This window comes from Cornus florida, unplaced genomic scaffold (genome assembly GCF_030987335.1).
Source record: "Cornus florida cultivar Cherokee Brave unplaced genomic scaffold, ASM3098733v1 CherokeeBrave_3.0.0_Hap2_Chr05, whole genome shotgun sequence".
Lineage (NCBI taxonomy): Eukaryota > Viridiplantae > Streptophyta > Magnoliopsida > Cornales > Cornaceae > Cornus > Cornus florida.
In genome coordinates, this window is record NW_026775575.1 from 64,819,079 (window position 1) to 64,891,167 (window position 72,089).

General features: G+C 36.4%; 2 protein-coding genes across 9 annotated transcripts; both read right to left on the bottom strand.

Moving 5' to 3' along the window:
* Positions 1–3,410: 3,410 nt before the first annotated feature.
* Positions 3,411–43,694, bottom strand: LOC132306662 (uncharacterized). Of its 8 annotated transcripts, none has more exons than XM_059804153.1 (10): positions 43,426–43,694; positions 41,313–41,407; positions 40,961–41,103; positions 40,658–40,814; positions 40,378–40,581; positions 40,170–40,259; positions 39,953–40,057; positions 37,742–38,103; positions 37,588–37,656; positions 37,191–37,497 (listed from the first exon to the last, which is right to left on the bottom strand). In XM_059804153.1, exons 4-8 carry the CDS (start codon positions 40,697–40,699, stop codon positions 37,936–37,938), a joined length of 609 nt encoding a protein of 202 aa, XP_059660136.1. In that variant the 5' UTR covers positions 40,700–40,814; positions 40,961–41,103; positions 41,313–41,407; positions 43,426–43,694; the 3' UTR covers positions 37,191–37,497; positions 37,588–37,656; positions 37,742–37,935. The 8 variants fall into 8 exon arrangements, with proteins under 8 accessions (XP_059660139.1, XP_059660136.1, XP_059660135.1 ...); XM_059804152.1 differs by having other exon boundaries at positions 37,582–37,656; XM_059804150.1 differs by lacking the exon at positions 37,588–37,656.
* A 21,441-nt stretch (positions 43,695–65,135) lies between these two features.
* On the bottom strand, positions 65,136–66,428 carry LOC132309375 (UPF0481 protein At3g47200-like). The gene has a single exon (XM_059807692.1). It carries the CDS (start codon positions 66,426–66,428, stop codon positions 65,136–65,138), a length of 1,293 nt encoding a protein of 430 aa, XP_059663675.1.
* Positions 66,429–72,089: the final 5,661 nt, after the last annotated feature.

The window sequence follows — 72,089 nt, forward strand, 5'->3', positions numbered from 1 at the left end:
GGGTTAATTGCACTAATGACCCAGAATGAAAATAACTTCCAAAAATATTTACTTAAAAATCCCGGAAATAAATTATCTTCAAAAGATACTTACGAAAAACACCCTGAGAAAAGAAAATAATTCCAAAGAACTATGCATCCATGCCCCAATGGACACTATGAGCAACCAGAGTACTTTCTTGCAAAAGTAAAGATACGTATTTCGTGGAAACCACTAAGGATGAAGATACATGAAGTCAAAAACTAACTTTGAGCACGAAAAGTGAGGTTTTGCCAACAAAGTGACAAACGGGGAAAAGACATAATAGGGAAAAAGATTAAATAGGGAAAAGGACAAAAAAGCGAATAGTGTCCGAAAAATAAAAATGTAGAAATGACTCGGTCTTTAAAAGAAGTTGTCAATCCAAACGAAAGAGCCTCAGAAACCATTTCCAAACACTCGAGACGACACTAAGTGACAAGAAACAGAACTCGGAAAAGAAAATTAAACGGAAAAAAAATTATCCGTAAAATTTCAGAAAAAGGAAAGGAAGGAAAATGACCGGATCATTACAACCTACCCTCCTTAAAGGAATTTCATCCCCGAAATTAGGAACATACCGGAAAAGAACAGAATGGGGACCGAACAAAAGGTCAAACCAAAGACAACTTATAAAGCACTGAAGGACAACTTTAGAAGTCCCAAGATCAACTGGAGGAACGCAAAACCACGAACTAAGACAACACCTCATATGAAACGGCACGTTAACTCAATGTCAACCACCAAGAGAATCCCAAGACAACGAACGTTGAATCACAATAAAAAGAAAGAGCGACAAGGCAGTACGAACAGCGACCAGAACCCGCCCACACTTACTTGTCAGTAAGATAGCATGACAGTATGAGACACTAGTTCATGACATGCCCCAACCAGGTCAACTCGGAAAACCTATCGATATGGATGCCATCAATGTCGAAAATGATCATTACCAAAAGCACTGCGGAAACTAGGCATCTGCGAGAGTTGGGGTAGCTAATCCCAAAACTCTAACAATAATGTCATAGGTACCGCTACGCTCAAGGCCTTAGATCTAGAAGCTACGAAGGAAAAGGAAATGAAACGCTGCCTCCCTGGCCCGCGTTTCACTCCACCAGACAAGGACTGTGATTCTACGCTCACATGAGCCTTACTCGCATCAACCGTCAAACTAAGGTCACGAAACACCCAACCAAGAAAACAGACAAGCAGGTTACTGATATGGGTCATTACAGAATGAATTTCTCCTATCCAAGGAAAAACTTCGTAAAACAAGAATGCATTCAAGGGATACGACAGACCCTAAGAGACAACATCAAAACCAAACGTAAAAGTAAACAGCTAGCATGCAACATAGCAATGGACAATCTACTCACGCAAGTAGTAAGATCACATAAAGCATGTCAGTGTATACAGGAAAAGAACATAAAGCATGACGATATGCTGCATATAATCATGTCAAGATGAACAAGCGTATATAATGTACTCAGACAGACGAGCATACACTATATGCTAAGATAACAAGCAGGTGCAATGTGCTAAGGAAAACAGGCATATATCATATGCTAAGATAGTCAAAGTAAGCTTCTAAACAAGTTGCCACATAAGCAAACAGACATGTTATCAAATCAAAACATATTATCAAGAAGCACGTAAGTACATGGTATAACAACATACGTAAATGAAAAGCGCAAGGTATGCCGACATAAGTCACATATGGTCATGCTAACCTAAGCATGTAGACATGATATCACACTAGAACATGATAGCAACACACACCATGTTATCAAGAAGCATATATATACACATAAAGTATGATTAACAATTAATAGATGCCTCAAAACACCTGAGTATGTCAACATGTTATCATACAAGATATGTTATGAAAATAAAATGACATATCAAAGCAAAACAACGTGAGCATGATATGCACCGAAAACCCGTCATCCAAGGTATTCGAACCCGGACGCTCTGATACTACCTGTAACGACCCTGGATTTTTCAATCTAGTGCATTCTGTGACGACCCAAACTGGATCCAAGATGCGGAAGCAGAAAAAAAAAAAAAAAAAAAAAAAAAAAAAAAAAAAAAAAAAAAAAAAAAAAACAAGACAACGGTCTCTAAGGCACAACACACCTCTAAGACACTTTGATAACCTTCCATGAGGTCATGGAACTCAAATGAGCCAAGCAATGAAGCAAGAATGCCAAACCCGAAAAGAAATGAACCAAGGGCAAAATGGTCATTTCGCACTAGAATGGGTGCCACCGTGCACACCATTGGAAAGACAATGAAAAATGAACAAGGTTAGACTCATGAATCACTTGATTCTGAGTCCGTACGGGAAAGATATGACTTTAAAACAAAGTGGCCTTCTCCGTTTAGGATTACCACAAACCTATCTCACTAAAACTAGAATAACTCTCACTATAGGTGGAGTTTCGATGAGTGGTTAATACCATTGGAAAGCTAACTTCTAGTTCTTGAAGTTAGGCTCAAGAATGAGCTAATTAGATGAGAAATGAAGGAGTTATGACCTTCTGAAGTCAAAGCAACAAAGCTAACCAAGGAAAAGATATAGAAAATGCTCCTAGGGAGGATCGGTCGACCGAAATGCAACCATCAGCCAGCCGAAACGCAACCGTCGGTCAGCCGAACCCCAATGTTCAGCTGGCCGAAACACCATTTTTCAAGAAAAGCCTACTGGAATGGTCTCGAGGGAATCGTCAGCCGACTGATGGATCCTCATCAGCCGACTGACACATCTGCTGCAGCTCAAAAAAGCTGTTGCAATGTGTGTGTGTGGTGCTAGGTCTATCTCTAAAGCACTATATGCTTTTTACATAATCCGGACATGCTTCAAAACATTTTCTAGTCTCATTCAAGCATCTAAAACATGCCAAAACAAAGCGGAACTCAAATAACACCCCCATGCATCAATTTTCATGAAAATCACCCAAAAATAGTTCTAAAGTTGAAACTCAAGAGTTTTGTGAAATGTGGGCATGCACGCAAACGTAAAAAGATATTTAAGATGTGTCCCAATGGTCCGCGGCTTCAAAATATCTCAAATGCAAAATATGACCTCTCAACGGCCAAAAATGCCTAAAAACAATATAAATTGAACCATAATGCAAAACCTAGAACGAAATGGTGTTTGGCCCTTGGCCACACCTCATACATGATCATAGAAACCCTACGAAACAGAAAGAATGGAATTCTCACACCCGATGCATAAGTTATGAAGGAATTAGTTAGCATTTTTTTAATATTTTCTTAATAAACCATGAAAATGAAAGTACATAGAATACAAGATAAATGTCATTGGCCTCCGGCCTCATCTTATACATGTTGAATACAATGAAAAGAGTTCATTTACGTACACATTACATAAATGGAATCAAAGAATACAAGTTTGATACATAAGGCTACCAAATGATATTTCATGCTAACATTTGCATGAAATGGAAACTCGAAGTTACAAGCCATCCCAATGAACGACAAGCATCACGAACCAAGTCTTCATACCTGAACAAATCCCCCAGTAACTTCGTGGTGAGTAAAAAAGTTTACTCGTAGAGAATAACCATACATCGACTCGATTTCTTTCAGATTTTTATACTAACATGTAATAGTTCAAAAGGGTCATGCCACCTAACGTCTACGTCAAGATGAGACTAAGGGATCATCTTAAGCTACCATAGAGTATAAACAACAAGAATCATGATACACATACATATTTGAAACAAGTCAAGATTGGAATAATCCAAGGAACACGACAAGAAGAATACTTGAAAATAGATCAACATGAATTGTATTATCAATACAATTAAGCAAGGTTTGGAATCAACACGACAAAAGAATACTAGAATATAAGGATCACATTATCAATGCAATTTACATGATTATAACATACCAATTAACACGACAAGAAGTATACTCGGATATAAGTTAACAAGAATTACATTATCAATGCAATTAACATGATTGGAGCATTCCAATTAACACGATAAGAAGTAATACATGAAATCGAGGACATGGCATAATATATATGCAATAAACAAGATTGGATCATTCCAATTAACACAACAAGATTTATACATGAGATCAAAGACAAGGCATAATATCTATGCAATGAAACAAGATTGGGACATTTCACGTAACACGATAAGCTTAAATCTTTAAGGAATATCAACTTGAAATTTAAAGAGTGAAATCAACCAATGTGGAAACTCAGATATCGCCCAGATTAAAACCGTACTCTTAGGATCACTTTAGGGTTACTAACCCATGGGTACCTTCCCCTAGTGCACACTATAGTGTAGGGAGCTCTCTATCTCCTATACTAGAACAATGTCCTAGCCATGTCAATTCTTGATTGATATCGCAGGTCCCAAAATCAACAAGTTGTGCAAGTCATGATCGTATAAAAATATAAGATATGCATTAACCACGTTTCATGCACAACCAAGATTTTGGAACATACAAGTCATGCCCTAAGTTCTCAGCTATAATGGCATGTGAAATGTCAAGAAATCATAGTATGCATCTATATAGATTAGAACCAAGATATGTAGCACAGGAAATCCATTGAAGTAAATATACTACAAGTATAAGATATATGATATCAATTACTGCTAAACAACACATGTAATTAAACCATTCCAAGACAAATGTACAAGTCTATGAAGTACATTACTAAAACCAAGATACAAGGGGTCATAATTAAATCGATGGAAGTATAAAAGGGAATTTAATCTACTAAAGGGATTAAATTATCAAGATTACAAGGCAAGTCAAGGATCATGTCAAGACAAGTTCAATATCAAGTTACATGTTTATTACATACAAAACACAACCATGTGGATCAAGTTCCATACAAAGGAAATAATTAAATATAAGTTTCAAAACTTATCCGATTGTTCTCAAATTGGCACATGTGAGGGAACTTGTCAAGAAAAGCATGAATTCCTAATTAGAAACTTAATCAAGACCAAGGAGTCATTGAATGGATTTTAATTAATCCTTTTAATTAAAATCCCTAGGTTTTGAAATTCATCCAAATGATCTCAAATTAATTTATGCTATACAACATGTCAAGACTTGATTTAAAAGCATGTTACAAGTGAATTTCATACAATGAACGGCCATGAGTATTCAACTTTAATATTAAAAAAAAAAATAATTATTGAGAGGTTTCAAAACCTAATCAAATATTATAGATTTAATATATATGAAACTATATGACATGCATATCAAGAATGTCAAGTCGGAATTCCAATTGAGTGAATAGTACACTCATAATAAATTAATTAAATATTACTAGATTTCCAAACTTCTCCGATTACTCTCAAATTAATCTATGTTGAACAGCATGCTAGACTCTAATATAATATAGTAACACACATTGATTTCAAGCTAGTTAAGACCACATGAATTAATTATTTATTCAACATAAATATTAAATAAAATCTTGATTACTTGTCCAAATGCTCTAAATTTAATATATGTCAATGACCATATCAAGGGGTAATATACTATCATGACACAAGTTTAAAACATGCTATAACCCATCGGGAAAATCAAATCTCACACATGAAAATTAAAAAAATAAAAATTCTAGATTTGATATCCAAGCATGTATATGAATTGTATAAGAATCCATATCATGTAATACGACAAGAAAATAAATTATAACACCCCCCACCTCAATTTGAGATGAAAATCTCAAAAGCCCACCGAAATAAAAGTGCTTTGAATCCGACGATACCGAAGGGTTTTGTCGAGGACAACACAGTGAACAAGAATCCGAAGGAAGCCCCATGAAAATCACAACTTGACTTCAAACCCAAACTCAAAAAATGGTCAGAAACGGGTTCTAATAATGGGGAAAGGTAGAGCACATCGAGAGGAACGATAACCGTTAAGGCCGAAGACTTTTCACTTAGGAATAATGGATCAAAAGAGGAGAGAGAAGGTGGCAGCTCCATGGGCATCCATGGCTGCCGGCCAAGAGAGGAAGAAGAAGAGAAAAATCTAATTTTTCTTCTTTAAGTCCCCTATTTATAAAAAATCTCAAAAAGTGCCCCGAAAGGGTCCCGCCGGGTCTGGAAAAGTGGATTTTGAGTAAATGCGCTCAAATGACAAAACTCTATGAACAAAAAAGATTCTAAATAAGAAAACATGAATAATGGAAGAAATGGCGTTGAAAACTAAGTCCCGAGTAGAGAGATATGGCCCAAACAAGTTTGGCGACAACCGGAGCCGGAAACTCTGAAACTGGAGAAAAAAGACCAGAATGGAATTCTAAGAGTACACGACTCGATGAAATGTGAAAATGAATCTTGTACGAGGATCCAGGCTCCAGACAAGGTATTTTTGCGATAACTTTCGTTAATTGCACAATGACCTATGCAAAAAGGGTTAACTACACTCATGACCCAGAATGAAAATATCTTCCAAAAATATTTTCTTAAAAACCTCTGAAATAAAATATCTTCAAAAGATATTTTCAAAAAAACCCAAGAAAAGAAAATAATTGCAAAAAACAATGCATCCATACCCTTATGGACACTAGGAGCAACCAGAGTACTTTCTTGCAAAAGTAAAGATACGTATTTCGTGGAAACCACTAAGGATGAAGATACATGAAGTCAAAAACTAACTCCAAGCACGACAAGTGAGGTTTTGCCAACAAAGTGACAAACGGAGAAAAGACGAAATAGGGAAAATGATAAAAAAAAACGAATAGTGTCCGAAAAGTGAAAATGATTCGGTCCTTAAAGGAAGTTGTCAATCTAAACGAAAGAGCCTCAGAAACCATTTCTAAACACTCGAGACGACACTAAGTGACAAGAAACAGAACTCGGAAAAGAAAATTAAACAGAAAAAAATTTATCCGTAAAATTTCAGAAAAAGGAAAGAAAGGAAAATGACTGGGTCATTATATGCATATTTGTTGAGTTTATATTTTGAAAAATCAAAAAAATTGAAAAATTGAAATCTAAAAAGAAAATGTTGGATCAAACACTCCATGAATGCTTTGACCCCTTCAAAGTATGATCGCTTCACCCCTTTTTTTCAAAAACTGAATTTGATGAAAAATGGATGAATTCTGCCTTTTGGAATCTCTGAATCTTCAATTATGCTCTAATTCTAATGAGATAGAAAACAATATTCCTAAATCACTCTTGTGTTTATGTGTGTTCTCAAAAATAAAATAAGAAAAATCAGATTGGATAAAAGAATATTTGATGATGAACAACACTCCTAAATCACTAGAGTAATCTAAATCTCCTTAACTGACACCATGAAACCCCCTAACCACTTGAACCACCCATTCACGGCACCTCGTAACAAAATTCCATCTGCATCTTCTCCCACTAATGGCATTCTCTCTTCATCCCCTCCATTCAGCCATCCTCCTCAGCTCATCCCTCAAAGTCTACCACAATTAAAAACCCCACCTCTTCGCAATATTAGAACAACATTCTCATCTAGAAAACCTCCCATTCATCCCTTTTGTCTTGTAAAATAAAAGCTCTTGCCTCCCCATCTACCCGCATTCAACCCCTCCACTGACACGTAGGGTAAAACCCCATTAGAAAAGTACTTCATCCAAAGGGAAGGAGGTGATGTAATCATATCAACAAGCCAAAAGAAGCTCATTGGCTAGTATTAGGTCCTCGTTGCAAAAGGATAGAACCAGAAACCCAAGTAATAAGACCATTGCTGAGGTGGATTACCTTCCTAAGGGGATGGATATTCAAATAATGGATGTATACAAGTTTGATCTCATTATTTATGTGGTTAGGCTCAAAGATCTGCTTAAGGCTAAAGAGGAGTAGTTGAGGATTGTATTTACTGCTTCTTCATGTAAGAATGGTGATAATAAGGAGGCTCGCTTTGAAGTTCCATTGACTGCACCACCACCAAAGGTTCATATTGGCTGTCACACGCCACCACTTCAAACTTGTATCAGTAACGGTTGTCCCCACCCACGTACATGAAGGTATTTCAAATTTGAATTGTGATTGTGATGTGACAGTTGCTTTTCCTTTTTCTTCAGTACAACCCACATCCTCACCTGCAGAGCAGTTACACTTGATTCAAGGGAATACTTTGTCTATTCAGTCACCTAACCATAATGACTTGTCCCAAGCCAACCAACCTAATCTTATACCAACTAAGTCGCAACCTCAGCTCTAGAATCTGGTTCACCATCAAATCATAGCAATAAGCAGTGTAAGAGGAGTTGGTCCTCTATTGCCCAGTCTTAACGATCTGACTGGAAATTCCACTACTATAAACCTACCTAAAAGGACGATACTTTTTTGGTTGATCCACTTACAGAGGTGAGGACTATTGGGCTAAAAATTGGCAGTGCTGTGTTGTGGGAACTTTCAGGAATATAATGCCATATAGGGTAATATCTGAACAAGCTCACAAGCTTTGGGGTGGCAGAGGTCTTAAACATGTTGTTGCTAATTCAAAAGGTTTTTCTTCTTCAAATTTGACTCTGTGGAAGCCTGTAGGGCCAATAATGGTATTTGGTTAGAAAACCAGTCTTTCTCAAGCTTTGGAGCCATGATTCTGGTACTCATACTCCTAAATCAGAATCCATTTCAATATGGATTAAGTTATTTAATATTCCCTTTGAGTTTTACACCCCTCAGGGTCTAAGCTACTTGGCAAGTGTAGTGGTCAAACAAAAATTCGTAGATGCTTGTACTCAAGACAGAAGCAGAATTGACTATGCTCGAATTTGTGTGGAGATCAATCATCTTTCCCCCTTACCTAAGGCATTTTAAGTCAGAATGGAGGGTGATGAATTGGAAACAATCAAAATTCATTACCCTAGATTCCCTAAAATATGTACAATTTGCTCATCCTTTGGCCATGGGATGGAGTCTTATATGAGCTCTAAACTACTATTAAACAATGTATTGATTGGTGATCCCAATCATAACACATGGCAGCTTGTTACTAGAAATAAGGGAAGAACTTCTTGCCATCCTATCCCTGACCCCTTTTCTAATGCTCCAGAGCCATACCAGAAAGATACTTCCACTTCAGAATTACCTCATGAATCAGCTACAGTGGCCCCTTGTGAACCAACCAATGAGCCATCCACTAGAGTATATGCAGAGTCATACCAGAAGTATGCTTCCACTTCGAAAACACCTCATGAATCAACTACATGGGGGCCTCATAAACTAACCATTGAGCCATCCACTGGAGCATGTGCAGGTTCTTTTCCTACTAATTTGATATACAACCCCCCTTCTCCTTTTACCATACACTGCATCTTCACAGCAAGATTTAGTTCATTCTTCTCCAGTCCCTAGCAACTGTAAAGCAATTAAATTTATGATTGATCTCTCCCCCCATAAGATTAAGACTCAATAGCTTACTCTCCATACTTCTGCTCCATGTATTCTAGCCAACTTTTTTGATGCCCTACCATTGGATAATGGTAATGGGGATGACCTGGCATTGGCCAAGGTTAATTCAGGAATGCTATCCTCCTCTGATGAAAAGACCTTTAATAGGGCAGACGCTAACTCCTCTCCTACCATTGATAAGATTCTGAAACCAAGGAAACCAGTGCACACAAAACATTCTAAGATTGCTAAGAAGGCAATAAAAATAAAACCATTAGCAAATAGTGTTACCCTGAAAGGGTTTAGGGGGCTTTACAACCTAACCTCTTTTTCTTAATGAATTGGGCTGCTTGGAATATTAGAGGGCTCAACTCTACCCTTAAACAAATAAAGGTTAGATGTCTCATTAGAGATTCTGGATTAAGTTTATTGGCTATTTTGGAAATAAAAGTGTGTAGTTCTAATATGCACAGAATTCACCCATTTATTGCTCCCCAATGGCGCATCAAGTGTAATTACCTGTCTTCAGTGTTAGGCAGGGTTTGGATCCTATGGGATCCTCTGAAAATCTCCCTTATTTCTACTATGAAACATAATCAGGTCATTAATTGTTTTATTGAGATTATTGACCCAAATGTTAGAGTTCTTGCCTCCTTTGTGTATGCTGCTAATACTGCAGTGGATAGGAGGGATTTCTGGAGAGCATTGAACCTGCATTATACCTCAAATGAACCATGGATTTTACTTGGTGATTTCAATGTCTTCCTACATGTGAATAACTTATTTGGTGGGGCTCTTAGATGGACTATTGGGATGAAGGAGTTCAAAGATTGTTTGATATATAATGGATTCGAAGACATGAGGTATTCTGGGGTGTTTCACACTTGGTCTAATGGGAGTTATGGATGTGTAAACATTTTAAGGAAGCTTTATAGGCTTCTTATCAACCATTCATGGATGACTTTATTCCCATAGGCTAAATGTAAATTCCTACCACAGGGGATCTTTGATTATTCTCCAATGGTGGTTAGATTTGGGACCCTCACACCAAGAAGGAACTCTCCATTTAGACTCTTCAACTTCTGGGCTCTTAACCCTTATTTTCTTCATATTATGTCACAAGCTTGGCAGCTTGAAGTCCATGGTTTAAGAATGTACATCCTTGTAAAGTAGCTTAAGGCTTTAAAGGGGCCTCTCAAACAGCTGAATAAAAACAGTTGTAGTGATATTTCTTCTAAAGTGAATGCTTGTAGGGATGAGCTTGACCTCTGTCAAAGAAGCCTTGATTGTAATCCAACTGATGCCCTGTTAAGATTAAATGAGAATGAGCTTTCAAACAAAATTTTGGAACCCTCACTTGCAGAAGAAATATTTTTCAAATAAAAAGCTCAAGTGCATTGGTTAAAGGAGGGGGATTAGAACACTTCATTTTTTATGAGAAGTTTCAGCTCCAAAGCAAATAGGAGGAAAGTGCAGTCTATCAATGATTCCAATGGCAATCTAATTCATAGTGATGAAATGAAAAAGGGAAATTCTCTCACATTTCAAATTAATTTTGGGACATTGCTCCTCACACTACTCAGGTATGGCTTCCCTCTCACCCTTTATTTTTAAGTCTGTTCCCTCCCATTTCATTCATAGCCTTACATCCATTCCCACAGACGTGAAAATCAAGTCATGCATTCTCTCATTTCATCCCTATAAGAGTCCAGATCCAGATGGGTTTAATTCATCATTTTTCACTAATGTTTGGCCTATAAATGTTCAAGATGTCATACTTGTTATAAGGGATTTTTTCATCTCAAGGAGAATGCTGACTGAAATCAACTCTTCCTATATTGTACTTGTCCTAAAGGTCCATAATCTTTCAAATGTCAATGATTTCAGGCTAATCTCTTATGGCAACTTAATTTACAAAACTATATCCAAACTCTTAGCCTTGAAACTTGCCCCTGTTTTCCCTTCCCTAATTAGTCCAAGCCAAACTGCCTTTGTAAAAGGCAGGCATATTGCTGAAAATGTCACAATGGCACATGAACTGTTAAATGGTTACAATAGATCCAATCACCCACCAAACTGTACTTGATCTAAAAATTGATCTTGTCAAAGCCTTTGATTTAGTGCATTGGCAATTCATCCTTGATGCTCTTCAGTTGTTTAGATTTCCTGGTCCATTTGTTCATTGGGTGTCCCAATGTATCACTACACCCTCCTACTCATTTTCTCTCAATGGAGAGTTGTTTGGTTTTTTTCAAAGGCATGAGGGGAATAAGGCAAAGGGACCCTATTTCTCCTATGCTTTTTTTCATTGTAATGGAAGTGCTCATATTAACCATTGATGCTCATATTAGGCTTAACCCTAATTTCAAGTTTCATCGGAGATGCAAGAGGTTGTCCTTTCACATTTAACATTTGCAGATGACATAACGATCTTCACACATGCCTGTTTACCTTCATTGCAAACCATTCTTAATACACTCAATGCTTTCTTTTCTTGCTCTGGTTTTCATATGAACTTTGCAAAGTGCAAAGCTTTCTTCTCAAGAGTGGATGGCCAAATAAAGGCTGTAATTTTAAATCTACTACAATTTGAGGCTGGTAATTTTCCTATCACTTATCTTGGGTTGCCATTTTCACCCTCATCAATCACAACAAGAGAGACTGTCAAACCTTGGTTGAAAAGATCACTATAAGGGTGGGATGTTGGACATCTAGATTCTTATCTTATGCTGGTAGGGTTGTACTCATTAAGGCCGTTCTCTGCTCTATTCAGTCCTATTGGTCACAGGCTTTTATTCTCCCAAAGAAGGTTTTTGAACAAATTAACCAAATCCTAATGAGGGTTTTCTGGTCTGGTGTGGAGCTCAAAAAGAGGGGAGCAAAGTTTGCTTGGCAGGCTGTTTGCAGACCAAAGATCCATGGGGGTTTGGGGTTTTCAGACCTTGAACTCTCAAATATCATTGCCAATCTAAAGCTTTTGTGGAAATTGTGCTCGAGAAAAGACAGCTTGTGGGTGGCTTGGTCTTACTATTATTTAATTAAAGCTAAGTGTATGTGGTCAATTAGGCCAACTGCTCTCAGTTCAGGGTTTTGGAGGAAACTTTTAAGGTTAAGGGATATGATAAGAGGCATTATAAGAAATAAGGTGGGGAATGGGGTTAACACAATGTTATGGTTAGATTTCTGGTTGCCTAATGGTCCAATAGTTAGACAGCTTGGCTTGAATGATATAGAAATTCTTCAACTAGACTCCTTAGCCACAGTTGATAGTCTAATTTTCACAAATCACTGGCTGATCCCCACATCATTACAGTACTCACAGTTCTTCCAATTCTAAGAGTTCATAAACCAGCTGCAATCTCTTCCTGCACCTTCTAGTGAACAAGATAGTATTGTGTGGTTACCTAGTCCCACTAGAGAGTATTTATTCTCTCACACTATCTCTTACTTCACTCCACCATCTCTTTCATTTGCTTGGAAGCACCTTATTTGGTTCAAGCACCACATACCTAAACACAACTTCACTTTTTGGCTTGCTGTAAGAGGAAGGCTCTATACCTTTGACTCCAAACCAATGATTAACCAACATTATGTTAATATGTGCTATCTTTGCTGGGCGGAGTGTGAATTTATGGACTAACTTTTCTTCAATTGCACCTATAGTTCTCAAATGCGAAGCTTTATAAAGCGCACTGCTGGTTTCTACATACTTCCCAATTGTTGGACAGACTTAGCTTAATGGTGTTCTAACCATTAGAACTCCTCAAAATTTTTAGCCCACAAACTGTTATTGTTTGTTGCGTTATACTTCCTATGGAAGGAGAGGAATGCAAGGGTTTTCAGAAATGTTGCTTCTCCTCCACAACTTATTATTTCTCAGATAAAATCATGCACCAGAGCAAGACTTGTTGTTGTTACATTGAGAAAATCTTCAAAATTGAGACTTATTTCCAATGAACTAGACCTTTGAAACCTCTTTGTACAGGCCTGCTCTATTTCTTTTGCACAAAGCTGGCTACTGGTATGACATTCTCAGCTTAACATTATTGGAGTTATTCACAATGTGGGATTGAGAATTCAAGTTTGGAAGTGTTGCTCGAAGTTTCTGATCTACCTAGTGTCCAAATGTCATTGTGAAGACATGGTGGTGTTCTTGGAGTTTTATTAGTCCTTATGCTGATGGTTGTGCTTTTTTGAGCTATTTGAACCTTTTGAGTTTTACTAGGCCTTATGTGTTAGGAATTATTGTAATACTTCTAATTTAAAAGGATAGACCTGGAATTTATTTAATTGTTTAAGTTGCGTTTTATTTATTTAATGGTGAATTTGTTTTGATTTAATTGTGAATTAATTGTAAATTGTTTGATTTGTTTTAATTGAATTTTAAATTATTTAATTGTTTATTTGAATTGCTTGTTACTTGGTTAATTATGTGTTTAAGTTACATGACTTGTTTAATTTAATTAAATTGTTTGATTTGTTTGCATTATGTTTTCTTTAGTAGAATTTATTGTTTTCCTTTAATTGAATTGATTATTAAATGTTTTAATTAATTATTAGTTATAAAAATATAATTAGGGTTTTTGTTTTTAGAAGTCACGTATGTAGCCGACGCAGGTTTTAATTAAGTTTTCTCTGGGCCGATTAGGATTTTGTTAGGGCTTGAATTAATTTAGGTTTTGTATAACTGTATAAATAAACATAATAAAGTTAGGCCTAGGGTTTTAGAACCCTATTCACGTCTATGGAGGTAGAGAAAGGACAGAGGAGGGATTTCAGTAGGAATCGCCAGAACTTTTGAAGAGATTTTGAACAAAAGTCTCAAAGGCAAGTTCTAATTCTAGCTCTTTTCCTTTGGCTCGTGTTCTTTGCACGTCTAATACAACTCCAGGGGACGATGAAACACTAAAAATGGAACTGGTTCGCATGTTTGTATGTTTTTCTAGCAGTATGTGTTTTATGAACTGTTATTTGCTTGTTTTAATTTTCTTGCTTATCCCATGGTTTAATTGATGATAGATGATGATTAAAACCTTTAAATTAGTTCTGGAACACCTTGGGGAAAATATTAAACTGAATATAGTTCACGTGGGTGATCACTTGAACAGCACGTTCATGAATGGAAAATTATCCCGGTTTAAATTCTTTGTGTCACAATTCATGTTTAATTGATATCGTTGATTGAATAAGGAATTAAAATATTTCTTGATCACACTGGAATCTAATTTAAACACTTTGGAACCCTAGGGATGAAGGTTAGTTCATCAGAAACTCACCAGAATTGAAAACGATGAAGACACAAGAAGAGAGACGGCTCAAAGTTTAAAGAGCAGGCTCTTTGGAAACAAAGAGCAGGCTCTTAAAATCAAAGAGCCGGCTCTTAGGGGACTTGGAGCCAGCTCCAAGACTATGAGAGACAGCTCCTAGCAAAGAAGAGCAGGCTCTTTCAGTTGGGTTCCAGTTTTTGGTTTTTCTGCGACCTGTTTGGCTACAGAACTTGGATTTTGGGATTTTCAGATTATGGAGGAAGCTATACTTGGGTATTTTGAGGTTTTCTAAGTCTTATTAACCCTTTAGAGAGTGGATTAACGAAAAATAAATCAACGGATGCTCGGGACTGAACCGTAGACAATTGTTATAATTGTTATTTGTTTTATTAAACTAGTCTACTGTTTTTGGATGGAAAAGATTTTAAAATTTCTTAAAATCTTAAATAGAAATTCTTTGAGTAAATTTCTCTGTTAATCAGGTTCTTGTGATATTAAATAAGTGTGTGAATATTTATATTATAATAGGCTTATTAGGAATTAAAGCGGTTTACTGTTTCTGGATGGATAGTACTTTAAATTGCTTAAATCTTAGGATAGCAATTCTTAGTAATGGTTTGATAGTTAATTATGTTACAGTGTTATAAAACTAAGCATGTGAACTCTTATATTTTGTTATGCTTGCTTGGAGGTAATTGGTTTACATGTATAATCTGTAAAATCAATTAATGTATTATGCGGAGTGGTTTTAATCAAGACTGTTAATTTACGAAATTTTAGCAGTCTTGATATGGAACAATTGATGCTTATGTTTTAATATTTCTATTATCAATTGTGGATTTTATGGATTAGTTGATAGTTATAATTGCTATTTGTTCTATCAACTACTGGACGGATTGGACTGTATGCATCGGTATGGGACGGTGACATACTAGGTTTGGATTAGACCAAAGTGCTAAATCTTACATATTTTGGAATAAGGGTACGGATTATAAAAACATAATTCTCCTTATATTTAAGTCTGTGCGGTTGAATAAGTTGAACGAGTTACTGGATCTCTTTTATAAGTCTGTGCGGTTGAATAAGCTAAATGACTTACTGGATTTCCTATGGATGGATAGGAACAGATTTTAAATATATTATTATGATACCGTAACTTGAGCTTAAGTCTTAGAGTCAACGGTTAGGAAGCGTATATGCAATAGGACACGTAGCTGGCTATGCTGGTTGAGGTGTACCCTGTTAGGCTTAGATAGTCATGCCCACTCAGATGCATTTTGCATGTTACCTTCTACTCAGGTTGAGACCCGTATCATAGTCCAGTGAGAGTCCATAGGGTGGATATATATATATATATATAGACACGGATTATATAGTTATTGTTGAGTTGGTTAGAGTATATATGCATATCGAGTCTCTGCTTGGATTATAGTAGGATAGAACTTGTTCTTGGGCCTGACCCACTCTTATTTTTCAGGTGTACGTCAGTTCTAGGCTTGAGCTTGTTCATGCTAAGTAGAGGCGACCACTCATTCTTCCACCGACGTAGGAGCTCTATTCATATGGTTTTCTTTTAGTTTTTCAGTTCAGTTTGGTTTTCTTATTAGGGGTTCACAGGATGGATTCCCGAGTTGTACCCTTGGAGGTTTTGGAGTTGGATTATTATTATCTGGGATTTTAAGTATTTAATTTTAAAGGATTTTATATTTTAGATTTCTTTCAGTTTAAACTATTATTTCTTAAATTCATCTTGTATTCTGTGTTCACTTTAAAATATTAATTGTTTGATATTCCCTTGGGTTTGGGCCTGGGCCTGATCAACCCGTGTCTCGGATCCGAGTGGTATCACAGTTGGTATCAGAGCACTCCAGGTTCAAGTGTCTCTAGGGTGTTTTGTATTAAGTCTTCCGCGTAGCGTTTTATCTTGATTAGAGCTTAAGTTTAGGATTCGTTGAATTCTTTTACGGTTTGCTCAGAATGTACTAATGTCTGTATTTCCGTGTTAACAGATGGTTAACGGTAGGAGAAGAGGACAGAACATGCAAGGAAATAAGAGGCAGAGGAAAGCGGCACGTAGGCAGCAAGAATGGCTACAGCGTCAGCTAATGGAAGAGGAGCAACTGATGAGCGCTAAAAAGTGTGTATTTAAACTCCTTAAGCTTAAGTATTCTAGTACTTTTATCTATCTTACTTTACCATTTTAGATTGATTTCGTATTATTTCCATTTTCAGGCACTTATCCCGAAAATAAGCTAACTCAGCCAAATAAGAGCAGAAATGAAGCAATTCTAGGATAAATCAAAGAAATGAGCCAAGTGGAAGCAAAAGGAAGAAAAAGGTGGAAATCAACATCTTTGATCGATCTCAGATCAAAGTTCGATCGATCCAACATAATCGATCTCAGCACTTCAAGATGGATCAGAGCCATGATGACATTTTTAGATATCTCAAAAGTTCGATCGATCTAACATCATTCTTCGATCGATCGAATTGCTTTGTCCTTATCCAAATGATTGATCTTATTTAGTTGTACCACCCTACCAACCACTTTTGTCCTTTTCCCAAAAATATCTTCAAAATATCTCAGATTTGTCTTTATCCAAAAAGTGCCACCAATGAAGATCGATCCAGCCTAAGTTCGATGGATCTCAGCCATGTTCGATCCAAGTCCAAGATTCGATTGATCGAACTTCCTCCAGTGCGAAAAAGTTAAATTTTCAGCTCATTGAAAGTTGTCTTTTATCCAATCATTGGGGAATATTGTGTGCACGACCCCAGCTCATTTTGGGTGTCATTTGACCTACCTATATAAGGATAAGGATTGCTTTTTACAAGGGAGAGCTAATATCACATCATACCATATCATATCATCTCTTGGAGAGCAAGCTTAGAGGAGGAGGAGGCTAGAGACACCATTGGAGACTCTTCATCATCCAAAGAACAAATCTCTACTATGGAGTTAGCCCTTGAGGGTTGAAGAAGCACTACCATGAGTGCTAGACATCCTCTTGGGGCTAGAGTTAGCCCCAAGCATGCTTTCTACATCTTGATTTTGTGTATTATTGAGGGATTAGTGTTGTAATACATGTTTTGGCACTTATATATATATAAATCTTGTTTATTCAATGATTTATGTGGTTTAATGTTTTCAATTAATCATTTCATTCTATCCATATGTCTATGTATGCTAGAATAGATGTTTATGTATTTGTCTCTATTTCTTGTGTTATTGATGCATGTCTATATGTATTAATGTTAAAGATCTAGAGATTGTCAAAACATAGTGCTTAAAGGAATGCTCTTGTCATTTTCTAGATGGTTCATGCTCATTTCTTGATGGATTATGCCTCTACCTTAGCTTAATTAGTTTAATTTCATATCATTAGCTTAATTGTAGTGTAGTGGTAGCATAGTTGTTAGATGAGAGGACAATCCATGCTTGTTGTTTGATGTTCCATACTTTTGAATGCAAGTAGCATATGTCTCTGACATTGTGGTATATTTGGCTTGTGAGCTTAATGAAAGGATTAATGACTTGCTAGATATGTTATGCTTTTCACATGCTATTTAGACAATATATACTTAATTGCTAGATATATTGTGCTTTTCACATGTTGATTAGACAATATATACTTAATTGGTCACCCTTGCTAATTGAATCAACTAAATATACACACACACATCAATATTGCAACACACATTTCCCTCATTAGTCACTAGTTAAGGGTGTAGAAAAGCATTGCTTGGTGGTGACCTTTAAACCCCAAGATTTCCCTTTCTCTTTCTTACTCCTTATTGCACTCAATTATTTAGTTTAATTTGCTCTTTAGTTTAATTAACCAACCGACCATTTGTTTGATCACTCGACCTACTAACCCTAATAGCGATTCCACAACCAAGTACAACTGCAATCCCTTGGGACGATCCCTACTCACCCTAACTATATTTTTAGTGAAGGTAGTAGTGGCTTTTATAAATGTAAAACTTGACCCTCGCCTTAATTGCACGCTCTTAAGCTTGTGGTGCGGCGACACACCATAGTTTTTGGCGCCGTTGCCGGGGATTAGGCAACGTCGTATTTGTATAATTCATTAGGAATTAGTACTTTTTTTATCGTGTCTTTACTTTTGTTTTTATTTTTCTTTAGATTACTTATTGTGTTTGTTCATCTTTGACAAGGAGCATTGAGCTAGTAGGCAAGCAAAAGAACATCCAAGCAAAGGAGCTAAGCAAGCAAGGAAAAATGCTAAAAATTTTTAAAAAATTGCTAAGCTAAGCTATAAATTAAGAGTTGAAGTGCTAAAGGACCTTTGTGAGCTTTTTCTTACTCAATCCCTTAGTTAAATCGTTGGCCCGCATGGAGGCTTGTTTTTAATTTATTAGATAAATCGTGAGCCCGCGTGGAGGCTTTTTTAATTGTTCTTTGCATATTGTTTGAGCATGGGAGTATGGGATCATTGTATGTGGAAGAAGTTTGTTGATTGTTGATTTGTTGCGAAAGAGGAGTGCTTGTTTATTTTGTTGTGATTTGTGTGTCGCTTGTAGTCGGGAATAGACCTTGTCATATCATACATTCTAGGCATTCACATGGAAAATCTAGAGGGTAATCTTGGTTACTTAAACCCACATTTCATGCAAAACCTACCTCTTAATCAACATGGCCCCGGAGTTTAAGCTCCAATTCCTCCAATGGTCCTTCGTGATCATTATAATCTTCATGCATACCATGCACCTACTTGCATTGTGTTGCCTAATTTTGAGGCTAATCAATATGAAATCAAGCCCGAGACCATTCAAATGTGTCCACTATTTTATGGCTTGGATGAAGAGGAACCATATAGGTATCTTAATAAATTTCTTGAACTGTGTTCCACCATGAGGTACATGGATGTCCCAGAGGAAGTTCTTAAATTACTTTTCTTCCCCTTCACGCTTAAAAATAAAGCAAAGCATTGGTTCAATACTTTAGGGGTAAATTCAATAACATCTTGGGCACAAATGCAAAATGAGTTTTTTTAAAAAATTTACCCCGTAAGTTTGACCAATGTGATGTGCGCTTCAATTAGAGAATTTTCTCAAAGGAAAGGAGAGTTGTTGCATGAGGCTTGGGAGAGATTGAATGACTTGCTACGAAAATGTCCACATCATGGTATTCCAAAATGGCAAGTTGTCCAATACTTCTATGAAAGCCTATCTGACATGCAAAAGGACATAGTTGATACCTCATATGGAGGTTCGTATTTTGGAAAACATGAAGATGACATTTGGCACTTCTTTGAAAAAATGAGTGAAAACTCTTTGCACAAATATTACACTTCTCGGCTTGATCATGGTTTTAATAAAAAGGAGAAAAGTGTAACAGTGTGTCAAATTGAAAGTTCAAGGGAAATTGTAGCCGAGGTTAAAACTCTTTCTCAAAAACTTGATCAATTCTTGTTGAATCAAAAACCAGCTATCAATGTATCTCCTTTTCATCATACAACTCATCTTTGTGAGTCTTGCATGACATCTTCAAGCGTTTTGCATACTACTTTCAATTGTCTCCATGGACATGTTGTTAATGAACACTTTGAACAAGTTAATGCTACATTTTCTCACCCCTATTCAAATGTATATGTTCCATTGAGGAAAGAAAGCTAAAGCCCTTATCAAGCTAAAAATTTTCAAAGAAAATATATTCCACTCATAAAAAAAATGGAGGTCCTCAAGGGTATGTTTCTTCTTCTTCTTTCCATCATTAAAGAATGAATGACCTCTCACATCCTCAAATGTATGATTCCCAAGTTAGCTTTCATTATCCTCAAGCACTTTCTAGTAATTCTACATTTGAAGATAAGGTTTTGATGGCCTTGGGTAGCTTAGAGAAGGATACCAACTTGTTGCATTCCCACTCTCGCTCCATATTAAAGTTTGAATCCCAAATTGGGACTATAGCTAATGCATTGAATGCAAGAGAAATTGGGAAATTGCCTAGTCAACCTGAGAGGAATCCAAAAGCCCAATTTTGTGTGGAAGCAAACCCTACATCGGGGTGTTCTTCTCAAGCTCAAGCGCAAGCCATCACCACCTTGAGAAGTGGTAAGCAAGTGGACAATAGGGTTGAACTACCAAAGGAAGATACTGAATCGGTGCAACCTAAAGTTGTCACCCATCCAATTCCCTATGAAAATGTTCCTAACCAGAACTCTCAATCTTCTCTATCATCCTCTCAAATTACAAAGTCTTGTGAGCCAAAAGCTCCATTCCCTTATGCTTTAAAAGAAACTTCACCTTATGGGAGGCAAGAAGGGAAAACACATGACATAATGGAAGTTTTTAAGCAAGTCAACATTAATCTTCCTCTTTTGGATGCCATTAAGCAAATTCCACTTTATGCGAAATTCTTGAAAGATCTTTACACACAAAAGAGGAAGAGCAAGGGACTAAGCCCTAAAAAAGTGTTCCTCACGGAGCAAGTGAGCTCCATTCTTCAACAAAACACTCCACTTAAGTTCAAAGATCCCGATGCTTCGACTATTTCCAGTGTAATCGGGACCCATGAAATTCGTAGAGCTCTTCTTGACTTAGGTGCAAGTGTTAATTTGATTCCTTACTCCGTATATGTCCAATTAGGGTTGAATGAATTGAAGCCAACCTTGGTAGTGCTTCAAATAGCCGATAGATCCGTCAAAACACCTAGGGGCATGGTTGAGGACATCCTTGTCAAAGTGGATAAATTATACTTTCCGGTTGATTTTGTAGTTCTTGATACCGAACCGGTTGCTAATCCCTCTAACCACATCCCAATCATCTTAGGAAGACCATTCCTTGCCACCGCAAATGCAACAATTGATTGTAGATCCAGGATTATGGACCTTTCTTTTGGCAACATGATGATCAAACTTAATGTTTTCCATGCAAGTCGACATCCCGTAGATGAAGATGAGTGTTGCCTTGTTGATGTGTTAGATGAGGTTGTTGAGGAATCAATTGCAACAATGGTAATGAAACAACAAATTGAGGATAGTCTTTCATCTCTTTTATCCGATGATCCTCTTGCTTCTTGTCTTCTTAAAATGTATGGAAGTTGTGGATTTGATGATGAAAAATCAATGAATGAAGTAAGCAATCTCATAGAATCTATTGCAAGCTTAGATTTTCCATCTTGGAAAACTCCAATAGAACCTTTCCTCCACTCTCTAGCACTCCACCGGTCTCATCTTTAGTCTCTCCACCAATTCTTAAGCTTAAAACTCTACCTTCCAATCTCAAGTATGCATTCTTAGGACCAAAAGAGACTCTTCCGGTTATCATTTCTTCAAGTCTTGAAAAAGACCAAGAAGATGCTCTCTTAAGTGTGCTTAAAGATAATAAGGAAGCCATAGGATGGAGTGTGGTGGATCTTAAGGGAATTGACCCTTCTATTTGTATGCATCACATACTTATGGAAGATGATGCAAAACCCTTTAGGGATGCCCAAAGGAGACTTAATCCAAACATGAAGGAGGTAGTTAAGAAAAAAGTTGTCAAACTCTTAGATACCGGAATCATTTACCCAATCTCCGATACCAAATAGGTGAGTCCAACTCAAGTAGTTCCCAAAAAATCGGAGATTACGGTGGTTGAGAATGCAAAGGGTGAGGAAATCTCTAAGTGTACCGCCAATTCATGGCGTGTATGCATTGATTACCGCAAATTGAATGCCGCCACTAGAAAGGATCACTTTCCTTTGCCATTCATTAATCAAATTCTAGAGAGATTGGCCGGGCAACAATATTATTGCTTCCTTGATGGCTATTCAGGGTACAATCAAGTAGCCCTCGACCCACTAGACCAAGAGAAAACCACCTTTACATGTCCATTCGTCACATTTGCTTATAGACGGATGCCTTTTGGTTTGTGCAATGCACCCACCACATTCCAAAGGTGTATGATGTCAATTTTCTCGGATATGGTGGAAGAGTATCTAGAGGTTTTCATGGATGATTTTTCTATTTTTGGGTCTTCATTTAATGCATGCCTCAACAATTTAGATCTAGTGCTTAAGAGATGTTGTGAAACTAACCTTGTACTTAGCTGGGAAAAAAGCCATTTTATGGTTTAAGAGGGTATTGTTTTAGGTCACGTTATCTCAAGGAGAGGAATAGAAGTAGATAAAGCGAAGGTCGACCTTATTTTTGAATTGCCTCCACCTTTAACGGTGAGAGAGGTTCGCTCCTTTCTAAGTCATGCTAGCTTTTACCACCGTTTTATCAAAGACTTTAGCAAAATTACTCGATCCTTGTGCAACCTTCTTGCCAAGGAAACTCCTTTTGTCTTTAACCAAGCATGCCTAGATGCTTTTCATAATTTGCGTAAATTATTATCATCTGCTTCTATCATGCAACCTCCCAATTGGTCATTGCCATTTGAAATCATATGTGATGCTTCTGATTATGCCATGGGGGTAGTTTTGGGACAAAGAGTGGGTAAGCTTCCTTGTGCCATCTACTATGCAAGTAAAACTTTCTCGGGAGCTCAATTGAATTACTCCACTACCAAGAAAGAATTACTGCCGTAGTGTATACTCTTGATAAATTTCGTTCCTATCTCTTCGGGTCCAAGGTTGTTGTTTATTCTGATCATGCCACCTTGAGACATCTATTGACAAAAAGGGAAACAAAACCTAGGCTAATTAGATGGATTTTGCTTCTTCAGGAATTCGATTTTGAAATCAAGGACAAGAAAGGCACCGAAAATGTGGTTGCCGGTCATCTTTTTAGGTTATCGATAGAGCCTTTCCCTAGTCTACCAATCTATAACTCTTTTCTGGATGAACAACTCTTTCAAATTTCTAATGGAAAAATGCCTTGGTCTGCTGACATTGTGAATTATTTGGCAATAGGCAAGCTACCAACTTCTTGGTCAAAGAACGAAAAGAATCGTTTCTTTGCCAACTTCCGGAATTACTATTGGGAAGACCCTGTCTTATACCGATATTGTCCAGATCAAATTGTGAGAAGATGCATTCCGAAGAGTGAAATTCCAAGCGTCCTAGTGTTTTGTCACACTCTTGCATGTGGTGGGCATTTTAGTGCAAAGAAGACCACTTTGAAGGTTCTTCAAAGTGGGCTCTTTTGGCCCACTATTCATAGAGATGTCTACAATTTTTGTAAATCATATGAGAGATGTCAAAAGATGGGGACAATGTCTAGAAGAGATATGATGCCCTTGACTAATATACTTGTTGTCGAGATCTTTGATATACGGGGCATTGATTTTATTGGTCCATTTCCTATGTCCTATGGTTTTCAATACATTCTTCTTGCTGTTGATTATGTTTCCAAGTGGGTGGAAGCATGTGCTACCAAAACAAATGACCACTAATTCATTAAATCCAATATCTTTACTCATTTTGGTATGCCAAGGGCTATAATAAGTGACGGGGGAAAACATTTTTGTAATCAATTCTTGAGGCACTTATTTCTTAAGTACTCTGTCACTTATAAGGTAGCCACTCCCTACCATCCTCAAACAAGTGGGCAAGTTGAAGTGTCTAACCAGGAAATTAAGCATATTCTTGAGAAAACGGTTAACATCACCCGGAAGGATTAGTCAAGGAAGCTAAATGATGCTTTGTGGGCTTATCGGACGGCATACAAGACTCCCATTGGCATGTCTCCTTATAGGCTTGTTTATGGAAAGCCTTGCCATCTTCCGATTGAGTTAGAGCATAAAGCCTTGTGGGCGGTTAAAAAACTCAATTTTGACCTTGATAAAGCCGGAGAGAATAGGCTACTTCAATTGAGTGAGTTAGAAGAATTAAGACACAATGCTTATGATAATGCCAAACTCTACAAAGAAAGAACCAAAGCCTTTCATGATAAGCATATTGTGAAAAAGCCTTTGGAACCCGATCAAAAAGCCTGGCTTTTCAACTCTAGACTGAAACTCTTTCCTGGGAAATTGAGAACCAAATGGGAGGGTCCTTATGAAATCGTCTCTGTTGCACCTCATGGGGCGGTTGAAATCAAAAATTTGAAGAAAGGAAACATTTTTAAGGTTAATGGACAGAGGTTGAAACCTTACATCGAGGGTTAAGTCTTTCAAAGACATTTGGAAGCTGCACATCTAGTTGACCCGGTGTATGAACACATAAAAGATTGCATTGGCAAGGGATCAGAAGTTTCGTTTGAGCTTAATCCAACAAGTTCTTCAAAGAACCATTTGTTGGGTGGAGTTCAAAGCATCTATCACCCCAACAAGGAGGGGATGCATTACAAGATCTTTGATCCGGGCTAAAAGAGCTCAATGTCTTGCTAGAGACATTAAAGACTAGCAAAAATATTTCGTAGGGTGTCAAAACCATATTCCTCCCTCATTTCTATCTTAAATTTCATTTCTTGCGAAGTTTAGATACTTGTTTTGGTTCATATGCATTGATAGGAACTGTGATTAGGATTGCATGATTTTTATGTTGTGATTGAGCATTTTGCATAAGTTCGATCGATCTCAGTAGAGAGTTCAATCGATCGAATTTCCACCTGCATCCAACACTTAGAAAAATTTTCCATCTGCATCCACCTGCATCTAAATCACCTCTCTGTCCCATCGTTTGAGCCTATTCTTAGATCAATCAGGAGACCTTCGATCGATCCAACTTCAAAGTTTGATCGATCTCATGATCCAACGCTTAGAAAAATTTTGAGCTTGCATCAACCTGCATATTTCACCTCTCTGTCTCATCGATCAAAACATTTCAAGATCAATCAGAAGTTCTTCGATCGATCTAACTCCAATGTTCGATCGATCATCAAGTTCTAACACTTAGCCAAATTTTTGAATCAAAAACCTACATATTTTTGCCCTCTGTCTGATTGATCGAATATTTTGTTCAAATCGATCTCAGCTCTTCAATTCTCTATTTTGACTTGGGTTTGACTCTATTTGACTTTTTAATTTTCAAAAATCCAAAAATTTTTATTTTATTTTATTTTATTTCATTTTGTTTAAAAAAATAAAAATAAAAAATAATAATAATAATAATAATAATAATTTTCACCATAGTGCCCTTATGTGTGGTCATGCATATTTTATGATTTAGGTAGGGCTTGATCTCATATCTCTCTTTTATCTTGTGATATATTGCCTTAGAATGCTTGATTATTCTTATCCCATTTGATATTTGATGTGAGTTTGCTAGTGTAGTTATTCAAGTAGGTTGTTGATTCCAAGTTTGGGGAAGACGTCTTTCGAAGTGGATCACTACCGAGCTTCATGTCTTTATCACCACGGTATACTCTTTCCATCTTTTTCATTGTTCTCATTGTACATTGAGAACAATGTGTGGTTTAAGTTTGGGGGTAAGGTGTCTTGTTTCATTCTACTTAAAGTTGAACTTTAAATGTATGATTGAGATTTGAGATCCATGATTAGCTATTATTTTGATTTTTCGAGGACTATATTGCTTAAAATTTAAAAATTGTTTGATTTAAGAGTCCAATACTTCTTGTATGTCTTGTGGATGCCATTTAGGAATAAATTTTTAAAAATTTTTTTTTAAAGATTGATATCATGCTTGCACTTATGGTCCACATCATCTTGATTTTGTGATTGTTTTGAGATTCACTCTAGGATTCTACACTAGCACAGGCGCACACTAGCATTCATTTGTGGGGTACATGCTTTGTTGATTATTGAATTGGTTATATCCCAATTGGGCTAGTAGTGCATTGAAAGCTTTCATTCTTGATAAAGATGGATAACAACCCATTTTCACTAAGTAGCCAGGATTCTAGCCTCATCAAGCACTGAACTTATCGTGCCGAAAGGTGGAGGGCCCAAACTCTAGGTTAATAATTGAATTCAAAAAATAAAAAATAAATAAATAAATAAATAAAAAGTGAGGACTTCTCCCAAATGGTGAGAAGTGGGAAATGATTAGATGGAGGTTATCTTGATTTGTAGCCTAGTTGATTTGAGCTTCTAAGTCTGTAGGGGTGTTTGAACACTTAGTGCCCTAAAACCATCTGGTTTGGGAGTCATTGACCTAACGCTCAACCTTATGAATCACTAAAAAGCTTAATAGATCAATACATTGCACCATGCTTCCATCTTTGATCCTCAATAAAAATAATAAAAAAAAAAAATTTGAGTGAAAAGAATAAGCGCACCTAGAACAATAAAGCTTTAATAAAAAATCCACTTTTTGTCTTGATGATCGGTACTAGATCTGTGTGCTAGTTTGAGGGTAAGGATGTGATTAATTCTTTAGTTGGCTAAGATAGTAACACATTTGATGCCGGTCCACTCAAAAGGATTCTAGAGTTGTTTTGATTTGCATGATCATTTTCTTGATGTGTGGAGGACCATATTTGTTGGCTTGATATTGAGATTTTGGGAGGTTGCTCGGAAATGTTTGAAACATTGTATACTTGAAGTAGTTTTCTCCCAATGCTTGCTTGCAATATTGGTGCCTCTTCTGAAAGAATGAGCTTAATGTTTGTGGGTACCATTTCTGGAAACCCTCACGAGACTTCACTCATCCACTAGGGGTAACCTAGGGGTTTAAAAGGCTTGTTGCATATGCTAAATGCAATCGTGTTCCCTACGAAAGTGGCGTTATCCATTTATTGTTTTCTAGATTCATAGTTGTATAGTTGTTCATTTCATTCCTTTACTTTCTAGTTCATTACTAGGGAATAGCAATATTTAAGTTTGGGGGTGTGATGAGTACTGAAAAGTGCGTATTTAAACTCCTTAAGCTTAAGCATTCTAGAACCTTTATCTATCTTACTTTACCGTTTTAGATTGATTTCGTATTATTTCCATTTTCAGGCACTTATCCCGAAAATAAGCTAACTCAGCAAAATAAGAGTAGAAATGAAGTAATTCTAGGATAAATCAAAGAAAGGAGCCAAGTGGAAGTAAAAAGAAGAAAAAGGTGGAAATCAACATCTTCAATCGATCTCAGATCAAAGTTCGATTGATCCAACATGATCAATCTCAGCACTTCAAGATAGATCAGAGCCATAATGACATTTTTAGAGATCTCAAAAGTTTGATCGATCCAACATCATTCTTCGATTAATCGAACTGCTTTGTCCTTATCCAAATGATTGACCTTATCTAGTTATACCACCCTACCAACCACTTTTGTCCTTTTCCCAAAAATATCTTCAAAATATCTCAGATTTATCTTTATCCAAAAAGCGCCACTAATGAAGATCGATCTAGCCTAAGTTCGATGGATCTCAGCCATGTTCGATAGATCCAAGTCCAAGGTTCGATCCTTCAAACTTCCTCCAGTGTGAAAAAGTTAAATTTCCAGCTCATTGAAAGTTGTCCTTTATCCAATCATTGGAGAATATTGTGTGCACGACTCCAGCTCATTTTGGGTGTCATTTGACTTACCTATATAAGGATAAGGATTGCTTTTTACAAGGGAGAGCTAATATCACATCATACCATATCATATCATCTCTTGGAGAGCAAGCTTAGAGGAGGAGGAGGAGGCTAGAGACACCATTGGAGACTCTTCATCATCTAAGGAGCAAATCTCTACCATGGAGTTAGCCCTTGAGGGTTGGAGAAGCACTACCATGAGTGGCTAGACATCCTCTTGGGGCTAGAGTTAGCCCCAAGCATGCTTTCTACATCTTGATTTTGTGTATTATTGAGGAATTAGTGTTGTAATACATGTTTTGGCACTTATATATATATAGATCTTGTTTATTCAATGATTTATGTAGTTTAATGCTTCCAATTGATCATTTCATTCTATCCATATGTCTATGTATGCTAGAATAGATGTTCATGTGTTTGTCTCTATTTCTTGTGTTATTGATGCATGTCTATGTGTATTAATGTTATAGATCTAGAGATTGTCAAAATATAGTGCTTAAAGGAATACTCTTGTCATTTTCTAGATGGTCCATGCTCATTTCTTGATAGATTGTGCCTCTCTCTTAGCTTAATTAGTTTAATTTCATGTCATTAGCTTAATTATAGTGTAGTGGTAGCATAGTTGTTAGATGAGAGGATAATCCATACTTGTTGTTTGATGTTCCATACTTTTGAATGCAAGTAGCATATGTCTCTAACCTTGTAGTGTATTTGGCTTGTGAGCTTAATAAAAGGATTAATGACTTGCTAAATATGTTGTGCTTTTCACATGCTATTTAGACAATATATACTTAATTGTTAGATATATTGTGCTTTTCACATGTTGATTAGACAATGTATGCTTAATTGGTCACCCTTGCTAATTGAATCAACCAAACACACACACACACACACACATCAATATTGCAACACACATTTCCCTCATTAGTCACTAGTTAAGGGTGTAGAAAAGCATTGCTTGGTGGTGATCTCTACAACCCAAGATTTTCCTCTCTCTTTCTTACTCCTTATTGCATTCAATTATTTAGTTTAATTTGCTCTTTAGTTTAATCAACCAACTAACCATTTGTTTGATCACTCGACCTACTGACCCTAATAGCGATTCCACAACCAAGTACAACTCCAATCCCTTAGGACGATCCCTACTCACCCTAACTATATTTTTAGTGAAGGTAGTAGTGGCTTTTATAAATGTAAAACTTGGCCCTCGCCTTAATTGCACACTCTTAAGTCAGTTACCACCGCAGAGGAGAGGATGTCATTGAACTATGATCTGTTTAGTGCACGCTTTGATGAGAAGTACTTCCCTTATGCAGTCGGGGCGGCCATGAATACTGAGTTTCTTAATCTGTAGCAAGGGAACATGACAGTGGCAGAGTATGAGCAGCAGTTCACATGCTTGTCTCTTTTTGCACCGGAGGAGGTGGATACAGAGGAGAAGAAGCGCAACAGTTTCGTTAAGGAACTAATGTGGTCTATCAAGAGAGCTATTACAGGTGGTCCAGCTTATACTATATATGTTCAGGTGGTAAACGCTGCTCTATAGCAGTATCAGTTTACCGTGGACTTCAGACAGGCTCGTGGTGAGAAGCGGGGTGATAAAGACTCTGTTAATCAGTCAGCTAAAAAGGGGAATGGCAATGGTCACCAACAGAATGACAAGGGCAAGTTCCAGGGACAACAGCCTTGGAAGAAGCACAAGGGTGGTTCAGATGCTCACAGGAATGGGGCACCTATTCAGAGGTAGCCGAATAGGGGACCACAGGCAGGACAGGGTCAGCCACTGGCTAATCAACAGAGGAGGCCATTTGGTACTTTCCTGGGTAGTTGTTACACTTATAGAGAATAAGGTCATACTACCAGGCAGTGTCCTAAAGCAAGACAGGGAAAGGGACAATATGTGCAGCCAGGACAGAGGGCGCCAGTGCCTCCACCAGCTCCACAGGTTCCACGGATTCAGGGACAGACACATCTGGCTTTACCGGTACCGCCGCAGACTCAAGGACAGGCAAAACAGCAGTTACACTATGGCAGGGTGTACAACCCCGTGCCACAGGATGTTCAGGCACCTCAGGTTGTTGAGGGTAAGTTTCCTATTTATGGTTTGCATAGACGTGTTTTATTTGATATGAGTGCTACACACTCATTTGTAGCTAGAACTTTTATTGTTTTATCTGGGATGAGGATAAGGGTATGCACTAGACCTCAGAGTATTTCTACACCATTGGGCGATACAGCCATTTTACATAAGAGTGATGGGCCTGTGACACTAGATGTTGGCAGACTCAGATTTTTAGCCAATCTACTGGTCCTGGACATGCACACTTATGACGTGATATTTGGGATGGATTGGTTATCTCACTACCATGCCCAAGTTAATTGTTTTGATAGGTCTATTGTGTTCATCATACCTGGTCAGGATATGTATGTTGTAGCTATGCCACATTCTAATGGGGGCGGTAGCACGTATTTGTTTCATGTGGAGGAGGAAACAGAGGAGGAGGTTACTGTATCATTGGATCGTATACCAATTGTACAGGACTTTCCGAATATATTTAAGGAGATTCCAGGGTTGCCACCTAGTCGCGAGATCGACTTTGTGATTGACTTAGCTCCAGGCACTACGCCTATTGCTAGGGCACCGTATAGGATGGCACCAGTAGAGATAAAAGAGATGAGGGATCAAATTCAGCAATTACTCAGCCAGGGTTTCATTCGTAGGAGTACTTCACCCTGGGGAGCACCAGTTTTGTTTGTGAAAAAGAAGGATGGTTTGTTTCACCTGTGTATTGATTACAGAGAGTTGAACAAGGTTACTATTCGTAACAAGTATCTGCTACCCAGGATCGATGATTTGTTTGATCAGTTAAGGGGAGCCACATATTTCTCCAAGATTGATTTGCATTCTGGGTATCATCAACTGAGGGTTAGGGAGCAGGATATTCCTAAGACAGCATTTCTTGTGAGTTTCGTGTCATGCCGTTTGGGACGATTAACGCACCAGCAATGTCCATGGACTTAATGAACAGAGTCTTCAGGGCTTATTTGGATCATTTTGTTATTGTCTTTATTGATGATATCTTGATCTATTCTCGGTCAGAGGATGATCATGTGAGACATCTTCGCATAGTATTGCTGACGCTTCGTGAACACCAGTTATTTGCCAAGTTCGAGAAGTGTGAATTTTGGCAGCGGGAAGTGAAGTTTCTGGGTCACGTGGTGTCCGAAAGGGGGATAGCAGTAGATCCAGCCAAGGTTTCAACCGTGGTTGAGTGGGGACAGCCTACTTCACCTACTGAGATTCGGAGTTTCCTCGGTTTGGCGGGATATTATCGGAGGTTCATCCAGGGGTTCTCTAAGATAGCTGGACCACTCACTCACCTAACTAAAAAGGGTGTAGAGTTCGTGTGGGATGAACACTGTCAGCGAGCTTTTGATGAGCTGAAGACTAAGTTGACTTCCGCACCGGTTCTGGCTACTCCACAGAGAGGGATAGAGTATCTAGTCTATACAGATGCTTCTTTGCAGGGTCTTGGATGTGTTTTGATGCAGAAAGAGCGACCGATTTCATATGGATCTCGGAAGCTTAAGCCTCATGAGCTTAATTATCCAACACATGATTTGGAATTAGCAGTTGTGGTCTTTGCCTTGCGCATATGGAGGCATTATCTGTTGGGTAAGTCCTTTATATTATTCACTGATCACAAAAGTCTGTAGTATTTATTCACTCAGCGGGAGTTGAATATGAGACAGCGCAGATGGTTGGAGTTTTTAAAGGATTATCACTTTTCTATACAATATCATCCAGGGAAAGCGAATGTGGTGGCAGATGCACTCAGTCGCTGACCTATTGGTAGCCTTTCTGCCTTATTTACCACTGAGTGGAATGCTTTGAAGAATGTAGACGAGTTGTCGGATGCTTTTATGGCTTGCATGGTGGTTACTCCTTCCATCATTTGCAAGGTTTTGCAAGCACAATTCACCGATCAACAGTGTATCAACAAAGTTACAGAGATAGCTTCTGGGGAGGTTCCATTTTACCATGTTGGGACTGACGAAGGCTTGGGGTACAAGGGACGCTTAGTGGTACCTTCTGCTGATGATTTGAGGAAGGACGTGATGACAGAGACTCATCATTCTGAGTTTTCGGTTCATCCAGGCGGAGACAAGGTGTATCAGGATATGAAGCGGCAGTTTTGGTGGGCAGGTATGAAGAGGGACATTGCTCTGTTTGTTTCTCAGTGTAGTACTTATCAGATGGTTAAGAATGATCATCAGAGGCCACCAGGAGCTCTACAACTACTACCGATACCGGAGTGGAAATGGGAGAGCATTTTTATGGACTTTGTGGAGGGATTGCCCACTTCTTTCAAGGGTCACAATTCCATTTGGGTCATCGTGGATAGGTTGACCAAATCAGCTCATTTCCAACTTATTCGCACTGACTTCACTTCAGAGCAGTTGGCGAGGCTTTACATTTCAGAGATTGTAAAGCTACATAGTGTTCCATTGTCTATTATATCGGACAAGGATTCGAACTTTTTGTCTGGATTTTGGAAGAGCTTTCAGCAGGCTTTAGGTACAGAATTGCATCTTAGCACTACTTATCATCCTCAGACTGATGGATAGACTGAGAAGGTGAATCAAATTATGGAAGATATGCTTCGGTCGTATGTTTTTGATATCAAGGGCCATTGGGAGGATTATTTGCCGCTTGTGGAGTTTGCTTACAATAATAGTTTCCAGAAGACTATTGGTATGGCACCATTTGAGGCATTATACGGTCGACCGTGTCGATCGCCTGTTTGTTGGATGGAGGTTGGAAAGAGCAGATTCTTGGGTCCTGAGTTTATTAAGGATACTTCTGAGAAGATTGCTCTTATTCGGGATCGCATGCGTACTGCTCAGAGTAAGCAAAAGAGTTATGTTGATCGGCGTACTCGTGCTTTGGAGTTTAGGGTTAGAGATCAGGTTTTACTCAAAGTGTTGCCTATGAAAGGTGTTATGCGCTTTGGGAAGAAAGGTAAGTTGTCACCGCGGTTTGTCGGTCCATTTATAATCACGGATCACGTTAGAGCTGTTGCTTATAGATTATCACTTCCGGATACTTTAGATCGCGTTCACAATGTGTTCCATGTTTCCATGTTGCGGAAATTTCTACGAGATAAGAATCGGTATCAGCATCTCAATATTGGGGAGATTGAGTTACAGCCGGATGCGACTTATTTAGAGCCACCGTGTCGTATTGTTGACCGTCGGGATCAAATCCTTCGTAATAAGGTTATCCCTTTGGTTCGTGTTCAGTGGACTAATCACAATGAGGCTGAGTCTACTTGGGAATGGAAGGATGTCATTCGCTCGTAGTTTCCTGAATTATGCGAAGAAGGTAAGAGCGAATTCTGAGGTCGGAATTCCTTTTGTTAAGGGAGAAGAATGTAATACCCCTAATTTAAAAGGATAAACCTAGAATTTATTTTATTGTTTAAGTTGCGTTTTATTTATTTAATGGTGAATTTCTTTTTATTTAATTGTGAATTAATTGTAAATTGTTTGATTTGTTTTAATTGAATTTTAAATTATTTAATTGTTTATTTGAATTGCTTGTTACTTATTTAATTGTGTGTTTAAGTTACATGACTTGTTTAATTTAATTAAATTATTTGATTTGTTTGCATTATGTTTTCTTTAGTAAAATTTATTGTTTTCCTTTAATTGAATTGATTATTAAATGTTTTAATTAATTATTAGTTATGAAAATATAATTAGGGTTTTTGCTTTTAGAAGTCACGTATGTAGCCGACGCAGGTTTTAATTAAGTTTTCTCTAGGCCAATTAGGATTCTGTTAGGGCTTGAATTAATTTAGGTTTTGTATAACTCTATAAATAAACTTAATAAAGTTAGGCCTAGGGTTTTAGAACCCTATTCATGTCTGTGGAGGTAGAGAAAGAACATAGGAGGGATTTCAGTAGGAATCGCCGGAACTTTTGAAGACTATGTAGAGATTTTGAACAAAAGTCTCAAAGGCAAATTCTAATCCTAGTTCTTTTCCTTTGGCTCGTGTTCTTTGCACGTCTAATACAACTCCGGGGGAAGATGAAACACTAAAAATTGAACTAGTTCGCATGTTTGTATGTTTTTCTAGCAGTATGTGTTTTATGAACTGTTATTTGCTTGTTTTAATTTCCCTGCTTATCCCATGGTTTAATTGATGATAGATGATGATTAAAACCTTTAAATTAGTTCTGGAACACCTTGGGGAAAATATTAAACTGAATATAGTTCGCGTGGGTGATCACTTGAACAACACATTCATGAATGGAAAATTATCCCGGTTTAAATTCTTTATGTCACAATTCATGTTTAATTGATATCGTTAATTGAATAAGGAATTAAAATATTTCTTAATCACGCTGGAATCTAATTTAAACATTTAGGAACCCTAAGGATAAAGGTCAGTTCATTAGAAACTCACCGGAATTGAAAACAATGATGACACATGAAGAGAGACGGCTCAAAGTTTAAAGAGCAGGCTCTTTGGAAACAAAGAGCAAGCTCTTAAAAGCAAAGACCAGGCTCTTAGGGGACTTGGAGCCGGCTCCTAGCAAAGAAGAGCAGGCTCTTTCAGTTGGGTTCCAGTTTTGGTTTTTCTGCAACCTGTTTAGCTACGGAACTTGGATTTTGGGATTTTCAAGATTATGGAGGAAGCTATAATTGGGTATTTTGAGGTGTTCTGAGTCTTATTAACCCTTCAAAGATTGGATTAACGAAAAATAAATCAACGGATGCTCGGGCTTGAACCGTAGACAATTATTTTTTAAACTAGTTTATTGTTTTTGGATGGAAAGGATTTTTAAATTTCTTAAAATCTTAAATAGAAATTCTTTGAGTAAATTTCTCTGTTAATCAGGTTCTTGTGATATTAAATAAGTGTGTGAATATTTATATTATAATAGGCTTATTTGGAATTAAAGCGGTTTACTGTTTCTGGATGGATAGTACTTTAAATTGTTTAAATCTTAGGATAACAATTCTTAGTAATGCTTTGACAGTTAATTGTGTTACAGTGTTATAAAACTAAGCATGTGAACTCTTATATTCTGTTATGCTTGCTTGGAGGTAATTAGTTTACATGTATAATCTGTAAAATCAATTAATGTATTGTGCGAAGTGGTTTTGATCAAGACTGTTAATTTACGAAATTTTAGCAGGCTTGATATGGAACAATTGATACTTATGTTTTAATATTTCTATTATCAATTGTGGATTTTATAGATTAGTTGATTGTTATAATTGTTATTTGTTCTATCAACTGCTGGATGGATTGGATTGTATGCATCGGTATGGGACGGTAACATACTAGGTTTGGATTAGCCCAAAGTGCTAAATCCTACCTATTTTGGCATAAGGGTACAGATTATAAAAACATAATTCTCCTTATATTTAAGTCTATGCGGTTGAATAAGCTGAACGACTTACTGGATCTCTTATATAAGTCTGTGCGGTTGAATAAGCTGAAAGACTTACTGGATTTCCTATGGATGGATAGGAACGGATTTTAAATATATTATTATGATACCGTGACTTGAGCTTGAGTCTCAGAGTCAACGGTTAGGGAGCTTATATGCAATAGGACGCGTAGCTGGCTATGCTGGTTGAGGTGTACCCTGTTAGACTTAGGTAGTCATACCCACTCAGGTGCGTTTTGCATGTTACCTTCTACTCAGGTTGAGACCCGTATCATAGTCCAGTGAGAGTCCATAGGGTGGATATATATATATATATATATAGACACGGATTATATAGTTATTGTTGAGTTGGTTAGAGTGTATATGCGTATCGAGTCTCTACTTAGATTGTAGTAGGATAAAACTTGTTCGTGGGGTTGACCCACTCCTATTTTTCAGGTGTACGTCAGTTCCAGGGTTGAGCTTGTTCATGCTGAGTAGAGGCGACCACTCATTCTTCCGACGACATAGGAGCTCTATTCATATGGTTTTCTTTTAGTTTTTCAGTTTAGTTTGATTTTCTTATTAGGGGTCCACAGGATGGATTCCCGAGTTGTATCCTTAGAGGTTTTGGAGTTGGATTATTATTATCTAGGATTTTAAGTATTTAATTTTAAAAGATTTTATATTTTAGATTTCTTTCAGCTTAAACTATTATTTCTTAAATTCATCTTGCATTCTGTGTTCACTTTAAAATATTAATTGTTTGATATTCACTCGGGTTTGGGCCTGGGCCTGATCAACCCGTGTCTCTGATCCAAGGGGTATCACAATTATATCTCAAATTCCCATTATTATTAGTTTCTATTTTAGAGTGTATTTTTTATGGTAATTTCTTATTGAGACGTGAATTGAGTTCTAAGAAATTGTAATCCTTCTCCACAAAGGAATTGGGTATGTGACTCTATAGATAGACACTTAGGCTATTGTTGAGAGTTGTGAGTTGAGAAAGATGCAGCCTCATGAGGGAGTACGTTGATAGTAGGGGTGAGTTACAAGTTTGGTAAAGTGAACACTGATGGCGAGAGGGAGCCTAGTGGAGTATACAGAGAACTTGGTCAAGAGTTTGTGTGCATGGTCCGATGTTGATATTCTTTACTATTGTAATATCTCTACATATAGTGAATTTATCCTCATCCGTGGATGTAACCCTGATTTTGGGTGAACCACATATATATCTTGTGTTGTGGTTTAAATTGTTGTTTTATTTCTTTCTTTTGCTTCCGCTATGCCCCAACAACTGATATTAGAGCCAAAGGTGAAAGAGATCCCACTACAATAGTTCTGGCTTTTATCAGCGCTCAAAAGCGCTGGTAAAAGTCTTTAAAAGCGCTGGTAATTCTTTCTGAAAAAACGCTAGTAAAAGGACTTTACCAGCGCTTTCTGGCAAAAGCGCTGGTAGAGTGTATTTACCAACACTTTTTGATAAAGCATTGATAAAGGGTAATTTTAATTTTTTTTAAATTTTTTTTTTTACTCCCTCCCTATGCCAGCACTTCTCAAAAGAGCGCTAGTAAAGGGGTTTTTTGTTTTTTTTTTTTTTCCTTATAGTTTTTAGAAAAAAAATATCAATACAACTACCAACTACTAATTGTCATCCAATATAACACAAGTTAAAAATACCACCCAAATTATTTTTACATAATATAACCACAAGTTAACCCTGCTAATATGAAAATTACCATCGAAATTGGCTACTAATACAACCACAAGTTAAGCTGGTAAATGTCAACCAAAAAGCTAAAATATATACTAATACAACCACAAGTTAACCTGCCAATATACCATCCAAATTGTCTAAATAAAGCTACTAAATGTCAGACAAAAAGAATTAAGAATTTTTTACAAACGTAGTACAAGTTTTTCAAAAAGAACCCAACCAAGGCAAAGGAAATTCAGAAAGCACAGCCACAACCCCATCTTCAACTTCAACAAGTCTTCTTGCCCATTTGATTTAAATTACCCTACATTTTTTATAAATTCATTGCAGACACATTATAATAAATGAAAATTTAACTTATATATAAGAGAAATTAAAAGTTTATAACCTTAACTGAATTGGCATCATGACTAGAAAATGAATTTAGGAATACTCTAAGAGGAGCATTTAAAGAATCAAAACCCTTCAAAATAAGAAAACAAAATGCATAAAATCTTGGCATAAGTAAACATATATTTAGTAAAGAGTAAAACTAATAATAAATATACTTGTCCACTACAATTTTGTTGTTGCATCTGCATTAGCATAGCCACATGTTGTTGTAAATTTTCCAACTTGTCATCATAGTTGGCTCGTAAATTTTCCAACTTGTTGTCATAGTCGATTTGCATTTTTTAAATGGTCTCTTGCAACTCTACACGTACAGCACGTGCCTCATCATCAGATTTTTTCGCATTATAAATCAATTCAGCTTTACTAGGAGAGGCCCCCAAACATCGCTTGGTGTAGGCCCGAAGCCAAGCATCCGCACACGACCAGTTCTCTCTTCTCTCCTCACAATGGAGAACAAATCATTGGAACTGCCAATAGGCGAGTCAGAGTAACTTTTTTGAAGTTCTTTTATGTTTTTCTGCCCAAAAAAAAAAAGTTTGAACTACCATGACATACTGCTATGAAACATCCAGGCAAATCTAATAAAATGAATGATAGATCAGGAATCCAGAAACTGTTATACATATAATTACTATTATGGACTTTAAATAATATACTTGCCATTGCATTTGAAAACATAAAAGTGGAAATGAGGATTTTGAATTAGAGAAATATGATTTTTTACTTTACCCCAATTCATCTTCAAAACACCAATTCCATAGTATTAAAATTTGAAATATGTTTATTCTTAATGAAAAGACAGTTGTATATCAGCGAACAACGAAACTACCCATGGAACACATTAAATTGAAGAATTCAGGGCGATTTTCTTGGCCACACCCAGAGCATTTGTTCCTAATTTATTTATTTATTTATTTTTTGTAATGCAACATTCTTAGACAATATTCTTGTATCCAAACGTATCTAATAGTTTACTTTAAAACATTTGTAACATAAAAATCTAAAAAGTAGAACATTATGAAGGAGAGAAAATAGGAAAGAAAGGGAAGGAAATAATCAAAGTAATTTGTGCAGTAACAGTTGCAATGGAGAGGCCGAAGTGCCATCAACAAACTGATTAAGTAGTGCAATCCTAATTGAGTTGTAAATTCTTGTATATTCAGCCCTACTTAAACTCCATTTCTTTGCAGCTAAATTTAGAATAATAATAATAATAATAATAGTAAATTGCAGAAGAATTGAACTGGCTGTCAAAAAATTCCAGGTTCTAAGCTATTTTCATGGAGCATGAAGCCAAGAAAAAAATATTAATACAATTTTAAACGTATATTGGAATACATCTAATCCCAAATTAGGAATGATACAATATTCTTCTTCCATTTATTATGGAGAAGTAGGCAAGCATTCTAATGCCGAATTGTCATTCGGCCAAATAGGTCATGCTAATTTTTGCTTCTAACCATGAACATTTATCTGCTCACAAAACATGTATAAAGAGAAGAGAGGGAAATTTGAAAAACAAAAGGACATGCAGGTTTTGATTTCAATGAGGGAACATCGGGATGGCTGCTCACTTTACCAGCGCTGGTAGTGTTGTCTTCCAAAGGCACCATCATTTTTCTCTCTCGCCGTATGAATTAAAGTAAAACACAATCTTCTAAACATAATTTGCTCACAAAAAGAGTCTTACTTTTAGGCTCTGTTTGTTTATTTGAATGTAAAATATTTTTTTAAAATTATTTTTTTTATTTTTTGGGGCTTACAAAAAAAAAAAAAAAAAAAAAAAGAAAAAAAAAAACATCAAATTTGGTTGCTATTAAGTGAAGTTCATTAGGATAGGTAACAATTTCCCTTTGGTTTTTTGCACTATCAATGAGCAAGTTACATTGTTATGTGCTGGCCATTCTGAAATACAACTATATATGTGTATATCATACTTTTACAATGATTGAAAATGCAAGGATGACCAAAAACTATACATGTGTATATCATACTTATAATTTTATATGTGTATATCATACTTTTACCATGATTCAAAAGACCATTGCACTGGTACGAGTAAGAAATTAACACAAACAACAAACAACAAATAGCAAATACTTCTCCACAACACAAATCAATCAACAAGAAGCCTCCACATACAATGATCCCATACTCCCATGCTTTTCAACAAATACAAGAAAGTAAATTGCCTCCACACGGACCGATGATAAACAATGAAATTAAAATGCCTCCACACAGGCTGATGATTGAAAAATTGGTCACTTCAAGGCATGTGACCCCCTAATACACTACAAAAAGTTTAAAAATTGGTCACTTCAAGGCACGTGATCCCCTTTTTGCAAAATGGAAGCATGAAAACTTACAATCATCTCCGAAGCAGCAGCATCAGTAGCTTTGCCATCCTTATTTATATGTGTGCGAATGAATAAATCTGCACGAGAACACTGAATACCTTCGTCTTCCTCAATCTATAAAAGAAATAAAGACATTATGATATATATTATTATTTACCACTAACATTTATAATCATTCAACGACATAAGAACTGAAATAATTTATATTGCCAAAACTTCAACTAACCTCGGCAGAGACACGTGCAAAGCTTTTTGTCCCTGTAGTATGCATCATTGTCTGCTTCCCACGACGTTCTTTGTTTTTTTCACTGACCCCCTACAAAAAGTGAGAAAAAATAAACGTTCTAACATTCCACCTAAAATAATGACTGAAAGCTAGTAAACTATAAATTAAACTCATTGACTTTAAACAAAATTGGTAGATGGAGGATTACCTTCGCCATATGCATACCCCAATGCCTAACCAAAAATTCCCAATGCTCCTTTTCAACCTCGGGTGGTAGGTTTGCCAATCTTTCTGCATCTGTATCCCTAACCGAGTAATATTCACTTTTTAATTCACACTTGTACCCCCTCCATTTTTTTCCGATGAAGGATATTGTCCAATGTTTTGACATGATTCTCACATCATACTTTCCCTGAAAATGTGATAATTGCTGCATGTTAATCCACTTTTTCCATAAAAATTATTTTAATATCATTGAAGGGTTTTACCTTTACAACGTTCCACATATCCTCCTTCAGCCGTTTAGGCATCTCCCACTAAGTTTTGTAGCACAAAGGAGCTAAATTAGCATTCTGGGCAAGTGTTCCCAAATAATTAGTATATGTACCACTTCCAGGGCCGATCAGCTGTCCAAACTTATTAATCCTAAACAAAAATTAACAATTGTAAATGTTTAGTACAAAACTAAAGATAGAAATCCTTTTTTCTCCTTCATATTGAATATAGTCTAATTATGTAAACTATATAAGATGATCTCTATATCTTAACGGTAATAAAGTTGTCATGCTTACGACATTCTTGCATTGTGTCGGGCCCTGTCTCTTCTTCGGCGGTGGTTGGGATGATTTTAAAGTTGAAGTTTCGGTATCTTGTTCACTCACTTTTTCCACTTCACTAATCGTTCATTTCATTGTCAGCTTATTATTTATCCTTCCTGGAAAAGAAAACAAAAAAGTGAGAATTCATTTAAGAGAATGCAATCAAATTGTTTAAAGAAGGCAGTGCACAATCCAGGAAAAATCAATAAAAAGAAATAAAAAATATCTCAAAACTTTAGGGTATTTTTGGTTGTCCAATGGAAATTATATAAAACCATTCTGTTTTGGTAAAAAATTAAAAAGTAGGAAAAGCAATCATCAATACCTTCAAAGAATATTAGCTAATCAAATGCGAGTTATCCCCTTCTTGATTGCTAATGCAAAGGAAACCGAGACAAAGGCTGAATTATAGTGGTCACACTGTCAGCAATAGCAAGAACATAGCAAGCTTAGTGTCTTGTAGCATACAAAAACATAATTTTTTGTTCAAGTGGAAGGCAAACAAGAGAACAAAATTGTATTTGACAAAAAAAGAAACCGAATATTATATGAAAACACAAATCTGACCAAGTAATTATTTACATATGCCCAAACACCCATATGCACATGTGAATATTGATTATTAAAAAAAATATATTGTTTTTCATTAAAATGCAACACAACGCAGCAGTAAGAAAATTGAATAAATTGGCTATATTATCTATTGAAAAGGATATATAAGAAAAAGTTGAATGCAAAAAAATTGGTTAAAAAAGTAATAGAAATGTAACCTTAAAATATATCTAGATGTTGGGATTAGTAGAGGCCAAAATTAGACCTTGTCTATCAGTCAAGAGTGCCTAAATGCTTCGTCATGCATTCAGAAATAAAGTATAAAACTTCGATCCAAGAACCCCATAAGAAGCTGTTCAAATTATGCTTTCACCATATCAACTCTTCTCAACCAGGTACCATCACCTTTAGTGCAGGATCTAGAAAACCCAGTGGAATAGCCAATACGAGTGACATTCAAAGCAGCTCAGCATACTTCATATATTCTCAGCTTTAGTCAATTTACGAAGCTATGATTTTCGCACCTAGAGCCAGTCTCTCAACTTAGTTCCAATCATCAATTACCTTCCTAATCTGCCACCTTAATTTCACAAATAAAACAACTAGATGTATCTAGAGAACTAAATTTCGCCCACGGATCAAGTCCCAATTTCTTATTAGCATTAACTGCTAAGAGCGAACAGATTCAGAAAATCAGTATAGATTATTGTGTACACAACTTGCGCAATCTCATATGAATAAGCTAAATATCTCTCTCTCTCTCACACACACACACACAATGGCTGAAGGTGGTTTAATGTTTCATTGTGCATTCGTGTGCTAAAGAAATGATTCTTCTTTCATGTGTTATACAATTGAAAGAAAGAGCTAATTAGCTCTCTCTCTCTCTCTCTCTCTCTCACACACACACACACACACGTTTAATGTGTCATTGTGCATTCACGTGCTAAAGATATGACACCAAAGTGATTTTTTTTTTTTTTTTTTTTTTTTTTAAACTTTCTAAAGAACCTTAAGTATTTTTTTCTCTCAATATATATACATCATTTCCATGCAATTTTACATTAACCTCTCCTTTGTTTGCTAGTGTATTGAGCTAATGGTTAAACTCTCTCTCTCTCTCTCTGTGATTTAACAGGATCAGCAAAAGCTTAGGAAGACAGTCTCTAATGTTTCCTTTCAAGTAGATAGAATTGGGAAGGACTTTGAAAACTTTGCTACAATTGATGAAGTTAAGCATGTAGAATGTGAATGCTGTGGCCTCAAAGAGGATTGCACTCCAAACTACATCATAAAAGTGAAGGCAACTCACTTTGACAACTGGGTTTGCGGCCTTTGTTCCGAAGCTGTAAAAGAGAGGCTGAACGAAAAGCCGAGAACAGCCATGGAAGAGGCTCTAAGCACTCACAAGAAATTTTGTCAAGAGTTCAACAGTACCAGGCTCAACCCAAAACTCTCATTGACATGTGCAATGAGAAATATAGCAAAAAAAAGCTGCGAGAAGAGAATTTCTAAGCACCAATTGTCATCAAAGATTACGAAATCTATGTAACAAATCAGATTGCTTATTTACTAAATTATTTCTTAATTTAGCATTTTACTTCATCCTCATAAGGCTCTTACTGTTCAATAATCAGCAACTCAATAACAAATTGATAAATTTATATGGATATAATATGAATTAGAAGAAAATAAAGGACCCTCATACCTTTTCGAACCCTAATTTCAGATATCAATAACAACATATCTAGCATTTCTTGTGTTACAAACCCTAGGTTCTAATTTTCTGTTTCTTTTATTAAAGAACAAGAAAAGCAAACATGTATACTGTATATGTGTGTGTGTGTGTGTATCTATATAATATAGAGAGAAAGGGGGGTACTTACCACCAAGAGAGAGAAGATGAGTAGGATCCGTGAGCGGAAGAGAGAGAATCTAAATTTGAGGTACTCTAAATTGTAGGTGGAAAGAAGGGGAGGATGATGGTGGTGGTGGTAGAGAGAGAGAGGGTTGAGAGCCTACGATGAGCTGAAGAAGTGCTTCAGCTGAGATAGAGATCGAGATAGAACAGAGATCAAGATAGAGCGGAGAGGCAGAGAAGGCTGAGGGACGAACCAAAAGGGGAGACGGATGAATGGGAAAGTGGGTGTTAATGGACCCAAAAAAAACGACACAGTTTAGGCACCAAATATTCTGTATAGATAAATAAGGGAGGGAAAAAGTGGGGGGAAGAGAAAAATTGGAGGGAAGGGGGAAAAAAGGGAGGGAATGGAAGGCCATTTACTAGTGGTCTTTTAAATAGCGCTGGTACTATTCCGAGCTCTATACCAGCTCTTAAAGTACTGGTAGAATTACACTTATTCCAGCGCACCCAAAAAGAGGCGTTGGTACTGTAATCAACATGTGCTACAACGGGTTTCAGCGGTAGGTGGGGTCAATCGGCTTGGTTACATGACATGGAGCTTGAGTAGTCAAGATAGAGCCTTGGGGTTTGACTAATTGAGTAACGTATAGTGGGGATAATCCAAGTTTTGCAATAAGATTGAGAAGATTGAAGTTGTAGAGAATTGTCCTGATTCAATTGTCATGAGAAACGATGATTGACGTAATGAAATTTGAGTCAATATGGAGATTGTTATAAATTATGTCTCAAGTTCCCATTATTATTAGTTTCTATTTAAAGTGTATTTTTATGGTAATTTCTTATTGAGACATGAATTGGACTCTAAAAAATTGTAATCCTTGCCCACCAAGGAATTGGGTATGTGACTCTATAAATAGACACTTAGGCTATTGTTGAGAGTTATGAGTTGAGAGAGATGTAGCCTCATGAGGGAGTACGACTGATGACGAGAAAGAGTCTCGTGGAGTACACGGAGAACTCGATCAAGAGTTTGTGTGCATAGTCTGATGTTGAAATTCTCTACTATTGTAATATCTTTACATATATAATGAATCTCTTCTCATCCGTGAATGTAACCCTGATTTTGGGTGAACCACGTATATATCTTGTATTGTAGTTTGAATTATTGTTTTTCATTCTTTCTTTTGCTTCCACTGTGCCCCAACATTATGTTTATGGCTTATGTTTGTATGGTGTTTCTCTTGTCTTTGGGGCTCCTTGTACATTATATTCAATCTATACACAAGCTTTCCTTTAAAAATAAATAAAAAAAATAAAAAATAAAAACACTCCTAAATCACTATTGGTTGGATGGATCTTGTCTTGGATGACTACGTAAGGTTGTATAGTAGTATTTCCATTCATTCCAAATAGGGAAAATGTGGGCCATCGCTTTAAAGATAAAAGATGGCAAGTCCTAATAGGACTCACTTCTTTCCTTTTAAAATAGAAAACTCAACATGGTAGGATTGTACTGGCCCATTTGTCTTTGATTTCTTACACAGCTTTAATACCTTAAATGAATGATCAGAGTTGTGATCCAGTGTGGCAAGTTCTATTGGAACTCGCCACATACTTCCTCTTTATTGGTGGATCGCATACAATCTATTTTCAACAATTCCACATCATATCTTCATCTTTTGGACATTTAAAGTATCAATCCAATGTGGCAAACTCATTGGAACTTACCACATGTCGCCTCTCCATTGGGCCAAAAATAATGGGATAAATGTTTTTCACGTACTTTTTTCTTTCTTTCTTTCCAAATACATAGGGGCACTTTAGTTTTTTAATTGAAGCCCTTATTTGCACAAAAAATTAAAGATTATGTACTTTTAAGAACTTATAGGTATATACCCTATTTGCATACCATAGGTGTGTATCACTGGCAACTCTATTTTAGATAGTGTTGCATTATTCAATTTGTTTAACTTTGCTTTGAAGGACCCATGTAAATATATATGTAGATCACACACACACATATAAAATAATTTTAAAAATAAAAAATAAAATAAAATTACCATGAAAAAGAGGAGGGATATTTTGATGGGGCCGTTCTCAAGTAGCCATTCCCTAAATGGCTTATAGCTTCAGCCGGCCATGCATTTATGTTGTGTTTACGGAAAGAAGACAAACTTAACATTTGATATTGTTACGTTGTTGTACAAACCTGACCTTGCATACTTGTGCTTGTTATTTTAGGTTTTCACAGTTGTATTTAGACCTGCGAGAACACACCGTCTCATTCTAGGTAAAGGTGCATCCTAAGAAATATATAACGAAGGAATTAAAAAGATAATTTCAACTTAAATGTTATTCCATGCGATATAGTTATTTATTGACACCTTGTTATGAGTGCATGAGCTAGCTAGCGAAACATGTAAATATGTAGTCACATGCTGTATTAAAGTAGTCAACGTAAAGAGGATAAACGAAACATGTAATCACATGCTGTATTAAAGTAGTCAACGTAAGGATAAAGAAACCAGCGTTGACAAATCATATTAAGCATTGATTAATTATCTAGGAAAATTGTAGTAAGGAAATGTGAATGTCTAAGATCTCATTCATTATTATATATATATTATTAGGTAAAACCATAAACTATCATCATCAAATTTGTAATCTTTTATGAAATCATGACGTCCAAATATGACGCATGGAGAATAAAACTAAGTCAACCTTGACCTGCACGATGGGGCAATATATAAAGTATGAAGTATAAAACAATGTCAACCTTGGCCTGCATTAATTTCTGAAGTCAAGGGAAAATATTAGTATAAACTAATTAAATAACAAAACCCATATGGGCAACCGCAATTTTTGTGCTAACAAAATGATTTTAATTTTTTATTTTTTAATTTCTGAAGTCAAGGGAAAATATTAGTATAAACTAATTAAATAACAAAACCCATATGGGCAACCGCAATTTTTGTGCTAACAAAATGATTTTAATTTGTTTTTTTTTAAAAAAAAAAAAAAAAAAAAAAAAAAAAGCACAAAACTGACAATTTGAATCAAATATTTACAAGATTTTATCAAAAGACCAAAACTAATTAGAAAACTAACACTTGTACATTGCATTGACAAGGGTTCAAGAACGTGTCTTTTGGCCTACGAATATAGGACAAGTGAAGACTTAAATGTGTTAGTTTTGTAATTAATTCGAGTCTTTTTTATAAATATTTTGTAAAAGATGCTAGTTTTGTAATATTGCCGGGGAAAGTTGTTGAACTTGCAATTTACCCTTAAAAAAATCATTCCATGCAACCATTATGTTTTGTTTGTTCATAGATGAAAAGTTGTAGCTTGCGTTCTTATATGCATCTGAGTCATGTTAGATATATATATATATATATATATAGTATTATATTTGTTCATAGTAATCATTTCATTGACCTAAATGTGGTTATATAAGGAGTATGAGTGCGAAAGATGAGCTGTAGAAGCATTGCAGCTCTCATAATAGTTGAAAGCTTTTTTGTGCTTTTGGGATTTGGAAGTAATGGAGCAAGGGCAGCCAGGGTATGTAATGGAACGAATTCGAATATTAAATGAAAATGGTAAGTGTTTTTTCTTGCTTTGCCATTTTAAGTTTCCTTTTTCTTTACCTTGTTCCAAAATACTTGTTTACCTCTCTTAATCATGGTACACGTACCATGGATGCACCATTATTACTACAACATAGCTTCATTTGGCATATGTAATGAATCAATATAAGTTTCTTTCTTTCTTTAATGGTCATCTAATTTTAACTTTTGTGCACTCATTGTACCAAGCATCTGAGTTGTTTTTTCTTGCTTGCCATTTTAAGTTTCCTTCTTTATTAATTTACTGGTCATCTAAATTTCATTTATAAATGCAGCAGCATGTGTTTATCTCTCTTGAAAACTTCCAAATAGAGCTCTGCAGGCAACTCATGCAAAATCTTGGAAATGAAACTTCGAATTTAGTGAAACAATAATAATGATTTCATTACAATGATATATATATTTTTGGTAGTTAAAAGCAAAGATACAAACAAATTATCCACAATATGTTCTTAGTGGGATCCAAACTTTTTAAAAAAAGGTATTTACTCTATATTGTTTTTTTTTTTGTTAATTATTTTTATTTTTTAAATCTCATTATAATTGTTTAACTACAATAACAAAATTAAACAAGTGAAAGAAAAAAAAAAAAAGAACAAGGTGAAGAAAATGAAAAAAAAAAAAAAAAAAAAGAAGATAACTTTGAAGCTAAAAAACAAAGACTTTGATTAATAAAGAGAATGCAAAAAAATTTGAAGACAATAAAAATAAATAAATAAGAAACTTTGTGACATTTTTTTTTAAAAAAAAAAAAAAAAAAAAAAAAAACTAATAATTTTCGGGGGGTCATGTTATAAATTTTTATAAATTCTATCCTAAGTATAAAAAAATTAATGGAGCCCCCATGGAGATTGGTGCTGTTTGTGAGGGTATGCCTTCTTCTCCTCTTGTACTATAAAATTGGTACTTGTGCAGATGAAAAGACCAGGAAAGGAGCAGCACTTCCAAAAAAACAAGAAAGTGAATATAATCTTGAAGGTAAAAAGTTGAAGCTAGAAAGTCAGAAGATACCAAATGTTGAAGCTAAAAAGTCAGAAGGTATGCAGACTATAATCTTACTCTAGAATCTAGCCATGCTATTCTCTACTATTTCCTATTTACTATCTGATATTCTACAATTCTTGAAAATTTAATTTTCGTTTTCTAGAATATTTTGTTCAGCACATTATAACTTAAAAGGCTGGCAGCTATCACCAACATTACTGAGATTTTTTTCTTTTAAAGAAGTTGCAGACATATAATTAATAGAAAATCGGTACTTGTGTAGTTGAACAGACCATGGAAGAGCTGTACTTTCCACAAAACCAAAAAGTGAAAATAAAGAGATCGGATGTTGAAGCTAAAAAGCCAGAAGGTATGCAGACTATAATCTTACTCTAGAATCTAGTCATGCTATTCTCTACTATTTCCTATTTACTATCTGAAACTCTACAATTATTCTTGAAAAATTAATTTTCTTTTTCTATAATATTTCGTTTAGCACATTATAACTTAAAGGCTGGCAGCTATCACCAACATTACTGAGATTTTTTTTTTAAAGAAGTTAAGACATATAATTAATAGAAAATCGGTACTTATGTAGATGAACAGAATATGGAATACTTTTTTAAAGAAGTAGAATACCTTTTTTTTTTTTTTTTTTTTTTTTTTTAATGTTGGTAGCTATCACCAACATTACTGAGAATACTTTTTTTAAGAAGTTGAAACATACAAGTAATAGAAAATCGGTACTAATGCAGTTGACCTGACCATGGAAAGAGCTCATTCCCCGCAAAACTAGAAAGTGAAAATAAATAAATATCGAATGTTGAAGCCAAAAAGACTGAAGGTATATATGTTATATGTAGGCTATAATCTCACTATGGTATCTAGTCATGCTATTCTCTTCCAATTCCTATTTACTCTCTAAAAGTCTACGGTTCTTTACTCTCTAGTACCGGAGATGATATAATTCCTTGACAATAACATATATATGTATATAAATATATAGAGAGAAAGAGAAAGAGAAAGAGAAAGTTGTAAAAGTGTGAGAGACAAATAGATTGGTACAAAGTTTGATTGGTAGGTGGAGGTTTTTTTTAAAAATAAAAATAAAATAAAATGGATTGCACAAGGGCATGCACTATGATGTTTTTATAAGTACATACGTAACACTTAAATGTGTTAATTTTGTAATTAATTATAGTCTTTTATATAAATATTTTGTAAAAGATGCTAGTTTTGTAATATTGCCTGGGAAAGTTGTTGAACTTGCAATTTACCCTTAAAAAAAGCATCCCATGCAACCATGATGTTTTGTTTGTTCATAGATGAAACGTTGTAGCTTGCGTTCTTATATGCATCTCAGTCATATATATATATATACACACACATACATATAGTATTATATTTGTTCATATTAATCATTTCATTGACCTAAATGAATGTGGTTATATAAGGAGTAAGAGTGCCAAAGATGAGCTGTAGAAGCATTGCAGCTCTCATAATAGTTGAAAGCTTTTTGTGCTTTTTGGATTTGGGAAGTAATGGAGCAAGGGCGGTCGGGGTTTGTAAAGGAACGAGTCCGAATATTAAATGAAACTGGTAAATTAATAATGATTTGAATACAATGGTTTAGAGTAAGGATGCATAAACGAGTGTTAGCCAATTCTATACATACAAAGGTTTAATGTGGATCGGTGGCAAATTTTTCTTTTTTTCCTATTCATTCTAAAACTATGGGACTAATTCAGGAATTTTGTTGTTTTTATCAAAATGCAACTACTATTTCTTATTTGTTGAATTTTTTCATCATGGACGATTGCTTATTTGAATTTTATGGATTATATATACATAAAGAGACATAAGTGGATATATATATAGAGATTGATATTTTTGAGATGAGGTAAATTAATAAATTACATATATAGAATATAAAATAAAAAAAAAAAAGAAAACATTTAAGAAAACATAGAGAAATTTCCAGGGAAGGCATTTTTACACATTTTCATGAAATATATACATATTTTAGGAAAATATTTATATAAAATAAGGGAAGAAAAAAAAAATCCAGAGAGTACGTTGGTCCTATATTGGCTCCAATGGAAAGACATTAAGCACTGTCATCAACCATGAGGGAGGTATCTAAAGAGTGGAAGTTTAAGTGGAGAGGAAAGATATTAAGAAAAAGATGCACTGTTTAAGTTTAAGTGAAGAGGAAGTGAGAGAATTAAAATTCTGGATAAAAAGACTGAAGTCTCGTAGACTATAATCTAACTCTGGTGTCTGGTCTTATTATTTTCTTCCATTTCCCATTTAGTCTCTGAAATTCTAAAAAATATATATTTTTCTGTAATATTTTGTCTAATATTTTAGCACTTTATTGTTGGCAACCATCACCACGCCAACATCAGTGAGAATTATTTTATAGAGTTGTGACACATAATGAAAACTGGTACTTGCAGGCCCAATTCGGGAATTTTGACAGCTAATACAATGGCTAATATGTGTACAACTCATACCAATGACATGTATTAGGTATGTACAATGGTTAGAGCAATAGCTCTGATTTGTTGTCAAAAAATAAAAACTCTATAATTTCTTCTTGCTTCTCTTGAACATCTTTTAAAATTTTGCTATTTTAAATTCCTTGTGCCAAAAATACATAGGACAAGTGGCGATCGATTTCGAAGGTGTATAATTAATGGTAGAAAATAACTGCCATCCATTTGATATAAATACAAGTTCTGAAGATTGAAGAAACCTCTTCCAACACACAGACTACTACACTTCATTTCAATTTTCTTCCATGTATTTCCTTTCGTGGCAATGTATTCCAACAAACAAACTACTGCACTTTATTTCAATTTCCTTTCATGGCAATGTATTTCAATCTTGTGGTGTAACTTTTATTTCAGCATTTTCTTCCTTTGTATAATCTTAGCGTGGCCTAGTACGTACATTTCAATTCCACTCTTTAGATTGTAGGGTTTTTTTTTTTTTTTTTCCCTATCAGAAAGAAGATAATTATAAAAAGTTACAATTTGATAATACCACATCATTTGACCATAGAACTAAATGATCAGAGAGCACAATATTGATTTTGCTTCTTAAAGCAAATTGACCAAGTACATGAGCCACTCCATTACATTCTCTCTGAGTATGCCGGAGTGCTACCACATTAAAATGAGCTTTCAAAGTCTTGATATCTTCTATAATGACTGCTCTGTTGAATCCCAAAAAGTGCCATCATTAGCTGCCTTTAAAAAAAATGTCAAAGCATCTCTTTGCATAACAACATTTTTCATATCATGTTGATCGGCCAAATATAATGCATGCTTGAGAGACAAATCCTGCCAACAGAACAATATTTCTAACTACCACACCCCCTCCAGTTTGTCCAGTCTTGCGTCAAAATTCGTTTTAGGAGAGCCCACAGGACTGCATAGGAGAAATTTGAATGGAGTTGAAATCATACCAACAAGATAAAGAAGATTGGTTGGCCTCTAAAAATTCCAAAAAAATGATGAACAACATGATTGACAACATCTAATTTTGACCATTGCTTCTTGCTAAAGATTAATCATTTCTAAATTTTCAAAGATACGAGTTGCACTATGCGGAATGGAGGTGAAAGTTTGATATAAAAATAACCTAGAGAGGGTGAATAGGTTTTACTTGTTCCTTTATCTAATTTTTACTTATTTTAATTTTATCGAAATAAACAAAAATCAAACATACAAAGCAAAAATAAAGATTGAGAAATGACACCGGGTTTTTTTTTTTTTTGTATGTGGAAATCCTTATTGGAAGAAATTCGACCATTCAGGATGAAAACCACGAAGACTTTAACAGCTTTGAGCAAAACGATCCACTAATCTTCGAAGCAAACTACAATGGATTCAGACTCAGGCTCGCATGCACCCACTCTGCTATACTAAAAACTAGTTGTTGAACATGCCAGTCTAACTTTCACGACTCCCTATCCGATTGTTGCAGACTTCAAGTTTACTCCTTAATCATTGTACAAAGGTTGCTGGTAGATCACGAATAATCCGCGAATGCTCTAACCCCTAATAAAATCAAACAAATATGATTTCTTTCAGGTCCTCATTAGTAGTAGGATTAGCAGCTGTTTGTGCAGACCAGAGACTTGTCTTTATCACTCTTCTGGTGTCGTCGATGTAGGATTTTACTTCATGATTATTTATTTAGTTTTAGACTGTTACATTTATTTCAGTTATGGAATTTAATTAGAGGTCCACATTGAGGATTCCCGAGTTGTATTCTCGGAGAATTAAATTATATTTGGGATTTTGTTTATTATTTTTCAAAGGTTTAATTATCTTTGGGTATTAATGGATTTATTCAGATGAGTTATTTATTTATAGTTTAACGTGGGATGTGGAAGCTGTTAATTGATTTAATTGCGATTAACTCCTTTAATGACCTATATGAGATTAATAGGTCAACTTGTCCAATTTATATGATTGATTAAATTACCTAAGCAATATGATTAATTTAAACATCCACAATCACAAAGATAAATACTTAAAAGTAAAGCAAGTAAAGTTAGAGAGATTGCACCAGGATTTTTAGCGAGGAAACCCCAATTGGTAAAATAGATCAACTGTTTTCGTGAAAAAAATCTCGTGGACTATGTAGTCCAAAGTAAACCAATCCACTATATTTGAAGCAAAGTACATTGAACTTTGACTTAGGATCCCACACTATCATTCTACCAAACACCAATCGCGGACAATCCTCTACCTTTGTGACGTCCCATCCAACAGCACTTGACCTGTGATGACCTTGTGAGCGGGTGTGCCGTGGGCGAGTGCGATAGACACTGTCAGGCTACCACACTGGCGAGCTACGGGTGCACAGTCCCACATCGCCTGGGTAGAAGAAAGGTGAAGTGTTTATATGTAAGTGTGTCACCTCCAATTGGTATGAGGCCTTTTGGGGTGAAGCCCAATAGCAAAACCGTGCGGATTCAGGCCTAAAGCGGACAATATCATACCATGTGGTGGAGCGGGTCGTTACAAATGGTATCAGAGCCTGACCCAGCCGGAAGTGTGCCGACGGGGACGTCGGGCCTCCAAGGGGGGTGGATTGTGATGACCTTGTGAGCGGGTGTGCCGTGGGTGGGTGCGATAGATACTGTCAGGCTACTACACTGGCGAGCTACGGGTGCACAGTCCCACATCGCCTGGGTAGAGGAAAGGTGAAGTGCTTATATGTAAGTGTGTCACCTCCAATTGGTATGAGGCCTTTTGGGGTGAAGCCCAAGAGCAAAACCGTGCGGGCTCAGGCCCAAAGCGGACAATATCATACCATGTGGTGGAGCGGGTCGTTACATGACCTCAGGCTTACTCTTGATCTCTATAGAAGGATTGCTGGTAGATCAAACAAAACTCCTCGAATACTTTGATCCTTTTAAAGTGTGATCGTTTCACTTTTGTTCTTCAAGATCTGAATTTGATGTAGAAGAATTAAATCCTACTTTTTGGAATTTCTGAATCTTCAATTAAGCTCCAATTCAAATGAGATGGAAAACAACATTACTAAATCACTCATGAATATATGTGTATGCTCTCAAAAATAAATTCAAAATAATCAGATTTAATTTTTTGAATATTATCTGTCTAAAGGCTGTCTCAAAATATTGAATTGATGTTCCTCAAAACCATACCTCATTAATAAATGAAAGAGGCATTATATAGAAGTTTGGAAGACCTAAGCATACTTATAAAACAAGTGAAATTCGTGCATAGGTTTTAGAAGGAAGTCTAGACCAAAAAGGATTCAAAATAGAATAGGAAACTGAAGCTGCCTTTCATGCATGCTCAACAGTCTTGAACTGGTACAAGATGTGGCTACCAGTTTGTGACGACCCTGGTTTTTAGGCCAACGTGTCTTGTGATGAACCGAAGATTGACCCGATAACGGATCCGAAATGCGAAAGCAAAAATGGAAAACAAGACTCTAAAAAGTCAAAGTGACCTTCCATGAGGTCGTGGAACTCAATAAGAACTGATGCGGAAGCAAAAGGTCAAAAATATGACAAATAAGCCCCCAGGGGCAAAATAGTCATTTTACATAGAAATGTCATCCCTAAAATGTTTATTTTCGAGACACATCCATGACTTCCCGTGAAGTCACGGAACTCAAAAGAAAGTAGCGGAAGCGAATTACACGAAAACCGAACAAAAATAGCCTCAAGGGCAAAATGGTCATTTATGAAAAAATATAAAATCGGGTGTTACCGAGCACACCGCTGGGAAGACAATGAAAAATTAATCAAGTTAGACTTAAGAATCACTTGATTCGGAGTCCGGATGGAAGAGAAAAGTCAAAACAAGTTAGACTTAAGAATCACTTGATTCGAAATCCGGATGGAAGAGAAAAGTCAAAACAAAGTTTTGACGTCGCCGCGGCCGTGAATAGTAACCTGGGGAAAATGCTGAAATCATGTGCCGTTTTGAGGTACTAAACGATGTTTTCTGAAAAATTACGAAGAAGGAACCCCCCTTAAAATAATTTTTCCAATCTGATTATATCAAAAGAAAAATTTATTTTTAATGTGAAATCCCCAAAATGCCTCTACAACAGACTTGTTCAAATAGTGCAAATGCGCACAGGAAATTAGATTTTGGCGCGGGGTTTTCGGGTCCGAGATGACATTTTCTGGAAAAACGTTGTGAAGAAACCCCCCTTAAAATCCCATTTTCTATGTAACCATGTCAAGAATGGAATTTATTTTTTAAAAGAAATTCCCAAAATGCCCCTAGATCAGAACTAAACAAGAGGGTAAAAAACTGCTACAAGATTTGAGATCGGAAACGGGTTACGTACCAAACGAATTTTTCTGGAAAAACACAAAGAAGAAAGCGCCCCCCCCCCCCTCCCCCCCTAAAATTGAGTTTTCTACCCGACATCGCGGGAGAAAATGAAAAAGAACTCACTGTAAGATGCCCAAAATGTCCCTCCAAAAATTCTGGTAGAGAGGTCCATAAACTGCTAAAATGAAAACTGAGAGCTGAACTTTGCGATGGATTTCCGATGCCAAGACGACATTTTCTAGAAAAATATGAAAAAGAAACCCCCCCTAAAATCACGTTTTCTAAGCGACCATGTGAAGATCAGAAATTATTTCCTAAAGGAAAACCCCAAAGTGCCCCTAACCAGATTATGCAATAAAAGTGTAAAATGAATCCCTAGGAGGCTCAAATTGCCAAGGAAGAGGTTTTACATGGAAACGATCATGCACGCAGACGTAACTAGTGATTTTGAGTGCGCGGGAATAGTCCGCGGCTCCCGAAAATGGTCGAGTCAAAATCCGACCCCCCAACGGCCAAAAAGGCAAAAATGAACTTGAAATGGGAAAAATAAAAACCAAAATTAGGAAATGGTTTCAAATGACCGTTTGGCCCTTGACCACACTTCATGGAAGATAAATGAGACTTAGTGGAGGTGCCAGAACACATTTTGCACCACCCGATTTGAAGATGAACACTTAAAGGCTCGGATTTTACTATTTTAGCCCAAAAATGCAATATGTGAACTAAAATGCAAAAATGAAAACTAAATGGTGTTTAGCCCTTGGCCACACCTCACATATGGCAAATGAATGTTAAAGGATGAATTACATACACAATGCACACACTGGTGCGAAAATGACATATCAAAACTCTAATTTTCATACTTTTCTCATTAAAGGCAAAATTCTACATTTTTGAATATACATGGATTACAAATGAAGTTTGGCTTTTGGCCACATATTATACACATAGAATGAATACCAAAAAGTGTGCTTAAGCACATAATACAAATTTGGAATCAAATATACACATTTGACAAAATGGCTACAAATGGCATTTCATGCTAACACTTGTAAGAAATGGAAACTTGAAAAACTATTAACCATCCCAATGAACGACAAGTATCACGAACCAAGTTTTCGTACCTGATCAAATCCCCCAGTAACTTCGGGGTGAGTAAACAAGTTTACTCGTATAAAATGAGCATGCATCGACTCGATTTTTTTAGAGATTTTTAGGACTAACATGATATAGTTCAAAGGGATCATGCTACCTAACGTCTATGTCAAAGTGAGACTCATGGATCATCTTAAGCTATCATGGAGTATAAACAACAAGCATCATAATGTACATACATATGTGAAACAAATTAAGATTGGAATAATCCAATTAATACAACAAGTTTATAGTTAACATGAATCACATTTTCTATGCAATTCAACAACCTAAGAGCAAGTTATACAATGCAACAAAGTATAGACTCTTAAAGCCTTCAACTTAAAATCTAAAGTATGAAATTAATAGAAGTGGGTCATGCCACCTAACGTCTATGTTCACAATGTATCTATAGGATCACTCCTAAGCTATATTAGAACATCAAAACACAATTTACAATATTTATGCAATTTAACCAACATTGGAACTTTTAATGCAACGCATAAAGCACAATTTCGCAAAATTAACATCATGTAACTTAAAATGGAAAGACAAATAAGGAACAACAAGTTACAACATCATCTAGTTATCAATTTGAAAATGAAATGCGAAATCAAACAAAGTGGATACTCGGACATCAGTCAGATCAGGTCGATACCTTGGTTATTTTAGGGTTACTAGCCCATGGTAAACCTCCCTATGTGTGCACTAGACTACATAGAGGAACTATCCCCCCTACTAGAACCACGTCCTAGCCGTAGCCAAACAACGACATCCCCAAGTTTTCAAAATCAACGAATTGTGCAACAACGTATATATCAGCATGTATATACAAGATAATCAACTATCTACCATGCACAACCAAATTTGAAAACCTATACAATACATGCTCTAAGTCCACAACTAATATGATATGATGAATGTCGAATCTTCAGTGTGCGATTCGTTACACGCTATGCATGAAAGATGTTAAAATACGAAGTGTGTAAATAATTACACAAGGCAACAATATATTCAATAAGGAAAATATATTCTCATGAGTATAAACATAACAACTATGTTATCCAATGCTCAAAACATAACCAAATGAATATACAACAAGTCCATGTCCAAGATTTTGATATAGAAACGACTTTCAAACACAATTAAATCCATGGCTCAATTAGATAGAATTTAATTAAATAAAAATAATTAAATTCCCTAAATTCTAATTCAATTCCAAATAACCTCAAATTAATACATATTAAAGAACATGGCATGGTCATCACCTATATCCATTCTAAAACTCAATTAGGTTATTGGAATAATAAAGTAGAACTCTAATTAAATCATACTAATTTAATTACCAAGGTTCTAAAACAATTTCAAATGGTCCACAATTAATGTATACTAGTAAACAAGTCATTGTCAATACAAATACCAAGTTAAAATCTTAATTAAGCTAATGGGACCACAAAATAGATTTTAATTAATTCTTTTAATTAAAATCTCTAAATTTTGAAACTTAACCAAATACTCTCAATTTAACATATCTTAGAGAACATGCCAAGGACTAATGTAATATCATATTACAAGCTTATTTCATGCAAGTTACACCTATGTAAATTAAACTTTCACTAAAGTTAAATATAAAATAAAGGTTGCAATTCTCATGCAATTAATTCCAATTTAATATATATGAATAACCATACCAAAACTTAATTTTCTAGCATGCCACAATTCAATTCCAAGTTGTATATCACCATGAAGATAAAATCTTAAACAAGGAAATTAATTAAATGAAAGGTTTCAAAACCTCACCGAATATTCTAAATCAAATATATGTGAAGCTGTATGGCATGTAGATCAAGAATATTAAGTCGGAATTCAAATAGAGTGAATAGTGCACTCAGGGCAAATTAATTAATCAAATTAATTAATAATTACTAATTTTCAAAACACCTCCAATTACTTTCAAATTCAACTATGTTGAAGAGCATGTTAAGGCCTAATATAATATACTATCACACATTGATTTCAAGCTAGTTAAGGTCACATGAATTAATATTTTATTCAAGATAAATATTAAATAAAATCTTCAGTACTTGTCCAAATAATCTAGATTTAATATATGTCAATCTACATATCAAGGGGTAATATAATGTCAAGCCACAAGTTTAAAACATGCTATAATTCACCGGGAAAATTAAATTTCATACTAGAAAATAAATAATAAAAAATTCTAGATTTAATATCCAAGCATGCAATTGAGTTGAATAAGCATCACAAGCATGTAATAGAGTAATAAAGTAAATTATAACACCCCCTACCTCAATTTGAGATGAAAATCCCAAATCCCCACCGAATTGAAACAACTCCGAATCCGACGAAACTCCTAGGTTTTGTTGGGGACAACACAATCTATATGAATACCTAAGAAGACCCATGAAAATCCAAACTTGGCCTCAAACCCAAACTCAAAATTTGGTCAGAAATGGGTTCTAATAAGGGGTAATGGTAGAGCACAACGAGGGGAACAACAAATGCTAAGGCCGAAGGACCAAGGAAATCAAGTAGAGGAGAAGAAAGAGTGAAGATAGCCCCTTGGGCTCCCATGGTTGCCAGCCAAGAGGAAGAAGAAGGCTGAAATCTGACTTTTTAAATTAGGGCAACCTATTTATAGTAAGTCTTAAAAAGTGCCCCAAAAGGGCCCCGCCAGGTCCGAAAAAGTGAACTTTGAGCAAACGCATTCAAATGGCAAAACTCCGTGAACAAAAAAGATTCAAAATAAGAAAATATGAATAACGGAAGAAACGGCGTCAAAAACTGAGTCCCGAGCAGAAAGTTATGGCCCGAACAAGTTCAGCTGCAACTCGGTCCAGAAACTCTGAAACTGGAGAAAAACGACCAGAACGGAATTCTAAAAGTCCAAGACTCGACAAAATGTGAAAATGAATCCCGTACGAGGATTCAGGCTCCAGACGAGGCATTTTGTAATAACTTTCGTTAATTGCACAATAACTCCTACAAAAATGGTTAACTGCGAAACTGCACCAGAATGAAAATATCTTCCAAAAGATATTTTCTTAGATACACTTGAAATAAAATATCTTCAAAAGATATTTATGAAAAATACCCCAAGAAATGAAAAAGATTCTGACGAATTGTGCATCCATAACCCTATGGGTACCGGGAGCAACTAGAGTACTTTCTTACAAAAGTAAAGATACGTATTTTGAGGAAACCACTCAAGATGAAGGCACGTGAAGTCAAAAACCAACTCCGAGTATGAGAAGCGAGGTTGTGCCAACAATGTGACAAATGGGGAAAAAACAGAATAGGGAAAAAGACGAAATAGGGAAAAGGACGAAAGGCGCATAGTGTTCGAAAAGTGAAAATGCGAAAATGACTCGATCCTCAAAGGAAGTTGTCAATTCACATGAAAGAGTCTCAGAAACCAATTCTGAGCACTCGAGATGACACTAAGCGACACGAAACAGAGCTCAGAAAAGAAAATTAAACGAAAAAAATTCATTTGTAAAATTTCAGGAAAAAGGAAAGGAAGGCAAATGACCGGGTCGTTACACGATTCAAGAAGGACAGTAAGGTTCTAATGCACTTTGGCTACCGGTTCAGCAATGGCAGTGTCTAATCCAATTATGAGCCATATATAGTTGGCTACCAGTACGAGTATTGTGTTACCGATTCCCAATGGACAAAACTCAAAAGTGATACTACTGTGTCCTTCAACCTTCTAAAACTTCATAAGTGTTCTCACTCACTCACATACATTCCTAAAGCATTGTTCTCATCATCTCGGAGTGTAGCAATTTATGAATATTTGAACTTCTTCATATCCGCATCCAATCTTCAATCTTCAAAAAAAATTACAACTCGATCGGACTTGTTTTGACAACGAAATTAGCCAATTACAAAATATATATCCTATATGCCAAACATGTTTTATTTTCAAATTTCTTAAAATGAAAGACGTTGAAACATGTTTCCATTTTCAACAACACTTTACAACAAAACACTTATTTTGTTTTGGGATGAAACAAAATGCAAAAAACATAATGCCTACCAAACATGGCCTTAGTTTGTTTGTGTTTAACTATAAATAATATAAAGTATTCTATAGGATGTATATTAATTTGTGTACAGGATGCAACAAAACATATATGTGTACATATATACTAGTAGAATCAATGTGCATGGCGCACGTGGTATGATACATTTTTTTTGTTGTTGTTTTCTTCTTCTTCGTTTTCAACTATTTCTTTCATCTACATTTATGATATAATAAAAAACGTTTTTAAAAATGTCCATTCATTTTTATGATATGCAAGATTTCATCTAAGGTTCTCAACCAATTAATGAATTTATTTGATTGGGTTGATATATTTTATGCTTATAATATACTAAAGGAAAAAGTGCAAAAAAAAAAACCCCTAAACTATTGGAGAACTTGCAACTAACTCCTTAAATTATCAAAATTGTAAAAAATTTCCTGAACTGTACAAATTTGTTGCCGATCACTCCATCCGACTACCGGCCATAAAAAACGTGACATACAAACTAAATTTTTGAACAATAATACCCTTCCACAATCTGTAACACATGATTGAGGGAGAAGGAGAAGGAGATGGATTTAGGATGGCGGCCATCACCCATCACCCCATTCCAAATCGGTAACCACCGCCACCTTCAACCAAAACCAACATTGCTCCTCCACCCAAAACCTCCACAATCACCACTCATCCTCATCACAAAGCCAACCCCAATTGAAAAAAAAAATAAATAAATAAAGTAACCCATATGCTCTCTGCAAAACCAAACCCAAATCATCACCATTGCGACCCCAATTAGCAGACCTTCACCCCTCGCCACCAATCATCACCACCACCAATTAATTACAAAGCCAAGCCAAAAAAATAAATAAAATAAATAAATAAATAAATAAATAAATAAAACAGCAACCAATTTAAAGAATCCCCCTTGCTCGCCGGCCACAACCGAGCTCTTCACCATCTGAGCCACTGCAGCCAAGCCTATCGCCCACCGCTACACTTGCTGTCGCCCATCGCTGCGCCAGTCACGCCGCCGCGAACCGCCATCAGTTTTGTCCTCGCTACCTTCAGCCATCCTCGCTACCATCAGTTTCGAGCCCGTTGCCGGTCGCCCACCACTGTGCCAATCACGCCAGCGAGTTCACCGCTGCAGTTTTTCCACGACAAATTCAAGCCATCATCCACAGCCGATTCAATCCAGCCGAGCTTGTCGCCTTCGCCATCACAAGCAAACCCAATCGCAAATTTTAACCCCAATCACAAGCAAACCCAATTGTTTTGCAGACCTTTGAATCATCTTCTTTTGGGTTGTCGATGTTGTACGCCTCCGTGCTACCGACGACAATTTTTGCATTCCTCTTCTTGCCTTGGCCGTGGTGGCTCCAGTGACGACGATTTTTGGGCCCCTCCAGTCACACCGCCGCGAACAGTTTTCTCTCTCATCTCTTCTTTCTCTCTCTCTCTTTAGTGCTGTGGTTTGGCCCGTTTGGGTTGTGTTTGGTGAAGTGCACAAGTATTGTCACCGAAAAAAACAAAAAATGGGTAAGGCTCAGGTTAAAATGACGTCATCTTCAAAATGGTAAACTGTTCTTTCAATCTGAAAATCTTATGGTACGCATTGTAACATTCTTCCCCACCCGAACTCGCAAAGCCCTCGTTGCGGTCGGGCCACCCTGCCTACCCGGGATGGCTTACCCGGACGTCTTCCGGGCCAGGCGCTTGGCGTGTCACCGGATCAAAGATTGGGTTTAACTCTGATACCAACTGTAACAGGTGGGCGTTTGCCCATTTACCCAAAAATTCGAACTGTTGGGTAGTGCTGCATACCCACCCATTTATACCCATGTCACTTCCCATCCGGATCCGATGTGGGACAAGTCTCCCCTTGTAACACTAACTCTCTAAACGTTCTAAATAGTCACTAACATTCAATTTTGGAACAAAAAATAACCTAAATGCTGAAAAGACTAAAGTGTCCTCTATAACTGAATAAAAAAATAGGTAAAAAAACTAATTAAATGTGAAATAACTAAACTATCATTCTTTATATATATATATATATATATATATATATATATATATATATATAATATAGGGTTGCGGGCAAAAAAACACTCTTATGGTATGCATATAGAGTATATAACCCCTTATATGTTCTAAACCTCCTTAACATTTAATTTTGGTGCAAATAAGGATCTGAATGTTGAAAAGATTAAAGTATCCCTCTACAACTGAATAAAAAATAGGTAAAAAAAATTAATTAAATGTGACAAGTATGTAAATATATATATATATATATATATATATATATATATATATATATAAGGACATTATTGGAATAGACATGGGTATTTTTAAAATTTTATATCTTAAAAATGTCATGTGCAATGCGCATGATTAATAAATTTTTAACGAAACAATAATATCAAGCCCTTCTTTACTACATTTTTTCAAATTTAACGGACTTATATACTCAAAATAAAGAATTGGGGTTTTATTTACCCAAAATGTAAAAATTATTGGTGTTTTTCTCACTTTGCCTTTATAAGAGCATTATAGAAAGAGATAAGGGTGTTATATCTTAACAATTACTTCAAGCCTTTTTTGGCTCATTTTTTAAACTTAACGGACTTATATACACAACATAAGTCCTTATTTGCTCATTTTTCAAACTTAACGGAGTTATATACCAAAAATAAACGATATGTGTGTTATTTGCCCAAAATTAAAATTTTAAGGGTGTTTTTTTTATTTTGCCCTTCTATTAAATTACATTAGGATATCAACTTTGTTGGTTAGATGTGTGTCCGATGAATGTATTAATAATGGAACTAATGTCTATATAATATATATATATACGTATATATAATTGTGAGATATAAAATTTGTAGTTGGCAAATTTCGTAGTCAAAATAAGTCCGGTCGAGTTGTAAATTTAAGTTCATATTCAAGTTTGAGATCAAAAGCGGAATTAGAGAGTTGTTCGTGATCGATCAATAGCTTGATGACTTCGAAAAAAGTAAAAACAACACCTTAAGAAGTTTAGTTAGAAGGTAAGGACACTTACATGCATTGCATGTTTTTAAAAATAAGCGTTGCTGAAGTTTTTCTAATTGTAAAAGCTTTCAGTTCAGGTCTAGCCAACTTGAACCGGTTCAAGAGCAGCTGAACCGGTTCCACTTTTAATACTTCATTTTCAAAATAACACATTAGCCAACTTGAACAAGTTCAAAGGCAGTTGAACCGGTTCAAGTTCTACAGCAGTTTTTGATAACTTTGTTTCTTACTCTATTTTTACTTTCTATTCTGTATAGACTTTCTCCAAAAACCTTATTCACAAAATTAACTTATTTTACAAGTACAATTAGGGTTTCAAAATTCTATATAAAAATATTTTCTAACTTAGGGTTGTATGGCTTTTTGCATTAAAATTCTAATTTTCGTTAAGAACTTTTTTGTGAGATTTTAAAAAACATGCACATTATATATACACACAAGTGAATTTAGGGTGTTGTTCAAATCCTGATCGTGTTCAAGTCTATTGAAGATTGCATATACAACGATCAGAGAAAACATAATTTATTTCTTTTACAACAAATTCATATTTGAAGAAGAAGAATTTTGGATCACACTTTGAAAGGATCAAGGCTCTTGTAGAGTGTTGTTGATCTACCAACAGTCCTTCTACAAGGTTCGAGACATAAGTTTAAAATCGAGAGCTGTTGGACGGGATGTCGCAAAGTCAGGGACCTTCAGCAGATTGAGTCTTAGTAGAGTGAAGGGGCTCGAGTCTGAGTCAAATTAAGTTTAGTGTACTTTGCTTTATACATAGTGAATCGTTTTTACGCTTGGGATAGCACACAAAACATCTAGGTTTTCTAATTGGTTTCCTCGCTAAAATCCAATATTACTGTAAACCTTACTTGCTTTTAATTTGTGTGTGATTGTTTAAATAATCGGTAATTTTAGTAGAGTAAATTGGATACATAGACACGTGATTAATCCCCCTCTAAAATAGTTTTAAAAACTCAATTTTCCACATTCTATTTTGCTGCACAACTCACAATAATATCTATGTATATTTGTATATGTTTAATAAGATCCTAATTTGATTAATTAGACTAATTTATTTTAATAATTATAAAGTTGCGAAGTGGATTGCTTGTAATAATTATAATACTTTGATTCGATCACTACTACTGAGTGAAGTAATTGAAAGCTAAAATATAACTGCCACACGAAAAAATAGGCTCTTACCACAAAATTATAATTCTTGATTCGATCAATGCTACTGAGTGAAGAAATTGAAAGCTAGATGCTCAATAGGATCTTTGTTTTTTTGTGTTTCTACTCCATTTTAATAGAAAGCCAAAGTTAAAAATTCAAATATAACATCCACAATGCGTATACTGGATTATGGCTTGTTTTATGAAAAACAAAATTAAGTTGGAAAAACTGAATTTTACTGTGATTGATAAATATATACATTTTTTTTATTGACGAACAACTTAGATGATAGTACTGTAATGTGTTTTTGTGAATCCTAAATTTAAATTACAGTGAGATCGGTTGTGTAAGTGTATATTATATATATATAAGTGACGATCAGGTTGTGTGTACGCGGACAGATAGATTGTTGCGGAAAATCAACATCTTCTTCAAATTCAATTAGGGTTCATGTCCTCAGGGGTAAGGTATCCAACCATCTTTTAATGTTTGATGGATTTATAACGGTTTTTATGTCTGGTTCATAGTATGAGAAAAAATATTTTTATTTTTTTATTTTAGGAAAGTGGGAGAGAAAGATCAGCCTATGAAAGAGAGAAATGGACGTGGTGTAGAGGGTTTACAAGAGGCGGGCCAGAATGAACCTTGAAAGGAAAAAAAACAAAACCCTAGTACCATTCATGATGGAGACTATGAAATTTCTTTCACTGGTCATTTTGCCTATCTATAATAACCACAAAAAGTGAAAAGTTTGCATAACGCCACATTGGAAAGACAACATCAATTTTGAAAACTACACAACTCGTCAGAACTGGTGATGTAAATTAAAATTAGTGCACTGCATAACGGAAATACAAAATTATTTTTGACCTAAAAGGAAAGTACAGAACATATAGTTTGTATAAGAGTAAGTCCAAGCAGGATAATTGCAGCGATGGTGGAAGCCGTTCTCCATGGAGTACTGAAATAATCATGTTTTAATGTCGCCTTCCACTCGTGCCTTGGATCGCTGCAATACTTATCCAGTTTTTCACTCATATCATAAAAGTAGTAGTTGGGACAATACAAATTCACTTCCTTAGTTAAACTATTAAAAAGGGTTGCCACTGTAGAGCCGTCGCCTTGGTAGTTACCAAAAATTTTATTTTTGATAAGTAAATCTGCATCTTTAGCGGAATCAATAAGGTTATCCATAAAAAATATATAATCTATTATATAACTATTAAATGGATATTGAAATTGCTCTAGCGCCATGAGGTTTCTAAACAAAGGTTCAGTCCAGTTAGCTATGACCAACGGGGGGATTTCCAACACATTCTCGCTTGTTTGTGCTATGTCAGGATAGCGATAGCTCGAGCCCTTCTTAAACTTAATTCCCGACTCTTGAAGCTTTGTTGCATTGGGTATCGGCACAAAATCAATGTCACCTTGAGGAAGTGACCTTAGAGATGATGGTAGGTGACATAACCTCAACAAATCAACAAAATGCTTTACTTCAGAACTTGAAAATGACGGGTTTTTATCTCTGACAATATCAGTCATTCCGAAGTACCTGATGGAAAACATGAGGAAGGAAGAGGATTGACAAGGGCTAGGAGGGAAGGCTAGGTCGAAGAGATCATTGAGAACAAAGAAGGGAAGCTGATTTTCAAGTAAGATCATGTCGTTGCATAGATCACTCATGTAAATTTGCCTATCTAAGTAATCCGGTTCTTTATTTTTACGATGATACAACCTCCAAAAGACCTCAATGATAAAACAACCGTCTAAAAGCATCATTTCCACAAATTCATCACTGCTAATCCCAATGGTTTCTGAATAATAACTTCGAGCTCTCTTTTCCCACTCCTTTAACGTTTTTATACAACTGTTCAAACTCATGCGATAAGTACGGTTAAGGAATGACTGCAAGTATCTCGGTTTAAGCTCTTCCATGGCTTGTAAGTGTATTTTGCCGCGATGAAATGGACCCATAGAAACCACCTGAGGTGTGTAAGCCTTTTCATTCATTTCGCGCATTCTCTTGGGAATTCTAAAGATACTACAATCATTTGGCAGTGGAGGCAGGTTATTTATCCTTTTGTTAATGGAGTCTTGTATATCAATTGAAATTTGTTCCCCTCTCTCATTAACATGTCTTCTTGTGTTGTCGGTGTTCTCCATTGTCGTGTTTTCCTAATTCATGCATTAGAAGAGCAATGAAGACCCGTTAGGCTCCCTTGGTTTTTTTTTTAAAGGTAAATTTAAATTTATAGATAAGAATAATTACAGGGCCCGAAGTAGGCCAATAATAAATTAAGCTACAAGATAAAGCCCATAGGCCCTTGGTTGTGAATGGAGAAAAAGACAACTTACTTTAAAATTGTATTTTTTCTTTCTTAAGCTAGTTTGTTAAAACTTCTTATATTGTGTATGTGTGTAAATATTATCACTAATCTTACTTTTGTGTTTCTTCATGCATGGGATCCATATTCCATCCCCAAAACTTTTGTAAATGTTATTAATACCCTCTAAATATTAATTAATTTATAAATATTGTCCTTTTATTTGATTAAAAATTTCAATTCCCCCCTCCCAATTTTCAAAACACTTATATATTGATGTAAAATCTTTGGATCACCTGTTCTGTGGCTGTGTGTATACATCGAAGGTGTGGAATTTTATGTCAGAGGTGTGTTCATGGAATTTGCAAAGGGTATTTGGCTTGCAAGAAATCACAGATCAATTTAATCATTAGTTTTACAGGAAGGGTAATAAGAAAATGGCCAGAGTTTGTTTTTCAACTACTCTATATTTTGTCTGGTGGGAGAGGAATAATAGATTACATGATAAGAGTGCTAGAGAGGCTAAGGATTTGGCTAAGGAGGTGCTAGATGTCTTGGGGATTAATCTTAAAGATATTTTGTAATGCTCTTTGTTTGAATTTTTTTTCGTGTGAGTGTCCTTGTGTAGGACTTTTTGTTTAGTGAGGGTATGCCTTCACTTGAATTCTTGTACTATTTTGTTTTACTTCAATATACTCTTCATTCAGGAATTTATATATATATATATATATATATATATATATTTATATATTGATGTAAAATAAATAATTTGAAAATAAATTTATTTTCAACTTGGACTCTTTTAACTATATTTATAAAAACTCAAATATCGAGAAACAAAAGTTTAAACTCATTGTTATTGTAGTTGTTCTCACAACACATTGTTATTTTATTTACATATAAACATTTATAATATCTATAATATTAATTCAAAAAAAAAACAAAAAGGATAAAAATCACTAATGTTCCCTCATGTTTAATAAAAATGCATGAAGCATTTTTGGTCAAACTTTTTTGCAAAATGGTATTTACAAGAAAAATATATAGAATTACATAACAATCTTTATGGGCATTTTGTTTAATTTAAAATTATTTTGTCTTGTTAAACTGCATTATTTTTTTATAATCTTTCATCTAGGTATATCTTTCTCAAGTGAAATCAAAGTACTCAAAGTTTTCTTCCAAAAATTAGATTTTTGAAAAACTAAAACTATTGATGAAGAAAAATTAATTCTCTAATAATGCTTCTTTCTATACCTTTTCTCTTTTTAATTGTAACTCATCTTTTTTTCTCTATATTCCTCTTTCTAATATCAGTTTTTCGTCTACTATTAAGTTGTATTTTTTTTTTTGAAAAGTAAGATGAATATATTAAAATAAGAGGAATTACAAGGTTGACAAGTTAGCCTAGTGTCACGCCCCGCCTATGGAGGTTGTGCCACGCAGGCGACACGCAGATGCCGAGGAGGACGCTGCATGGCAACTGCATGGCAAGTGGAGTTTCTAGAGTCTTCCGGAGTAGTCTAGAGTTATGTGGAAGATTCTAGATATGTGTAGTATATTCTAGAAGTGTGTGGAAGGTTCTAGAATTCTCCAGAATTGTGTGGAGTAGTATGGAGGGTTCTAGAATGTTGTAGATATGTATGGAGATGTGTAGAAGGTGGAAGAAGATTCTAGAGAATCAATTTCCACCATTGGTTAGAATGCATCCTAGCCATCCATTAGGGATGGGGATGCCTATAAATAGAGGTAGGACTTCATTTTGTAGGGAACAAGTCCTAGAGTGAGTCTTGAGAGCCTTGTAGAGAGCTTGAGTGCTAGCCTTGTACAAAGCATTCTTTGAAGTAATAGAAGTGTTCTTTCCTTGCCAACTTAAGTGCCTTAGTGTGTGTGAGTGTGCAAGCCAGGTGAGGAGAGGGCGAGGGCAACTACAACACTAGTAAGCGCACGAGGGGAGTGTGTTGGCTAAGGTGTGCACGGGAGTTAGGCTGACCAAGTACTTGCGAGAGTGAAAGCAACGTCTTGGTGCCGCACGGGAGCAGCTAGAGTGGTACTGAAACTCTAAGCCCGTGACAGTTGGTATCAGAGCCAGGTTCGTCAAGGGAGCTTTGTTGGAGTAGACATGGCTAGCGGAGGAGACCACCAAGTCCACGTCTTGGAGCAGAGCTTGGAAGAGAAGCTTGCCACACACTTGGTCTACACGGAGACCAAGTTTAACAGGCTCGAGAGAAAGATGGCAGAACTCTACGAGCTGATTGACGGCATTGCCAACAAGGCGCGAGAGAAGGAAAGGGACTTGTATGATCAGGTAGACGACTTGCGCATGGAGATTGCCGAGTGCAAGAAGGAGTTCTCTCAGGCGCGCGAGGTCGTGGTGAAGCCAAGGAAGAAGAAGGCGCCGGAGCCCAAGGAGTACGATGGGGCAAGGAATGCGCGCCAGATTGACAACTTCTTCTGGCACATGGAGCGGTACTTCGAGTGCATGGAGATCGAGGATGATGAGGAGAAGGTGCAGACAGGCACTATGTACCTCACAGACACTGCCGCTCTATGGTGGAGGCAGCGCTTCACCGGTAGGGGCGCAAGAGCAGTTGATACATGGGAGGAGTTCAAGAGGCAGCTCAAGAGGCAGTTCTACCCTGAGTGCGTTGAGGACCTCGCCATGATCAACCTAAGGCGCCTGAAGCAGAAGGGCAGCATAAGGGAGTATGTGAAGGAGTACTCCAACTTGATGCTGGAGATCCCAGAGATGCCGGAGCGGCAACGTATGTGCTTGTTCATTGATGGGCTGCAGTCTTGGGTGGCCACGGAGCTAAGGAGGAGGGAGCCTAGAGACTTGGCATCCGCAATGGCTATAGCGGAGCGCCTCGAAGACTTTAGGCGCGATGACAAGAGGGCCACGTCTCCCAGGAGGGACCACGGCAAAGGTGGGGGAGACCGGCGCTTCAAGAAACGGGGCTCGCCCAAGTCTAGTGATGATGAGCACAGCGATGAGGAGAGACGCCCACGCCATGATAAGGGCAAGGACCATGGAGAGAGGTCCAAGGCTAGTGGCAAATGGGAGCGCCGCGATAAGGGCAAGTGGGAGCCGAAGTGCTACTTGTGCGAAGGGCCGCACATATTGCGACACTGCCCCAACAAGAAGACCATGAGCGCCCTTGTGAAAGATAAGGGCAAGGGCAAGGTGGATGATACGGGCAGCGACGAAGACAGGTGCATGGGGGCTATGCAGATGCTGAGTAGCATGGCGCATGACACCAAGAAAAAGGGTAAGGCAAAGAAGGTAGCTGGGGTGCGCTATGTGGATGCGCAGGTTGGTGGCAAAGCCGTGCAAGCGTTGGTAGACGCGGGCGCTACACACAACTTCATTACCCCAGAGGAGGCGCAACGACTTGGCTTGGAGATGCGCAAGACGGAAGGATGGATCAAGGCCGTCAACTCCGAGGAGGCACGCGTGAGTAGAGTGTGCAAAGAGGTAGAGCTATGCATGCAAGGATGGAAGGGCAAGGCTGACTTCCAAGTTGCGGAGATGGACGACCATGACATGGTGCTGGGGCTGGAGTTCATGGACAGGAACAACGCCGCGCCACTACCATGCCTTGGTGCGTTGATGATACTTGGAGGTGAAGAAGGTAAGGCCGCATGCATGGTGCCGCTCGTGGGCAGGAAGGAGAGTCCAGAGGTGGCAGTCAACACGATAGAGCTCGTGAGGACCTCGCATCTCCCGAAGGGCGCTCGTACGTTTGGGCCAAGGACATATGCGCAAGTGCTGATGACCTATGAGAGGCTGGGTCAGCTGAAGAAACCGTGACGAGGGCGTCACGGAAATGGGTGGGGGAGAATGTCACGCCCCGCCTATGGAGGTTGTGCCACGCAGGCGACACGCAGATGCCGAGGAGGACGCTGCATGGCAACTGCATGGCAAGTGGAGTTTCTAGAGTCTTCCGGAGTAGTCTAGAGTTATGTGGAAGATTCTAGATATGTGTAGTATATTCTAGAAGTGTGTGGAAGGTTCTAGAATTCTCCAGAATTGTGTGGAGTAGTATGGAGGGTTCTAGAATGTTGTAGATATGTATGGAGATGTGTAGAAGGTGGAAGAAGATTCTAGAGAATCAATTTCCACCATTGGTTAGAATGCATCCTAGCCATCCATTAGGGATGGGGATGCCTATAAATAGAGGTAGGACTTCATTTTGTAGGGAACAAGTCCTAGAGTGAGTCTTGAGAGCCTTGTAGAGAGCTTGAGTGCTAGCCTTGTACAAAGCATTCTTTGAAGTAATAGAAGTGTTCTTTCCTTGCCAACTTAAGTGCCTTAGTGTGTGTGAGTGTGCAAGCCAGGTGAGGAGAGGGCGAGGGCAACTACAACACTAGTAAGCGCACGAGGGGAGTGTGTTGGCTAAGGTGTGCACGGGAGTTAGGCTGACCAAGTACTTGCGAGAGTGAAAGCAACGTCTTGGTGCCGCACGGGAGCAGCTAGAGTGGTACTGAAACTCTAAGCCCGTGACACTAGGCTAGCCAAAAGCAAATACAAGGCCCAAGAATAGACCACAGGGCCAAGAGCAACCAAGAACCAACCCAGCCCAAAGGCAACTAAGTATATGTACAAGGCTCATTTTTGAATTTTCTCGAAGTATATGTACTGATATTTAAACAAAATTATATTACAATTGATTTATAAAATTTTCTAACTTTAATTATATAGTACAAATCTAGTCCCCCAACCTAAATTTTCTTGCTCCGCCTCTAGTTGTAGAGCTCAAGATGGAGAACATTCTAAAAAAAAAAAATTTTGTGCTTTCTTTGATGAATGTAAACATTAATTGATTTGATATGCCTTAGTCTTCATCATATATATATATAACTAGTAGAATATATATATATATATATGTTTTATCAGAAAAATGTATTAATCCAAAAGAAATCAACATTTAATTTTCGAAATAGCAGAATATTATCTTACAAATCAACGGTACGTACGAAACTATGCAAACTTAGGTGGTGTGTGATTTTGAATGGAAATCAATCAGAAACAGTCAAAAAAGCAAGAAAACTAACTGCAATATTTGTGAGAGAGAGATGGAACGTACCTGTTTCCGAACAGAAAACCAAGTATAATGAGAAGAAAGCACCAAATGAACTCTTTTCAAGAATCTGTCTGACTGATTGTGATGTCCTGATTAACGGCATACATAGCCTTTTTATAAATAACTGCAACGTAAAGAAAGTGGTTGGCCCTGCCAAATCAAGGTATTAACTAAGACAGGAGGCCAAGCATGGTTGCACAACTTGCACTGAAAGGTCTACCTTTGTATCAATTTTTTATTCTTTTTTCCTGCCTAAGCATCATTGACCGGCTGTAGAAGTCTTCTATTGTTGGTATTGTTTTTTTTTTCTTTCTCAATTTTACTATAATTTTCTAAAAATTTTGATTTTTAGAGATCCAACAAACCAGCACGTTGTGAAGTTAAAGGATGCTGGGTATGGGGGAGCAGCAGAACGA

Bases quoted from the DNA above. Each gene is read 5' to 3' on its own strand.
- LOC132309375 (XM_059807692.1), bottom strand. From the start codon at position 66,428: ATGGAGAACACCGACAACACAAGAAGACATGTTAATGAGAGAGGGGAA.
- LOC132306662 (XM_059804154.1), bottom strand. From the start codon at position 40,699: ATGCCTAAACGGCTGAAGGAGGATATGTGGAACGTTGTAAAG. The intron at 40,582-40,657 runs GTAAAACCCTTC...TCACATTTTCAG, and splicing joins ATATGTGGAACGTTGTAAAG to GGAAAGTATGATGTGAGAAT. The intron at 40,260-40,377 runs GTAATCCTCCAT...CACTTTTTGTAG, and splicing joins GGGGTATGCATATGGCGAAG to GGGGTCAGTGAAAAAAACAA.